At 46.9% G+C, this 70066-nt stretch overlaps 5 protein-coding genes across 12 annotated transcripts; 3 read left to right on the top strand and 2 right to left on the bottom strand.

Moving 5' to 3' along the window:
• Window positions 1–23603: 23603 nt before the first annotated feature.
• Window positions 23604–33372, top strand: LOC120692957. Of its 3 annotated transcripts, none has more exons than XM_039976352.1 (5): window positions 23604–23952; window positions 24186–24307; window positions 24976–25140; window positions 26133–26246; window positions 26671–27171. In XM_039976352.1, exons 1-5 carry the CDS (start codon window positions 23837–23839, stop codon window positions 26688–26690), a joined length of 537 nt encoding a protein of 178 aa, XP_039832286.1. In that variant the 5' UTR covers window positions 23604–23836; the 3' UTR covers window positions 26691–27171. The 3 variants fall into 3 exon arrangements, with proteins under 3 accessions (XP_039832286.1, XP_039832285.1, XP_039832284.1); XM_039976350.1 differs by lacking the exon at window positions 26671–27171 and adding an exon at window positions 32740–33372 and having other exon boundaries at window positions 23609–23952; XM_039976351.1 differs by lacking the exons at window positions 26133–26246; window positions 26671–27171 and adding an exon at window positions 32740–33372 and having other exon boundaries at window positions 23605–23952.
• Window positions 33373–35744: 2372 nt separating this feature from the next.
• On the bottom strand, window positions 35745–41657 carry LOC120690877 (homeobox-leucine zipper protein ROC3-like). The gene is made up of 10 exons (XM_039973742.1): window positions 41250–41657; window positions 40868–41154; window positions 40459–40765; window positions 39737–40288; window positions 39469–39576; window positions 39140–39358; window positions 38884–39058; window positions 38179–38447; window positions 37961–38056; window positions 35745–36935 (listed from the first exon to the last, which is right to left on the bottom strand). The coding sequence occupies exons 1-10, from the start codon at window positions 41418–41420 to the stop codon at window positions 36489–36491; spliced, it is 2631 nt and encodes an 876-aa protein (XP_039829676.1). The 5' UTR covers window positions 41421–41657; the 3' UTR covers window positions 35745–36488.
• A 4235-nt stretch (window positions 41658–45892) lies between these two features.
• LOC120689084 lies at window positions 45893–46846 on the top strand. The gene is made up of 2 exons (XM_039971423.1): window positions 45893–46389; window positions 46459–46846. Exons 1-2 carry the CDS (start codon window positions 46091–46093, stop codon window positions 46844–46846), a joined length of 687 nt encoding a protein of 228 aa, XP_039827357.1. The 5' UTR covers window positions 45893–46090.
• A 1213-nt stretch (window positions 46847–48059) lies between these two features.
• LOC120690610 (probable plastid-lipid-associated protein 3, chloroplastic) lies at window positions 48060–50520 on the top strand. The gene is made up of 3 exons (XM_039973321.1): window positions 48060–48775; window positions 49382–49577; window positions 49982–50520. Exons 1-3 carry the CDS (start codon window positions 48168–48170, stop codon window positions 50297–50299), a joined length of 1122 nt encoding a protein of 373 aa, XP_039829255.1. The 5' UTR covers window positions 48060–48167; the 3' UTR covers window positions 50300–50520.
• Window positions 50521–52379: 1859 nt separating this feature from the next.
• Window positions 52380–62534, bottom strand: LOC120688316. 6 transcript variants are annotated; one of them, XR_005681031.1, is made up of 19 exons: window positions 62294–62534; window positions 62032–62206; window positions 61476–61784; window positions 61283–61372; window positions 60408–60854; window positions 60196–60303; window positions 59845–59975; window positions 59627–59759; window positions 59143–59506; window positions 58523–59019; window positions 58219–58398; window positions 57976–58134; window positions 57264–57338; window positions 56575–56719; window positions 55647–55840; window positions 54911–55117; window positions 53426–54071; window positions 53233–53335; window positions 52380–52770 (listed from the first exon to the last, which is right to left on the bottom strand). XR_005681031.1 is itself a non-coding variant. In XM_039970581.1 (18 exons), exons 1-17 carry the CDS (start codon window positions 62488–62490, stop codon window positions 53433–53435), a joined length of 4050 nt encoding a protein of 1349 aa, XP_039826515.1. In that variant the 3' UTR covers window positions 52380–52770; window positions 53426–53432. The 6 variants fall into 6 exon arrangements, 2 of the variants coding, with proteins under 2 accessions (XP_039826515.1, XP_039826517.1); XR_005681032.1 differs by lacking the exon at window positions 55647–55840 and having other exon boundaries at window positions 56642–56719; window positions 62294–62528; XM_039970581.1 differs by lacking the exon at window positions 53233–53335 and having other exon boundaries at window positions 62294–62490.
• Window positions 62535–70066: the final 7532 nt, after the last annotated feature.

The raw sequence follows: 70066 nt of genomic DNA, 5'->3' as shown, positions 1-70066 counted from the left end.
CCCACCTACAAATACAAGGGGAGGGGGTGAGAATAGAACACACACACACACACCACACTCACCTCTCATCTCAAGCATCTTGTGTAGTCAATAGGCTTAGTGGAGTTTAGGAGAAGTTTAGGAGTCATCGAGTCCCCGGAGTTGCTCGGGAGTTCTGGTATGGGTTCATCTCTAGCTCTCTCTTGTAATATTCGGTCATTTGTAATAGAATCAGACTATAGTTACCGATATCTGCTAGAAGTATATTCTGAGTTATCGGATATATGCTTCATGATCTTGTTGCGTTATCATTCGATGCTTGCATTGCATGATTGCCCTGTGCTTGCGATGGTTAACATATTGGCCTTAGAAGTCTATCAACTGCGCCAATATTCGTATGTTTGCTCTAGTATGATGTGTAGGAATATGGGGTACCAAAAACAAAAATTTTCTACCGCATAAAACAGGAACAGTTGTTAAAGCAGGATTACTACAGTTATAAATCACGGGATTATCACTAGACGCGTGGTTGCGGAACTTCTGTAGCGCGTCGGTGTAGTGCAGATGGAAGCCGGCAGTGCAGTTGCGTGAACCACCTTACAAATGGCTCGTCCTTGTGCAGCAAGCGCAGCACCTCCACGAAGTCCACACGTACGGGAAGAAGCGTCGCACTCCGAATTGCTAGATCCACGAGAACAACTAGGGCTTGATGCACGAAAGAGAGGGCGGCGGCCAGCAAAGGGGGCTAGGTTGAGGTCTGGTGCCCCCTCCCCTTGCTTATATAGCCCTGGGGACGCCCCCCTAGGTGGGCCTTAATGGGCCCCACCTTGGGCGCCTGGGTGGGCTGCCCTGGCTCCCACCTTGGGCGCCCCATAGGTGTGCTGCCTTGGGCCCCACCAAGGGTCCAGCCCTATGAGCCTCTCGAGACCCATTAGTGCATCAAAGCCCAGTCTAATTTGGATCTCATCCTCATTAGACTTCTGGCCCTTAAGTGTGTGACCCTATGGGCTCACGCGTGAATAGATATGGCCGAGTACTCCTACTCGCCAATAGTTGATAGCGGTCTCTAACAAGACGTGTCAACTCCTATGCACGTGCGAATCATATCTATCGAGCCGTCACAATCTTATACATGTTATTCTCTTTGCCTCACAATATTTGGTCTAGCTTGAAGCCTGTGACACCCTAGGTGTCTGCACAATAGGACTGCATTTATTTTATGCATCATGTGCTTATTTTGCTTGAAAAAGGATCTTATTGTAAAAATCTAAGGGTAGTTGTGTAAATATGATTTAATGCAGGGTCCTTTCTATAGTTTAATTTGAGTAGGGAGAGCAAATATTGCTTTTGTGGAGGGTTTATTTGTAAAATTCAGTGTAATCATTGCTTGGCAGAAAATTTTGCTTTTTAGTTTGAAATTAAACTGAATTTGCAATGGAAAAGACAAAAGTCCATTAAATTCAAAATCCTTCCTTTGTTTTCAAAATAACTCTTTAACCTTTGGTCAAATCAATTTTTTCACAACATCAAAGTTGTAGATCTTGAAAAATTGAACAACTTTCATGTTGGTCACTTTTTCATTTGAGCCCTAGTTTAAAAGTTATTGTTGTTTTACAGTAGGGTCCTTGGAATTTTCTAAAATTGCAGAAAGGTCCACCTTTCATCTCCCACCTCTCTCCCTCTCTGCTTTAGCGCCGCCGGCGCAAACCGCCGCCGCCGCCGAGGGAGGCCGCAGGCCACCTCCTGCTTCGCCCGCCGCCACACGTGGCACCTCCACAGCCTCTGGACCCACTCCTCGTGCGCTGTACCCCTCCTCCCCTCGCCACGCTACCCCCAGCGAGCTCTGCGGCCGCCACCTCGCCGCCGTCGTGGCCAGCGCAGCGCAGAGCTTCGGCTCCCCAACTCGCACGCGCCCCAGCACCTGGAGGAGTCCCGCATCACTTTCCCCTCCTTGCCTCGCTCGCTCTCTGCCCAGAACCTCCGGAACACCGCCGCCGACCGCCTGAGCTCCGACGAGCTTGAAGCTCACCGTCGACCAGCCACTGCAGCCCTCCTCCGCCCACACAGACCCCACTATCAGCTCCGCCTCGACCTCGCGCAGCTCGCAGACCACTCCTCCTTGCCCAGAACTCACCGGAGCAACCTCGCCGCCGACAACCTACACCGAACTGCCGCCATTCACGCCGACAACCACTTTCCCGACCACCCCGGCTTCAATTCCGAGCACCAGAAGGTGCGCGCCGACGTCCTCTAGCGTTTCCCCTACCTAGCCCTCGCCGCCGGCGATCGCCGTTGCCGGAATCGACGGTCAAACCTCCCCCTCCCTTCTCTGACCACGGCCAGGGACCCCATTTGAAAAGAAAAGAAAGTTCCAGGGGCTTTTGTGCTAGATCTAGGGGCTATTCTGTAAAACTAGTTTAAGTTTTCTTTATTTCTTGCTGTGAACTTTGAAAATGCCTAGAAATTCATAGAAAAATCATAAAAATACAAACCCAACTGTTTTGGAATCCTTGTTACAAGAACTATAAATTTTGTTACATGCACATCTTCATTTTTGGTCTGTATTTTAATCCAAGAAAAAGGAAAGAATAAATAGGCTTTATTTGTTCTAGGAGTTCTACTCAGTAACTTCATGTGATTTTTGGTTAGCTTATGTATTGAAGTGTTTTTAGCATCTGGTAAAAATTTGAAATCTTTTCGACATCATTAGCTATGTCAAAGTTTCAAGATTCTTGAATATATTAGTTTTTCTAATTTATTTGTACTGGTAGAAATAATAAAGTTCTGTATGTGAAACTTTTTCCATGATCACATGTTACTAAAGAAAATGTTTTGCCCAAGTTTGGTAATTTTTTTATCTGTTTAACTATTTCTTTGATTTAATGCTGATTAAGTATGCTTTAATTGTGATAAATAGTTCCCTTGCTTATAAAATTCTGATAATTTTTGTAGAACACTTTGTTGGTCGTGTGTTCACGTCTGTAAAATTTAGGATCCAGAATCTCTATAGAACTTTCTGTATTAACTAGTTTTACCATATGTGGTTTTTTTGTCTAATTTATTACTTCAGTTTTATGCCTAGATAAATATTGACAAATTTATGAGTGTTCATAATCATATGAAGTCTGTTATGAAAAATTTTGAGCTTCATAAGTATTGTAGTTTGTCCTATAAAATTCAATCTTGCTCTAAGTACTATCTGAATAATTGTTTTATTCTGAATAAATGTCTGCATGGAATGGCATGAATTTTATAGGGTAGATTACTCTATGTACATCCTGTTTGAAGTAATTTTTTGCTGAATTTAAATACTGTTTGTGTACTGAGTTACTCATTTCTTTGCAAATCATGTTTGACATGTTATATAAACTATTTGAAACTTACTTTGTAAGTTTAATAAACCATGTTGTTTTGTGTAGTCATAGATGTTAAATAACTACTCTATAAACAATTGCCCATATGCTGAGTTATGTTTGTAAGCTTTTAAATTGCAACTCTATTGTGAAGCGTGTGTTTATAATATCGTTTCTTGCATCACATATAGATACGACTGTTTTATCGGACGGGACATACGAGCTGATCCCGGAGTCCGAAGAAGGTGATCAAGAGGCCCAGCTGAACGCCACTGTACTATCTGAAGACCCGGACCAAAGTTTGGAAGAGCCCAAGGTTGTTTTAGCTAGCGACTACCGAGAAGGCAAGCCCCGGACATAACCCATATTTCAAATTATTACAATTTATTGTTATTACTTACTTGTGCATTTACAGTTCTTAGGATTTGAATTGAAACCCTAGATGCATGATCCTAGGAACCTATGTACTGAACACTAGACCTGAGTTCGAATAATTGCTAAGCTTATAGGACCGGTAAAAGTCGAGTGATTGCCTGTCACTCGCGAGCTCTATATGAATTGCTTGTTTACTTTCTACTATCAATATAAGGACGACGAACGGGGTCCTGTCCGATATCATGACCTTGTGTGAGACCCTGTCTGTATTGATGAATTCTGCTAAGGTTGCGGTGTGTGGTAGCGGTGGTTAAGTTTTTGAACGTACTAGCCACATGCCATAAATATGGTACGCGGTAAGCCTAGTAGCCGATCGGACCGGTGAGTGGATATACATTTCACTCTCTCTCTTAGAGATAGGTTTTTATTTATGTTTATGTTGCGCAACACCGCGGCTACAGGGAGGAAGATGGTGCCCTGTAGTCGGGGAGAGTGACCCTATCCACAGGTCGGAATGAAAGGTAAACGGTTGTTTGGGAACGACCCGACGGTGTTCCAAACGTGTGTGTTAGGTCTGCCTGGCCAGGTTAACAAATTCGATTCGAATCGTCCGCTTCTCACGGTTTGGGACTGCTTGATCCCTTTGCCACACAGAGTAATAAGAGCAACATTATTATGATCAATCTTGATGTTTGACTAAAGTTCTACCATGGTTGGATAGGATTAGTTGCTTACATAGAATGGTTAATCAACTAGAATATGGAAAGCTAAAACGTGAAGTAAGGACCTACTCTTTATTGCTTTTCAGCAAAAGGAAACCAGAGCCTTACAAAACCCTGCATAGTCTAGTTAGGTGGGCTAAGTATACCCGTTGACGGTTAAGTCTTGCAGAGTATTAGAATACTCAGCCTTACTATTGAAACCTTTTTTTTAGGTATGAGTTTTGAGGACCAGATCGCTAGTCTGTCTTGGCCCTGCTCTTTGCCTCCTGGCTGGTCCGTAGAATGGGATCCGTCTTCGACCGGTAATGACCCTGACGAGTGGGCTAGCTTGGTATACTTTTGCGACGTGTTGTAGCCGTCGTGTTTTCTTTCTGCTGCTTTTTAACTCTGAACTTTAAACTTATGTCTTGTATAATGTTTTACTAAGTTTGGATCTGTAATAAGTACTTTGAAACATGTTGTAATCACTACTATGCATGTGTTGTAAAATATGTATGGTTGTAATATCTCTGGACTCGCCTTCGTGTGGGGTATGCTTGTTCGATCCGAGAACCGGTGGTTGTATCGAGACGTTACCCGACAGACCAAGTATTGTTCCGTTTGAAGTGTGTTTTAGTCGGTGTTGCCTTTATGGTGATGGCCAGCACACTTAAGACGGGATAATTCAGGTGGTTCTGCCACAAAGCCGACCACTCTTTCTCGATCCTGTGATTCGGAATCCTTGGTGAACTCTTAACCCTAGCATGGCCATGCATTTCTTGATCCGAATCACTCGAGAGGCCCAGAGATATCTCTATCTAGTAGAGAGGGGCAAATCACATCTTGACCGACTATGTCTCATAGCATGCTTCTTGATAGACCAGAAAGCCACCTTTATAACTACCTAGTTACGGTGTAGCGTTTGATGGCTCCTAAATAAGTCGATTCACATCTTGAGTACATACAACGATCTCAGGTCTTAGGACACAGCGTACATATTGTGTAATGAGAAGTCATCATCTCGTATTAGGTCAGTTCAGTCTCATGTCTCACATGAGCCCACATTATTAGTTTGACATCCCCATGTCCATGACATGTGAAATGTAGTCAATCAACTAATACATGTGCTAGTCTAATATTCATGTGTGTCCCCACATGAACTCCGACTAGGAACACTTTAGAATATTCATTCGAGTAAAGAGTTTCACAAATACTTCACATAAGTATTAATCAATACAAGTTGTCATCCATGAATATTCAAGGAACACTTTATTAATCATGAATACAAGGAAATATGATTGTCTCTAGGGCATATTTCCTACATGATGTCTGTCCATCCGAAGGGTGGGGGCTCTGCGCGGGATACTAGAGTATCGCTTACTAGTGTAGACATGGTGTCTAGATTAGCTAAGTGTTGCTAGATGTCAACCTTTTCCACAGTTTGTATAGGTAGCCGGCAGGTGGTGACAGCCCTGTTCGAGCCCTAATAATCCTCCACGTTCGGATTGGAGGGTAGGAGGTACATAAAGCCACCGGGGTGTACGGGCTCCTCTCGTTGCTTCGATAGCGGTCTCCCGGTTGTGTAGTTTAATCCCTGACAATCTAACCATAGGATAGCATAGATATAGCTAGCCTAGCACATTTGACTCGAGCTCTAACTTCTACCTTGCTCCCGGCCTATAGCATCTTTCTTGTTTATTTACCTTGAGGGTACTTTGTGTGTGTGTCACACTACCACCTACCATGTTATTTATCTTACCCCTATTTATGCAACTGAATATCCAATCTAGATAAAGTTCATTAACTAGCCTATGTTCCTTCAACCACAGCCTTCCCTGCAGAAATATAAATGACACCCCGGTTTACTCCCGGGTAAAATGCTACAGTGGTATTCTGTGTGCTTGCGGATTTATTCGTGGTTCATGAAATACTGCCACCCCCCTTGGCGTCTGGGGGTATCATCGCTGTCCCCTAGAGGTGACACTGGTAGGCACCAACAAGCATTTTTGGCGCTGTTGCTGGAGAAGGCACAGATTAAAGTACATAGGCAAAAGTTCTAAACGAAATCGAAAATTGGTATTCGCTTGCTAAATAGGCTAACTTGGCTTTGTTTTCTGTCTTTGTTGATGTGAAAACAGGGTAGTGTATGACCGGTTTCGACTTGCCACAAAACTTTCATTCCAATCTAGAGTCACTTTTGAGAAGGACTCGAGCTCGTCTCGTATCTCCTCGGAGTTCACTCTCGGCAGCCGAACCAGTCATCGCATCATCGTCAGCTCCTCGAGCTATGGCTCAGAAGACACTCCGTGATTACTCTGCCCCGTCTGCTAACAAGGTCCCTACCGGGCCCGAGGTTAACACCAGAGAAGAGAATTTCGAGATCAAGACGGGTCTCATTACAATGGTGCAGGCCAGTCCTTTCTGTGGCAAGGCCAATGGCAAGATGTGTTTTTGAGCTAATATGTAGGTTGCAAGCACACTTTGGTCCGGTATGAAATCATAGAAATACTGCCACCCCCCTTGGCGTCTGCGAGCGTCATCTCTATCCCCCAGAGGTGACGCTTATAGATGAGCGTACGGGCGGCCCGGCCCGACACGGCCCGGGCCTGGCATCGGCCCGGCACGACTGGGCACAACGGGCCGTCGTGCCGGGCCTAAGCACGCTTCGTGCCCGGGGATCAGCCCAAGGCATGTCCCGTGGGCCGATTTTCGTGCCGGGCTGGCCCATCAAGCATAGGACCAGACGCCGTGCCGGGCGGCCCAAAAGCCCGACACCAAGAAACATCTCAACAGATTTCAAAAAAATTCCAGATCTCAAATCTAGACATGAATTATTCACATTTCACATGTATTCAAAGCACAAAGGCAAACACCCCCAAATCCAAAAGGCCAAAACCCCCAAAACCACCAAGACAAACAGAGATAAGTTCAAATTATTAATGGAAGAGCTGTTTGTGCAATGCTGCCTCATTAAAAACCTTTCTAGGTAAAACTCACCCTTGTGAGAAACCCTAAAAAGGAAAAAAGAGTGCAGCCAGCTCAAGTTCAAGTTCAAAAGCCACCAGGCCAAATAGTTTTAGTGTCTTACAACATCCACCAGGCTAAATGTCACTCACATCTCACTCTAACTCTCATGTCACTGTCACAACATCAGCAGCACTAGCACTATCACCCCCAGCAGCAGCACCAGCATTGTCCTCATCAAGACATAGGTTCTTGAACTTCTCCTCCAGCTCCAAGTCCTCCACAGAATGTTGTGCTCTCCTCGCAGCCAGCTCCCAGTCCTTGATGATGATCAGCTACTCCACAGTCTCCAGGTTCAACCTTCTGCGCCGATCCTCTAGAATCCTGCCAGACTGACTGAAACAAGACTCTGAAGAAGTAGTTGAGACAGGAACCGACATAATATCCTTAGCCATGATAGAGAGAAATGGATAGGTTAGTTTATGATCATGCCACCAATTAAGGATATCAAATGAATCATCATATGCCACAACATTGTCACTGTCAAGATAGGCAGTGAGCTCACATGTACCAGCAATAGGAATGGTACTAGAAGGACCAGAGGTACCAGATCCTCCTGGCCCTCCAAAGATCTTACCCCAAGCCTTCTTCCTTTTACCTGTCAAACCTGATGGATGGGTTGTCCTTGCTGGCCTTGCTACGGCAAACTTGTTTTCATACTTGTTATACAGCCTGAACAACTCATGCTTAACTTCATTAGCATACAGATTGTAATTGTAGGAAGTAGACTTAGCAAGCAAATCAAGAGCCATATGCAAACCTATCAATTTAGCTCTAGGGTCAAGAATAAATGCAAATGAATATAACATGGAAATTTTTTTCCAGTACTTCTCAAACTTCATTCTCATAGGGCCTATAACAGTTTCAAGTTTTGAATCACCCCGACATTCATGGAAATGAGTAGCAATTTCAATTATATGATGCAGAACCAAAGGACTTGTGGGATAATACACTCCAGATAGAGCAACAGTTGATTCATAAAACAACTCAAGGAATTCATGAACCTTTTCAGCAACATACCAGTGCTCACCATTCAAAGCACCATAGCCAATATTACCATTGATGAACATAGAAAATACATTCTTATATGGAATCAGGTGCTTAAGCATGAGATAGGTTGAATTCCATCTAACATCCATATCCAAACCAAATTTACGAGGTCTAACACCCTTAAGCAAACAATAGTCTTTAAACTCAGCAATTCTTTTATTAAATACATTCAAATAACTAATTGAAGTTCTAAAGATCTCTATATAAGGTTTCAGCCTTTTCAAACCAGACTTCACAATGAGATTAATAACATGGCAAGCACACCTCTAATGCACAACATAGTAAGTTTTCTTAGATGGATTATCAGGATCAGTATCAACACCCAAGTAACCAGAAAAATTTGGAGCCAAAATTTGCATAGCATTATTATTAGAAGAAGCATTATCTAAGGTAACAGCAATGATCTTATCAGTCATTCCGAATGCCTCAACCACATCAGAGATACGTTCAGCAATGTTTGTACCAGTATGAGCCTCTTCAATCAATCTAAAACCAATCACATGTTTCTTAAGTTGCCAATCAGAATTGATAAAATGAGCTACAACAGTGATGTAATCCTCCTTTGCATTACCAAACCAGATATCAGAGGTCAAACAAATAGAATTGACACCAGGAAAGACAATATATTTTAAGTTATTAACAGTGTCAATGAAAATCTTCTCCAGATCTCTACTAGTTGAAAACCTAGACACTCTAACATGTCTAGGGTTACGAGCACGTTGAATGTAATCATCCCAAGCATCATTATCAGCAACAGATAAAGGCAGATCAAGCCTAGCAATCAATTTGCACAATTCAACCCTAGCAACATCAGGTTTGTATTCCCAGTTCTTATATGATCCATCAGGGTTCATAGCAAGCCTAGTTTGAACCATTTTAGCATGATCAACTTTCTTTTTACATGCATGTTGATGCCTAAGTAGATGACCAGTGCCAGCAGCAGATTTAGCAGACAATCTATGGCGACAAAACTTGCAAGCAGTAGCAATACGCACACGCTTATCATCCAAGATTTCATCAAAATTATCCCAGACAGGAGATCGACGCTTAGATCCACAGGACTGAGACTCACTTACCGGCTGCACAGGGGCCGCGACAGCCTCAGTGACATTGCCAAGCCCGAGGAAGGCAGCAGCATCAGCGCCACCCGCATCGTCGACGTCGTCGGGCACGTGACCATAGTCAACCAGATCTTCGTTGATGGTTGCAGGGTACACGGCCTCGTCGATGTCGTCCATGGCCACCAGCCCCCGCGGCTCGTCAAATCCCTGCTCTCAGCCCCATTCCTCACGGCGAATGCGGCATCAGCTCATCGCCGACTTACTGTGAAGAAGAGGTAGCTAGGGTTAGGGTTAGGGTTAAACAGCTAGGGTTAGCGAGAGAGGGGTTGAGGTCTTGAGGAGGATGTACTTGCCTGCAAAGCCGGAGCCCGGTGTAGGAGAGATGGAAGAAGACAAGCTCGACGGAGGACGGCGGCGAGGATGACGACGACGCGGTGGACAGAGATGAGCAAACGGGCGAGGACGTGGTGAGGGAGAAGGATAGAGAGGGGGAGGACGAGGTGGCGACGCGGCAGTGAAGGACGAGGAGGTGAGGCGAAGTCCAACGCGGCGACGCCCGACGGTCGACCGCTGAATCGCTACGGCGGCGAAGGGAATGGCAGGCGGGGGCGAGGGCGGGTGGGGATTACGGTTAGGGTTGCAAGGGGCGCAGGGGGGCGGGGGCGGGGGCGGGGTTATATAATAGCCTGGGGGGGGATTCGACAGTTTGGGCCAGCGCGGGGAGGCTGGGCCGCGGCCGCTCCCGACCGTTGGGAGTGGCCGGGCCGGAACCGGGCCGAGGCCTTTTGGCAGGGCCGTGTCGTGCCGCCCGGCAGGCCGAACTAGCGGCCCAAGCACGGCCTGGTGCACGGGCCGTGCCTGGCCCGGGCACGGTGACTTCGGGCCCGTGCCGTGCTTGGGCCGTGCCGGGTCGTCCGTGCTCGGGCCGAGCTAACGGGCCTCGGGTCGTACGCTCATCTATAGTGACGCTGGTAGGCACCAACACCCCCTGCCCCCACCTCCGGATATTCCACGTTCCAACCTTTCCAAAATCGTACCCCCTTGAGCGGTTTTGGACGGTGGTTTTGCCTTTTTTTCTTTTTATTTATTTCGAATGAATCATCAAAAAATTATAGTAAGTCATAGAAAAATCATAAAATGGAAATTTGAATTTTCTTGGAATCCACATGATTAGAACTACATAATAAACATATAATATGGCATGTTTTAATAAAAGTTTTTGTTGTAGATTTTTTATCTATTATTTTCTATAATTAATTGGAATAATTCATTACTACAGATTCTATGGTTCGATTGTGGTGAAATTTTTATGGTAACCTAATTATTGTATGCTTGAACTGTAGTAAAAATTTCATACTCATTGGCTCCGAGGACATCTGTTAGCGGCCAATGACATTGACGTCAAGCCATTATACCATATCGCAAAATACACTGGTCTTGAGCCGGTCAATTCTGAAAATAGTTCTTGAGGTATATTTATAGAATAATAATAAAAAGACATACTGAATATTTGTGTCAGCCTAATAGGACCAAAAAGTTGTGGCCTGGCTGGGCAAAAAAAGGTCATGAATAATCCCAAGGTGGTGTGGTTCTTGTTTTTGTATCATGTTGAATCCTCCCTGAAGTTCTTAAACAGACCATCAGTCAGCCATAACTAGCTCTCCACGTTTGCCAAACAGGTTTGTCTTGGTGCAGGTCCCATTATTGTACACACACACACACACACACACACACACACACACAAATCCTTCGGCTTCTGGAAGCAAGTCACAGCGATAACCGCCAAACCGCAACGGTAAGCCCAGTGCTGGCTTTCTATATAGAGCACAACACTGCCTTCCTCGTTGCAGAGCCTCTACCCCTCGAATTTCTTCTCGCCCTCGCGCTTTCTTCCACACGCGCCCTAGCCCCTAGCTTCCTTGAGCACCGCCTCGAGGTGTTCGTGTAGCCGGGATGGACGATCGAAAGGGAAAGGCAATCATGGAGTACAAGAATGGCTCGCCTCACGAGAGATCTCGGAGGGCGAGGTAGATGAGGCTGGCGGCGAGGGCGAGGACGGGGCCATATGCCCTCAACGACGACGGCAACCTCTCCGGGGGCATGGCCGGGTCCCAGCGCGTCCGAGGGCTTTTGTTCTTGACTTTTGTTCTGTTCTTCTTCAGTTCTGAAGTTCTGGATTGTTTCTTGGTTTTGTGCAGACAACCCCGGGCAGAACGCCTCGCGCTCCGCACCGGTCGCCGATGCTGACCAGCCGCACGGTCGCACGATGGGAGAGGAGCCCGGTCTCGTGCTCGGAGGTCAACCTCCTCGCGATCATCAGTGCCCCATAGGAAACCAGCGCCAAGGCCAGGGCCAGGGACCGCCGCAGGCACAACCAGTGCCCCACGCCGACGAACACTTGCCCATCTCCACGCTTCCAGTGTACTACTACACATCGGAGGTTTGTGCCAAGAAAATCGATGCGCGGCGCGCATCTTGCTTCTCTCTTCTTCCACAACTTCTTCGTGTTATATCTTACTAATTTCTTGGTTTGCTGCACAGCTTCAGTCGTCATCGTCAAGAACGGCCGGCGCTCCACCCTTGAGCAGTTCGAGTTCGAGGCACGCCATTGATATCCCTATCCTCCAGGTTCAGGCGCAGGACTCGAGGATCCAACAGCCGCCTCGGCCCATGGTGGGTCGTCGTCGACAGCCCACACGGACAACAACACGGTGAGGCGCCCCGAGGGCAGCTCGCCTTGCAGGACTCGGATCCCGTGGACCGCAGCACCATACCTAAGGACCGAAGGTAACCAGCTTGCATATAGCATTGTGTTTGCAGGGAGGGCAACTTTCATGTGTTCCTCTGATTTGGTTAGGAATCCGCGCGTTGGCTTTGGTGTGTTGAATCTTTTGTGGTAGCAGGGAGGGCGACGCTCCGGTGGCGATTTCTGGCCAGGGGGCGGTTCAGCAGACTGGCACCCTTATTTTAGCTAGAGCCTCGTATAACAGGCGCAGAAATGCCACCGCTGATGGCACTCGCGAACAGCTCCACATGCACACTAGAGCTGGTGCGGTTGGCGAGGAGCAGATGCTCCGCTTGACGGCTCAGGTGATTGAGAGTGTTGGGAATCGAGGTGGCCCTAATACCCACTAAGCTGAGGACCTACATCAAAGACACACACCAACTCACTCTAGAGTAGGTTAGTCTTTTCAATTTCTAGATACTTAGTGTATAAGGTCCTTTCGACGGCAGAGCCGCCTTTTCGCTTCTGGGTGGCAGAACCTACCAACAGATGAAGCTGACTGGAGGCAGAGCCTTCCTACGATGAAGTCCAGACCCTTTGTGATCCCGAGTGGCGGAGCCAACCTACGATAGATCACAACTTATACACTAAGTACTCAGAAATCGGGAGACTAACACTTACAGAATAATTGCTTTATTACAACACAATAGTATTACACAAGAGTATACAACACTTTCTCTCTTTGTGGCTAACCTAGCACTCACCCTTCTCGCTACTTCCTAGCACCAATCATCCACCATGCTCATGGATTGGATGGCACGGCAAGTGAGGGGGATCTCTATTTATAGGCCAAAGGTGGATCATAGGGTGGTGTCATGTGTCCCCCCTTCTACAGAGTTCCTAAATATTACAGGATTATCTTATTTATTTATTACCAAATCTAGACTACTCCATGGTAAATATCTTACTCTTGCATAGTGTATATCATTCTAGAAAGTTGTCTTGCCTTCTTTCAACACTCCCCCTCAAGGAAAACTTCTTTTCAATGTTGTCCTGCAGACCATGCCGAGTGCCTCTCGAAACTTCTCAAACTTTGCTTTCTTGAGACTTTTTGTGAGTATGTCAGCAGTCTGCTCCTCTGTCTTGGTAGGCACCATTATGATCTAACCCTCAAGGACCTTTTCTCATATGTAGTGATAGTGAACTTCTATGTGTTTGGTCCTTGCATGAAAGGCAAGATTTTCTGCCAAACGAATGGAAGACGGATTGTCATAGAAAATCCTTACTTGATATTTTGTTTGCTGGTGAAGATCCTCCACCAACCCCTTAAGGCAGGTACTTTCTTGTGCTACCATTGCTGCTAATTGATACTCTGCTTTAGTACTGGATAATGCCACAATTGGTTGTCTCTTACTGCACCATGATATAGCTCTAGATCCAAGACTGAAGAAGTATCCCGTCGTTGATCGTCGTGTGCCACAATCTCCAGCATAGTCGGCATCTCAGTATCCCATCACCTGCCAATCATTTGTCTTCTTGTATAGAATACCAAAATTGATAATGCCTTTAACATACCTGAGGATACGCCTGACTGCATCAAGGTGAGGCTTCTTAGGATTGCTCATGTATCGACTAACTACTCCAACTGGATAGGAAATATCTTGCCGAGTCAGGGTAAGATAGATAAGGCTCCCGACTAGCTGTCGATACATAGTCACATCCTCTAGGTCCTTCCCTTCATCTTCTTGTAGCCTCACATTGGGATCCATAGGAGTAGACATGAGCTTGCAGTCAATCATCCCGTACCTTTGTAGAAGATCCTTGGCATATTTCTGTTGACCCAGAAATAGCCCTTCTTTTGTGTGCTCCACCTCAAGTCCAAGGAAGTGCTTCAACTCTCCAAGCTCCTTCATCTGAAACCGTACTGAGAGATTTTCTCTTGTCCTTTGTATCTCCTCATAATAGTCCCGATGATTAAGTCATCAACATAGACTAGTACTATTTCTAGTCTACCATCCTTGGTCTTCACGAATAAGCTTGAGTCTAATGGAGTGAGTTTAAAACCACTTTGTATGAGAAACTCACCGATCTTCCCATACCAAGCTCATGGAGCTTGCTTTAACCCATATAGTGCCTTCTTTAATTTGCAAACATACTCGGGGTGAATCTTGCTCTCAAAGCCTCTTGGTTGCTCCATGTAGATATCCTTGTCAAGCTCGTCATGAAGAAAAGCATTCTTAACATCCATAGACCCTTCTTAGTGATGGATGACAAAGGGGGAGAAATTGTTGAAGATTAAAGCTTCTACTCAGATTTCAGAGGTTCTCGTCAGGCAAACCCGGAGGTTCCTGGTTTCCAAATCCAGAAGTTCCGGATTTGGGTGTGGGATGCCCATGGCATGTAATAAATTTGTTTTAGCTCTTGTGGACTTGAGAACAAATTGTAATGTGTGATATTGTGTGGTGAACCATGTTTAGATGCTTTAAATTAAGATGTGATGCTTGTTAGTGTGATAAAATGTGTTGAAATGGTGATTTGTTGTTTTCAGGCCAGTTCTGCCTGGCAAATCTGGAAGTTCCGGATTTGTACCCGGAGGTTCCAGGTTTGGGCAGACAGAACTGACTTGCTTCTTTTATCTTGCTGTTGTGTGAGATATTTGTCATGAGAATCATGGTTTATATGTTCACACATTTGTTTTGCACTCCACGGATGCTAAGGTTTAGGGGGGGGGCTCTTTGTTTTTCTTGAGAATATGTGCACAAGGGCATTTGAGGCCAAAATGATTGAATTCCATTCAATGCACATAGTAAGGGGGAGCTCCTACTAAATCTGAAATTCAGAAACTACATTTGATTACATCTTTTTGAAAGTTTTAATCGGTGTTGTCATCAATCACCAAAAAGGGGTAGATTGAAAGTGCATCTAGACCCCTAGTGTGTTTTGGTGGATTGATTGACACCACGATTAAAGGACTAACCATCTTGTTGAGTATATGAGCAGGAATTGATTATCTTATTTGTTATATATGCGATGAAATGTATCAATGTTCAAGACAAACCTCATATGACAAGATGAATACCACGACATGATCCAGTATGAGAATGATAACAAGAAATGAGTATTGTGTGAATTGGGATATGTGTTATTGATGAAGAATTTACTCATATCTAAATGAAGCTTGTTGAAGTATGTGATACTCAAAATGACAAGTCAAGGTATTGTGAATGAGACAAGATTGTATGCTTATGCATAGCCTCATGTATTGGGAAACTTGTCATAAGAATTGTATGGGATATTTGATGATCAAGCAAATACAACAAAAATGGTTTTCACTATAATGGCAAAATCAATGTAAGTTCAAGAGGGCTCTTGAGAGTAAATGGATGGGATCGAAAGACGAGTTTCTAGAATGCTATGTAAGCAAAGGCTTGGCATGAGCAAGGAAACCGATAATGATCAAGTCCAAGAATTCTAAGAGACAAGATGAATTTTGCATTGAAAAGTGCCATCTACTAGAGAAGAAGAAGTAGCTTGTGAATCAAAAATGGATTTCATTGTGAGTTAAATGTGATACAAGCCTATGTGAAGCTATATATGATGCAAGAATGAAGAGTTGGAATTTGGGAATGGGTTTCTAGGAACTAAACTTGGAGAAGGACAATTGTGGTTGTGCCGAGGAACCAATGCTAGGGTGACGAAACGTTCTTTGGGTTCAACTTGAAGAATCTTGATCATGTGTGGTGTTTATGTTGGCAAGTATCAATCTTTCTAGAATCTTATTGAGAAGAAGGTGAATTAAACTAGGAGTGAATTTCATTCAAAGAATAAAGTTCAAGGTCACTAGCTCAAGGAAGAAATGCTCAAAGTAAAGAAGCCAAGTTGGATGTAATCCTCAGATTGTGATTGATCAACGCACGTCATAGGATGAAAAAGAAAAGCTTAAGAAGTTGAAATGTAATTTATCTTTGGTCTTGAGTTTAGGTATGCCCTACTATCAAGAGGGATGCATCACAATGGTCTTTGGTTTAGTCTAAGTGCTCAAGTAACCTAAGAGAGTTGTGAGAGACACAATAAGCCTCACGTGCACATTATAGCTTTGCTGCCATGGCAAATCCGGAAGTTTCGGATTTGGAATCCGGAAGTTCTGGATTTGGCACACATGGCACTAACGGCTACTCCCTCTGTCCCTTTTTAACTGTCGTCGTCGGTGTGCTTGCCACAAGTTTGACTCGATTTGTAGAAAAAATATGCAACATTTGTATCTCCAAATAAATTTGTTAAAAAACTAGATTAAAAGATCTATCTAATGATATTAATTATGTATCATAAATGTTAATATATTTTTATATAAAATTAATTAAAGTTTTTTTTCGGGAAGCGAAAGCGACAGTTATTTAGGGATGGAGGGAGTAGTTGGTTTGAAAACCCGGAGGTTCCGGGTTATAGAATCCGGAAGTTCCGGGCTCTAAAAGTCACATAATGGCTAGTTTTGTTGGGACTGACTATTTATACCCTTTAGCCCCCTCCTTGGTGGGCTGCTGTTCCAAGCACTATTCAGTTGATTGCTGGTCATCCCAAGACGCTTGGTAGCCACAGTTGAGCTCTCCCCAACCTCTCTTTGTGAGATTGTGTGATTAGTGTATATCCTTGAGTTGGGTTGAGAGAGAAAAGCTTGAGAGCACTAGAGAGCACAGCAAACCTTGAGCACTTAAGCTTAGCCGAGATTTGTGTGATTCACATTTGTTACTCTTGGAGGTGAAGTCTCATAGACGGCTAGGCATCACCGGCTAGCCCCCAAGATTGTGGTGAGCAGTGGCAAGTTTGTTGCAGCACTGATCTTGTGTCACGAGGGCTCATAGTCATATAGTGGAAGGAGGAGATAGCTTGACCTTGGGGTCAATATAAGCTTCCTCAACGGAGACTAGGATTCACACGTGAGTGCACGGGGTGAATCTGAACTTCGGTAAAAACAAATTCTTGTGTTCGTTGCATTTACATTTGTTTTGTGGATTTGAGGAGCTCTCCATTAGACACTTGTGTCTTGGAGAGTTTGTTGTTTTATGCGTGCAGGATCTGTATGAACCTGCATAAGGAACTTCACTGAGCAGACTCTACAATTGGGGTTTGAATTTATATTCATTTACTAGCACTACTTTTATTGTGTTCACTTTGTTATGAGTGAACTCGGAAGTTCTGGATTGGCAGACCCGGAAGTTCCGAGTTCACCTACTGTCTAGTCCAAATCCGGAAGTTCCGGATTTGAAACCCGGAAGTTCCGGGTTTGGCAGACAGTGTGTTTTAATCCGCTGCGTTTGAGTGAAATTTGTAGGTGCGCCTATTCACCCCCCCCCACCCTTCTAGGTGACATCAAGGTCCTCTCAAGACCCATTTGCAAGATATAGGCTTTACTTCATTTGGCCTTCGCACTAAATCCCATGTTTGATTATCATTTAGTGTCTTAATTTCTTCCTCCATCGCCTTACGCCACTGAGGACCTTTTGATGCTTCTTCATATGAAGATGGCTCAACAAGTATAGGCTCATCAACAAAGGCAACATTTGCATACCTTGGATTAGGCTTGATCTTCCTTGTTGTCCTCTATAATTCTTGAATAGGCTCCTCAAACTCCATTTGTGGCAATTGAGGGTCCTCCGGTGTCATATGATGTACACCGGTCTTCCATGGGCTCTTGGCTTTCACTGATAAACCCTCTTTATCTTCACTTGGAGTTTGTGCCTCCTCTTCGTCTTCCTAGATTTCTTCTGGAACCTCCTCCAATCCTTCAGAATTAGGTAACTCGACCTTTTCTGTGGTTGGATCGCAGCATCTCCAACCTTTTCTTGCATCATCATATCCAACAAAAATGCACCTAATTGCCTTCTTCTCAAACTTTCTACTTAGGTGATCAGGCACAAACACGTAGCAGACACACCCAAATACTTTGAGATGGCTTACCACTAGTTTCACCTTCCATAGCAACTCATGAGGAGACTTGAATCCCAGCTTTGGTTGAGGTAGCCTATTAATGATATAGGCTGTCATCCTCATACACTCAGCCCAAAATCTTCTAGGCACATCTTTGGCACGGAGCATACTTCGACAAGTTTCAGCAAGGTGACGATTCTTGCGCTCTGCTACTCCATTCTGCTGTGGAGTATTGGGGCATGTGGACTGCCTTCTTATCTTGTGCTCCTTGAGATAGATAGTGAACTCATTTGATAGATACTCCCTTCCATTGTCAGTGCAGAGGCATTGAATTTTTATGTTGAGTTCTCCTTCTATCTTCTCCTTGAACTCCTTAAACTTTGTGAAGGCTTCAGACTTCTCTTTTATAAAGTAAACCCAGACGTACCTTGAGAAGTCATCAATAAAGTCACCATGTACCTCATTCCTCCAATAGATATTTGTTTGACTGGTCCGAAGACATCTGAGTGTATGAGATCCAAAGGTGTCTTCAATGATGCTCTGACTCCTTGTATGGCAATTGATAAGTCTTGCCATACTGACAACCGGCACAAACTATGTCTTTCCGGATGTCTATTTGAGGAAGCCCTTTCACCACTTGTTTCTGCATCATCTCCTTCAATCGATTAGGCACGGCATCTTCCATCATTTCGGTTCACCAGGTCCAGGGCACCCTACCTACACTACCAGAAAACAAGCTTAAGGCACCGGTTGAAAGTGCCCTTTGGTACCGGTTTTTTGAACCGGTACTCCGAAAGCCGTACCTAAGGCTCGAGTCTTTGGTACCGGGTTGAATAACAAGTACCTAAGGCCTTCGAAATTCACGCAAAATATCCTTCGATTGGGAGTTGAACCCGCGACCTCTAGCCTTGCGCGTTGCTCCTTTACATCTCAGCTACACAGCGGTTTTGATTGAGAAGGAGATATTTTTCTTTTGAAATAACCCATGGATGAGCCTAAGGTACCGGTTGGTACCTAAGGCTCATCTATAGGTACCGGTTGGTGGTACCACCCGGTACTAATGTAAAAGTTACCACCCAGTACCTATGGAAAGCCTTAGGTACCGGTTGATAATACCAACCGGTACCTATGGAAAGCCTTAGGTACCGGTTGATAATACCAATCGGTACCTAAGGCTCATTCATAGATTCCATCCACCCCAAAAGTATCAGTATGGAGATGAACCGGTACCTATGCTATACTTTTGGAGTGGACCTAAGGCTTGTTTTCTAGTAGTGCTACCCGTCTACCCGCAACATCGATGGCATTCACGCCACCATACTGCATCGACGAGGAGGAGCTGATGTCGCTCAAGTCGCTGCTGGAGGAAGACGACGACGCCACCGCCGTGGATCGAGACATAGAGCAAATGAAGAGGAGATGCCTGTCCATGGCGGCGAAGCTGCAGGACGTGGAGGTCCTCCCTCCCGAGGCGGTGGCGTGGGCGATAGGTGTGGAGGCCACCGCCGCACAGATGGAGCAGACGATGGGAGCACTCGCGGAGGACATTCGGCGGGGCATGGCGGTGCTGGCCCTGCGGCCAGGCGAGGAGGCCAAAGTGGAGGCTGAAGCAGGCGGTGCTGGCGGAGGCACGATGTGCCGACGGCGAGAAGCTCCTAATCGCCACGTGCCGCTTGCAGGAGAACGACCTGCGGAGACTGGTGGTGGCGGAGCAGCTCGTCGACCTGGCTGGTGTGGAGGTGGTGAGGTGCATGGCCGAGGTCCTGGATTCAGATCTGGCAGACGGGATCGTCCCGACGCCGGAGAAGGTGGCCGCGGCGGCGGTGCTGAAGAGCGCGGTCGTGGACATCGGCATGCACGCGAGGATGGTCACCCTGGCCGGACGGTTCAGGCGCGGTGCGGCAGCGTTCGCGACGAGGCCAGGCGAGGAGGCGCTCGTCGGCGTGTTGGAGAGGTGGGCCGCCAAAGCGGACACGGACATGAACACCATGCGCCTTTACCAAGACGCCGGCAGCATGCAACCTGCGAAGGCAGAGGTGGAGAACGATGATGGATGCCAAGATGATCGATCCATCGATCTTGCTCTCCCTTAATTATTTGTTTGTGCTAGCAAGATCAAGCGGCTGTATCCGGGTTGTACACTTATACTAGAATGCCATAGCTTTTTTTTTCCCCAATTTTTACCGTGTCAATATTTCGTGAGTATAATAATACAAATGGCTTTATATATAGGAAAACTTCTTTTTTTTTGATCCATCTTGATATATGGATTTAATCCAACAGATATGATCCAAGGTCACTGAATTTTTCTTTTTAACTAGTGATTTCTATTTGTTTTTTTAATTCAACAATTTGAATGTGCCTGTTCAATATAATGTTTGAAATAGAAATGCGAACTTCGAAATATAATATTCAAAATTTTGATCTGGGTTTTGCAAAATATTGAATCTGGCATTTAAAATTGTTCAATGCAGTAGAAAAGCGGAAAAAAAAGATTGTAAGTTAATAAATATATAAGGAATTACTAAAAAATTTGAAAACAAAATGAAACAAGCATTCCGCAGACATGGTCATGGCCCCAGGTAATGAGTTGGCTTACTGACACTTTTTGGGTATCTACTGCATTAGAGCTTTCGATGTGGGAAATACCTCGACCTATCCACATGGGCGCGAAGAAATTGACTTGCAAACCCTTCTGTCTCTAGTAATGTGGTTAGAGGTGTAAATGAGTGTCTCTTAGGATATCCATTGTCTCTCTTTAGTTTGAAAAATTATACTAGTTTCTCAAAATGAGCTCTCACTTTGAAAAATAGTACAAACTTTTGAACTAAAGAGAGACGGTGAATATCCTTAAAGGCACCTATTTACACCCCTAAATGCGGTCACCATCCCCGGTTTGGGTTTAACATCGTCACCATATAAACAACAACAACAACAACAACAACAACAACAACAACAACAACATAGCCTTTTTTCCCAAGCAAGTTGGGGTAGGCTAGATATGAAACCCGAAAGAAATAAGTTCAAAGTTCAGGCACATTAATAGCTAGTCTCCAAGCGCTCCTATCCAAAGCTATCTCTTTAGAAATATTCCAATCCTTAAGGTCTCTCTTAACCGACTCATCCCATGTTAGTTTAGGTCTACCTCTACCCCTCTTTACATTATCGACTCGCTCAAGAACCTCATTACGCACCGGCGCCTCAGAAGGCCTTCGTTGGACATGTCCAAACCATCTCAACCGATGCTGGGTAAGTTTCTCCTCAATTGGTGCCACCCCGACCCTATCCCGAATAACTTCGTTCCGGACTCTATCCCTCCTTGTGTACCCGCAAAACCACCACAACATCCGCATCTCTGCTACACTCAGTTGTTGGACATGTCGTCTTTTTGTAGGCCAACATTCAGCACCGTATAACATCGCCGGACGAATTGTTGTTCTATAGAATTTGCCTTTTAGCTTTTGTGGCACCCTCTTGTCACAAAGGATGCCAGAAGCTTGCCGCCATTTCAACCAGCCAGCTGAAATCCTATGCCTAACATCTTCATCAATGTCGCCATACTTTTGTTGCACCGATCCTAAATACCGAAAAGTATCCTTCTGGACCACCACTTGTCCATCTAGACTAACGTCTCCCCCCTCATGCCTAGTCGCGCTAAAATCGCACATCATGTACTCGGTCTTGGTCCTACTAAGTCTGAACCCTTTCGACTCTAACGTGCGTCTCCACAGCTCTAACTTACTATTAACCCCTGCCCTACTCTCGTCAACTAGCACCACATCATCAGCAAAGAGCATACACCAAGGGATCTCACCATATAAATCCACAATATTTCATGTTGAGTTGCCACCACGACTAAATAAAATATAATGGCTCGAGCTGGCATGGTAGGAGTCGGTAAGCGAGATGAGGTGGTGTGGCGTCATGTGTCCATCAGGGGAAAAAAATCTAAATTACTCCCCTAATTATAGATAAAATTCTTATAACCCTTAAACTATCATTTGATTCATTTTAACTCTAAAACTATTCTCTTTGGTTCAATTTACCCCCTAATTTGATTTGTCCTCTTCATTTTTATGCATAGGTAGATTTTTAAGTTAAAATTTTACAAGATGATAACACATATCATAACACATGTTAGAAAAAATATATCATATTTTTTCATTATTTTGATAGGTTAGGATATTTAATAATACATTAATCATTGGAGTTCAAGATTATATGAAAATAATGATGAAAAATTGTAACAACATTTTTAAATATGCATTGTGATGTCCACTACTATCCTGCAAAATTTAAAATTAAAATTCAATTTGTGTATGGAGAAACAGAAAAAAAACAAATTGTATTATGGGGTAAAATGAACTGGCATAGTTTAGGGGGCAAATTGAATCAAGTTATTATTTAGGGAGTTATTCATATTTTGGTTATATTAGAAGGGAGTATATTGAACTTTTTCCATCAGGCAATGTGTAGAATCATGTAATGCTATCATGTGGAAATGCTGCACGTTAACATCCTGCTTTGCCGTGATTTATGAGCAGTATCAGAAATTTTAATCGACTGGCACCACAAGATTTATTACAGACGTCATTTTACATGAAAAACATGCATCCATATGCATGCCAGAACCCAGAAGCAACAGGAGCTGTGTTCACTACTTCACTTCCTCCTCGTCAGTGCACCGATTCGTTGAGCAGCACAGCAGAGCCCAATTGACCTGTGGAGGATGTTGGCGAGAGCCCACGCAGGCAGACACAGGACGGGCCACACGGGTAGGGCTGGAAACGAGCCGAGCCGAGCTATGTTGGCGAGAGCCCACGCAGGCAGACACAGGACGGGCCACACGGGTAGGGCTGGAAACGAGCCGAGCCGAGCTCAGCTCGGCTCGGCTCGGCAAGTGAACGAGTTGAGCTCGGCTCGCTATTTTTGCGAGCCAGAAAATCAGGCTCGGCTCGGTTCGGCTCGGTGGAGGCTCACGAGCCGGCTCGCGAGCCACACTAAACAATGTGAACTAAACTCAAAATAAATTAATTTATTTTTTTTGAATAATAACAATAATTACGTGGCATATATTTCTTATGTACATACAAATTGCTATGTTATATGTATAAATATTAATTTATACCATTAATGATGAAGAATTAATTCATCAATCATCGTGAAATTATTCTTAAACTGTATTGGGTCGAGCTCGCGAGCCGGCTCGCGAGCCTGAACGAGCCGGCTCGGCTCGGCTCGCTATTTTGCGAGCCAAAAAATCTGGCTCGGCTCGGCTCGTTTGAGGCTCGCGAGCTGCTCCGAGCCGAGCCGAGCTACAGCCACGAGCTATTTTTCCAGCGGGTGTGTCTGTCTCAGAAAGACGCGGGGGCTGTCTCGTCGCAACGGCTAACTCGTAACTAACTCTCCCCTGCCTCCGTCCCTTGTGCTCTGCTTCTTCTTCCCCCTTCCCTGCTTCGCTGCCTTGGCCTATAAAAGCAATCAACCAATCCACCTCTCCATCCGTTCGCGACCCGCGCCTCACGAACGCAAGAAAACGAGAGCCGTAGAAAGCAAGGAGAAGAGCAGAAACACGAGAGAGAGAGAGAGAGAGAGAGAGAGAGAGAGAGAGAGAGAGAGAGAGAGAGAGAGAGAGAGGCGACCATGGAGGTGCGGGCGGCCATGGAGATGGAGGGGTGGACATCGCGGCGAAAGCACCGGAACGGTGGCTTCTGGTTGAGAGCGGAGATCGAGGTGGACCGGGGTTCCTCCATTCCCAGGTTATCATCAACAGCGATCGGGTTCTTGCAGCACCGATCGTTCTTGATTCCTCTGGAGTCTGGATGCTTCTCTCTCTCTCGCCCCCCCCCCCCCCCCCCCCCCCCCCCGCTGCTCTGCGTTCGTCATTCTTCTGGATGCTTGTTCCGCTGATTGCCATTATTCTTTCTTGGCTCGGTCCACTGAATTCATTCGCCGTCTGAATTCGCTGTGTTTGGCTCGCCGCACTCTGCAGGGGCCCGGGGTTCGGCTTCGCCGCCGCCGTACGAGAGCCGCTGGTGAAGCTGCGGCGGCCCGTACACGACTTCGAGAGATGGGACTGGGACTACTTCGTCTGGCCCCATGACCGGCTCGACGGTAAGCACCACGTTCACAGGCTCTGCTGACTGAACCTTAGAGGTCAATGAATCTGGACGGGACTCTTCACCAGGTTAATCGAAACATTCCTTTTGGTTATTACTTACCTGATGAAATGAGAAACTGGTGCTGCGTCCGTCGGTTTTCGAACGAAACAAAAAGAAATGAAATTTCAGGAATAGATTAGTCGCCAACCATGTTCTAAATTTCTCGCGTTTCTCTTGATGTCTGCAAGAAATTGGGAGTGGTGAAAAAGGCTGCGGAATATGTGGTTGTTCAGGACTGCAGATAGGATAAGTCAATGAATCTGGACAGGAAAGTGGTCTAAGTTAATCTCTCGTTGAATTTGCTTTCAGAAGTAAACGGCAGATATACCAATGAACTTTCACGGTAAGAGTGTACAAAGCTTCAATAGTTTGCTCAGCCCATTTTCTTATGATATTCATCTAGTAGCACATTGTCTGATAATAACAAACTGAAAATGTGGTTGCATGCGGCAGCAGAATAGCATTATAGTGGTTATGTGCTTGTTAGTTGTTACAGGGTGTTGTAGACTATTTGCCACTTCTTTAAGTTTGCTGGAAACCACGGAACTCCATTCACTCATCGCTAACTCCTTTGTTGCTCTACAATGTCTGACAAGAAACTGAACTTCTGATTTTATGCAGCCAATCTTGAGATGAGGGACAGGGATCCAGAGGCGACACTTGAGGCAGACCGGAAGGCAAGCGAGAGTTTCCTGAACAAGAGTACACTACAGCTGGAGAGCTATGAGATGTACCAGCACCTGCTGCAGCAGCAAGCTTCAGCGTGGCCTTGCAACCCGCTCAACAGTAAGCATGCTCAAGCACTCAAGCTCCTAGTTGATTGTATGTCTTGATCTCTATGAAGTTTCATAGTATAGTGTATATATTTCCACAGCCCAAATCATGATGTGGTCGATTCATTGTTAGTACTTAAATCGCCAATGGCATATAAGGACAGGTTCTGATTAAATTTGTTAAGAAACACAATGCCTGACTAAAAACAGAAAATTTAATGGCTGATTCCGATAGTTCAATGAATCTTGACGGAAATGTTTGACTAGATGACCGAGCTTTCCTTTTTGGTGGTTTCCAGAAGGAGAAACTATGGCTGTATTATCTTTTGGTTTTTGAAAGAACCATGTAGAAATGAAACTTCCGTACTAGATTACAGATTAGTCGCCAAATCATATTCTGTGATGCTGTTAAATACAGAGTAGTTTTTTTATGACTTAACTACAGAGTAGTTTTTACAACAGGAAACTAAATTTCTCGCATGTCTAAGCGTTAGGAATATGTAGCTTTTCAGGACTGAAGATAGCAAAGTTTCAGAAGTCAGAACCAAGCGGCAGATATGCCAATGCACTTTCATAGTTAGAGCCTTCCAGAATCCAGAATTGGCACTATGGTTTGATTGCTTAATCGACACTTCTTGATTTTATTAACGCAATTTTAACACATTTTCTGATGAAATTCGTCTAGAAGCACATTGACTGATAAGAAACTGTAATTGTAGTTTTTCGTGCTGTAACAGCATAGCATGCACTACCTCCAGTCAAGTTTACTTGACGTTTCAGACAGAAAAACCAGCTTGTTTTTACTTGTTTTTCTTGTCTGAAACTTCAGGTTTACTTGACTGGAGGGAGTAGTAGTTATGAGCTGGTTTCGGGTGTTATCGGTTGTTTGTCATTTCTGTAAAGTTTGCTGGAAACCATGGAAATAGTTAGCCATTGATTCATGGCTAATTCCGATGTTGCTGCAGTACCATGTCTGAAAACAAACTGAAATTTTGATTCATGCAGCCAATCTAGAGATGAGGGACAGTAGCATAGAGGGATACCTGAACCAGGGTACACTGCAGCCGGAGAGCGAGATGTACCAGCACACTGCAGCCTTGCCTCGCGACCATCTCATAGGTAAGCATGCTCAAGCACTCAAGCTCCTAATTCATATGTCAATAAGTTTTGATATCTATGGGGTTACAGTGCATATACTTCTACAGTCCATATTTATGGGCTCTATTCATATTCAGCACTTAGTTTCAGTATTGGCAATTAAACACAGTTTCTGACTGATCAAGAAACAGTTCCGGACAAAACTTGACGGTTTCTGACTAAGAACTGAAAATGTGTTCTTCATATAATGATACGCAGCTCTTCTGCGTGTTCGAGAGAGAAAAAAAACAAACTAAAAATGTCGATAGAGTTACAGTAGTTATGCGTGGTGGTTCAGGTTGTTGTTTCTTCGTGTCATGATTGCTTCACTTTCAGTACCCATGCAATAGTTAGTACCTCCTTTGTTCTGACTTGTGTTCCTCTTTGATAAATCTGGCACTGGCAGGGATCCTGGCTAGGCTTTGAATGAGAACATGCTGTAATGGAATCATTTGTGACCAAGGAAAAAATAGAGTTTCTTGCGCATTATTGTTAATTTTGCCATAAAACTAACATGGCGATGAGTACAAGGAAGTTGCATCATCAGGTAGATTTTCATGGAAGTCCAGCAACTAGGATCTGGTCGATTCATCAGTAGCCCTTAAATTGAGTAAATCTTTTTCAGGAAACACGGTTTCTGATGGATAAGTCTTTGCTGTTGGTCTTTGTGGTCCCTTGTACCCCTGCAGCATCTTGTAGTCCTTAGCATCTTGGACTGCAGGCATCTCTTGTACACCTGCAGCATATTGGACTGCAAGACAGCAGTTAGTGTCCTCTCTAGGACAGCAGTTAGACTAGTGTTAGACTAGCATTATTGGATTCGTTTGCTGCCTAGCAGCCTGCTGTATATATATGTGGCCACCCCTCCCGTTGGAAGGCATGGCATTGTGAGTGTGAATGAAGAAAAATCGAGAAAACTTCCCCAACTTGAGTGTCATCCTCTCAGCTCAATGAGAGTGAAAATTGAGCTGCTAACATCTGTTATCAGAGCAGCAGTTAGCGCAGCAGCACCTGCAGCAGCCCCTCTTCCACCTTCCTCACCCGAGCAGCAGCTCGTCTGAGGCTGCGTCTTCTCCACGCAGCAGCCCCTTGGAGGCGCACCATGTCCGACGCACTGTCTCAGCGCTCGGTCACCTCGAGCGCACGGCATCAGCGAGATGCCGAGCTCGCCGCGGCAGAGGAGCGCAGGCGAGCGACGGCACAAGCCGCTGCAGCAGCGGCGAGGGCGGCCAGGCTGGCTGCAGCAGAGCTGGCGGCGGCCAGGGCGGAGGTGGAAGCAGTGGCGGCGGAGGATGCAGCGCGTGCGGCGGAGGTCGAGGTTGAGACCTTGCGCGGCAGCCTCAGCGGCTACATTGCCGGTGACACCACCGCCGACGGGGACCATGAGGAGTTGGAGAGGGAGAGAGCGCGGGAGCGGACCGCGCGGTGGGCAGCAGCCCACCCCGGCGGCGGCGGCCTGGAGGGCGGCGCGCCCGGCGACGGTCCAGGGGCCCGCGCGCCCGGCGGCGGCCTGGACGGCGGCGGCCTGGACAGCGGCGCGCCCGGCGACGGTCTAGGGGACCGCGCACCCGGCGGCGGAGGCCGCGCCCCTGGCGGCAGCGCTCCTGGCTGGGGTGCGCGCGGCGGCGCCCCCGGCTACCACGGCCTCCAGACGGTGGTCCGGGACGTCGGTCCCGGCGGTGGGTGGCCCACCCTCACCAAGACCAACTACGTCGAGTGGGCCGCAGTCATGGAGGTGAAGCTCCAGGTGCGGCATATGTGGGAGGCAGTCCGGTACGGCGACGTCGACTACGATGAGGATCGACGGGCGCTGGATGCTCTCATCGTAGCAGCCCCGCCCGAGATGCAGTTCACGCTTTCCAAGAAGTGAACTGCCAAGGAGGCCTGGGACTCCATCGTTGTGGCACGTATCGGCAGCGACCGCGCCCGCAAGACCACTCTCCAGGCACTTCGCAAGGAGTGGGAGAACCTGGCCTTCAAGCTAGGTGAGGATGTTGATGACTTCGCCCTCCGTCTCAACACTCTGCTGCAGAAGGTGGTGCAGTTCGGCGACGACAACTACGACGAGGAGAGAGCCGTCGAGAAGCTCTTCCGCTGCATCCCCGAGACGAACAGGCAGACCGCTCGCTCGATCGAGTCTCTGCTGGACCTCTCCACCATGACGATCGAGGAGGCGATAGGTCGCCTCAAGGTCGTCGACAGCGACGAGCCACTGCCTCCCTCGCGAGGCATCTCCATCGGTGGGAAGCTCCACCTTACTCAGGAGCAGTGGGAGGCCCGGCGCGGTGACAGGAGGAGGGGGGAGCCCTCTTCCTCGACTGGTGGCCGCAAGCGCGGCAAGCCATGAAAGGGGCGCGGAGGTGCCCAAGCCGGGGCACGAGGGCGCGCCGAGGGTGGCGCCCGCGGAGATGCTCAGAGCGGCGCCGCCGATAGGCCCAAGGCGGCACGAGACGACGCCTGCCACAACTGTGGCAGGCCCGGCCACTGGGCCAGGGACTGCCCGTAGCGGAGGCGTGGGGGCCAAGCCCATGTCGCGGAGGCCCAGCCGGATGACGATCTGGCTCTGTTCCTACTCCACGGGGACATGGAGCCGCACCCGGCGGCACCGCCTGCCACCGCTCTACTCCACCTCGACGAGCCGCGTGCCCGAGTCCTCCTCGGTAATGGCTCCGACGACGATAGGGTCGATGGCTGGTACCTCGACTCCGGCGCCACGCACCACATGAACGGGCGGCGGGAGTTCTTCTCCGACCTGGACGTCGACGTAGGTGGCTCCGTCAGGTTCGGGGACTCCTCCGCCATGGAGATCAAGGGCATGGGCTCCGTGATCTTCACCGCCAATTCCGGAGAGCACCGGATGCTCACCGGAGTCTACTACATTCCGGCGCTGCAGAACTCCATCATCAGCCTTGGGCAGCTCGATGAGTGCGGCTCCCACGTGGTGATCGACAGTGGGGTCCTCCGCATCTGGGACTACCGTCGCCAGCTTCTCGCCAGGGTGGTTCGAGGGAAGAACCGCCTCTACATCCTCCACGTCGGGGTGGCCCAGACTCTTTGTCTTGCAGCTCGCAGGGACGACGAGGCATGGCAGTGGCACGAGCGCTTTGGGCACCTCCACTTTGAGGCCCTGAAGCGGCTTGGCGCCAAGGAGATGGTGCGAGGCCTCCCATGCCTCGACCACGTGGAGCAGCTCTGCGATGTCTGTGTGCTGACGAAGCAGAAGCGGCACTCCTTCCCCCAGCAGGCGAGCTTTTGAGCCAAGGAGCGGCTCGAGCTCGTACACGGGGACGTGTGTGGCCCGATGACACCGGTCACACCAGGAGGACGACGCTACTTCTTTTTGCTCATCGACGACCTCTCCCGCTTCATGTGGGTGATGATCCTCGGCAGCAAGGGAGAGGCTGCGGACGCCGTCAGGCGTGCTCAGGCTGCTGCGGAGGCGGAGAGCGACCGCAAGTTGCGCGTGCTGCGCACCGACAACGGCGGCGAGTTCACGGCGTACTGCGCTGATGAGGGCATCCAGCGCCACTACTCCACGCCGTACAGCCCGCAGCAAAACGGCGTCGTCGAGCGGCCCAACCAGACGGTTGTGGGGATGGCCCGGGCCCTCCTTAAGCAGAGGGGGATGCCGGCTGTCTTCTGGGGAGAAGCGGTGGTGACGGCCGTCTACATCCTCAACCGCTCGCCCACCAAGGCACTCAACGGCATGACACCGTATGAGGCTTGGCATGGGCGTAAGCCTGCGGTCTCCCACCTGCGGGTCTTCGGCTGCCTCGCGTTCGCCAAGGAGCTTGGCCACATCGGCAAGCTCGACGACAGGAGCACTCCGGGAGTGTTCATCGGCTACGCGGAGGGTTCGAAGGCCTACCGCATTCTCGACCCGGAGACACAGCGTGTGCGCACGGCGCGCGACGTTGTGTTTGACGAAGGGCGAGGATGGGCATGGGACAAGGCGGTGGACGACGGCTCGGCTCCGACGTACGACGACTTCACCGTCGAGTACGTCCACTTCGAGGGAGCTGGGGGAGCAGGCAGCTCTTCTTCGCCGAGCGTGCCTACCCCGGTCCCCGAGCCTCCACCGACTCCGGCGCCCGCCACTCCGGCGGCACCACGCCCTTCAGCTACGACTCCGGCTGCGCCGAGTTCTTCGGCTGCACCACCACAGCCGGCGACGCCGCGCACTCTAGTATCGATAGCCACTCCTCCGGGCACGTCTACTTCGACACCTGCTCGTGCTGAGCACAGTCCGGTGGAGTTCGCTACTCCGCTCTCCCACGACGAGGAGCGCGTCGACGCGTACCACGACGGCGAGCCATTACGGTACCATACGATGGAGGACCTTCTCGGTGATCAGCCGGTGCCGGGACTGGTGCCTCACAACCTGGAGGCGCAGTTGCACCTCACGTGCGACGACGGCGAGCCTCGGTCTTTCGCAGAGGCCGAGGGACACGCGGCATGGCGTGCCGCGATGCAGTCGGACATGGACGCGGTTGAAAAGAACCGTACTTGGGAACTTGCTGACCTCCCTCGTGGTCACCGCGCGATCACCCTTAAGTGGGTGTTCAAGCTGAAGAGGGATGAAGCCAGCACCGTCGTCAAGCACAAGGCTCGCCTGGTGGCACGAGGTTTCGTGCAGCAGGAGGGGGTCGACTTCGACGATGCCTTCGCTCTCGTGGCACGGATGGAGTCCGTGCGACTTCTCCTTGCGCTGGTTGCCCAGGAGGGCTGGCGCGTCCATCACATGGACGTCAAGTCGGCGTTTCTCAACGGCGACTTGAGGGAGGAGGTCTACGTGCACCAGCCGCCGGGGTTTGCGATCCCCGGCAAGGAGGGCAAGGTGCTACGCCTGCGCAAGGCCCTCTATGGCTTGCAGCAGGCCCCGAGGGCGTGGAACGCCAAGCTGGACTCCACGCTCAAGGGGATGGGCTTCGAGCAAAGCCCGCACGAGGTGGCCATCTACCGGCGGGGCAATGGCAGAAATGCCCTGCTGGTGGGTGTCTACATCGACGACTTGGTGATCGACGGCACCAAGGATGCGGAGGTGGTGGTGTTCAAGGAGGATATGAAGGCCACCTTGCAGATGAGCGACCTGGGGCCTCTCTCCTTCTACTTGGGGATCGAGGTGCACCAGGACGACTCCGGGGTCACACTTCGACAGACCGCCTACGCCAAGCGCATCGTCGAGCTCGCTGGGCTCATCGACTGCAACCCAGCTCTCACTCCGATGGAGGAAAGGCTGAAGCTGAGCCGTGACAGCACGACAGAGGAGGTGGACGCTACTCAGTACCGGCGCCTTGTGGGGAGCCTCCGCTACCTCGCCCACACACGGCCGGACTTGGCGTTCTCCGTCGGCTACGTTAGTCGGTTCATGCAGCGACCGACGACGGAGCACCAGCAGACCGTGAAGAGGATCATCCGCTATGTTGCGGGGACTCTCGACCACGGTCTCCACTACCCGAGGTGCCCTGGAGCGGCACACTTCGTCGGGTACAGCGACAGCGACCACGCCGGCGACATCGACAACAGCAAGAGCACGAGCGGGATCCTCTTCTTCCTCGGCAAGTGCCTCGTTAGCTGGCAGTCGGTCAAGCAGTAGGTGGTGGCCTTGTCCAGCTGCGAGGCCGAGTACATAGCGGCCTCCACCGCGTCGACTCAGGCGCTCTGGCTCGCTCGACTGCTTGGTGATCTACTCGGCAGAGACACTGGAGCAGTGGAGCTCAGGGTGGACAGCAAGTCCGCTCTGGCCTTGGCGAAGAACCCCGTTTTCCATGAACGGATCAAGCACATCCGGGTGAGGTATCACTTCATCCGAGGCTGCTTGGAGGAAGGAAGCATCAAGGCGAGCTACATCAACACCAAGGATCAGCTTGCGGATCTGCTCACCAAGCCCCTTGGAAGGATCAATTTCCTTGAGCTTTGCTCCAGGACTGGGATTGTCCAATCTTCCCACAAGACGACGCACAAGACTTAGGGGGAGAATGATGGATAAGTCTTTGCTGTTGGTCTTTGTGGTCCCTTGTACCCCTGCAGCATCTTGTAGTCCTTAGCATCTTGGACTGCAGGCATCTCTTGTACCCCTGCAGCATCTTGGACTGCAGGACAGCAGTTAGACTAGTGTTAGACTAGCATTATTGGCTTCGTTTGCTGCCCAGCAGCCTGCTGTATATATATGTGGCCACCCCTTCCGTTGGAAGGCATGTCATTGTGAGTGTGAATGAAGAAAAACCCAGAAAACTTTCCCAACTTGAATGTCATCCTCTCAGCTCAATGAGAGTGAAAATTGAGCTGCTAACGGTTTCTGACGAGAAACCGAAAATATTGCTGTTCATTCTGCAACAACATAGCGTTACGGTAGTTGTGTGCAGGCTTCAGAGCATTGTCAGAAATTTGCCTCCTTTTGAAATCTAACTACTAACCTTAACAATGCTATCGCAGTACAATGTCTGACAATAGACTGAAGCTTTGATTCATGCAGCCAATCTGGAGGTGAGGAACACTGACGCGGAGGCGAAGCTTCAGACTGATCGGAAGGCAAAGGAGCGAAGCACGCGGCGGCTGAAGAGGTCCGAGATGGGTCGACGCGCACAGGAGCAGCACAAGGAGAAGGAGAACGAACAGACCGAGCTGTTCCGGACACCCACGCCGGTGAACAAGAAGGCCGTAGGACCCAGATCGGCACGGCGTCGCCGTGTTTTCGCAGAAGCTAACCTGAGCCCGGACGATGACAGGGCAAGGCAGAGGCAGGTTTCTTGGGCTTGTAGTCACACACGCACATGCACCATCTGGTTGCTCCCGATGGCTTGAGCTACATGCATTGCAAGTCTGATACGACACACCTTGAGATGTGGGATGATTTTCAGTTGGAGACTTGGAGCTCGTTAACTGTCAGGAGTGGACCCTGAATTTTTTAGCTCAGAACTAGTAGGAGAGAGCACGTTCGTGCGGTTGTACATAGTACAGTACAATACAGAGTAGAAGCATTCCACTGCATGGTTCAGAACTAGGCTGAATTCTTTTTTCGGTTCAGAACTGTGTGGAAACAGTTTTCCGTTGACAAGTAGGAACAGGTTCACGTCTTGTGAAGCTCAGTTTCAGTCAGTTGCCATTACTCATTTGTGTTGTGCGGTGGTGTCGTCTTCTTCTGTAATCCTGCACCTGCTTGTCAGTTAGATGTGTTAATTCGATTGTTATATCGTTCTCCCTGCCTTAGAGCATGCATTATGGCCGGCGCGGAGCGGGCGGAATCCGATGTGGGAGCAGGTGAGAGAAGGAAGCCGGCGACTCGTGATACGCTCGCTTGGGCCGGCGACGACGCGCTCCGCGAGCTGTTATTGGTTCAGCCGCCTGCAACGTATTAAATAGAAGCGGGTCCGTAACCTACGCGCTCAGCGTTACCGCCGGCTGCCGGCGAAATCTTAAGCCATGCTCTTAGTCTTAGCCGTTTGTTTGCTGGTTGCCTGGTTGTTTGTGGAAAACACCCACCACTCCGAAATTAACAATAACTCATGACTAGTGCGTCGTTCTGTCAAAAATCTTTACTTCTTCTATAAGTAATAAGCTTCTGATGAACTCCCTAGAATATATACTCAGAAATAGCAGAAGTGGAGTAACAAAATAGCGCAAGACCCGTTCTTGCTGCAGGCGTGCAGACACCGGATGAGCCAATGCCTGCGAGCAGAGAGTGGCAATGGCGATGGCGATGGCCTGAGCTGACACATGACGGTCACGTCGCTTCAGTGTCTCCCAGCTAGTGGTAACCGGCAGGTGCTGCTGCTGCTGCATGACCTCCAGCCACTCGAGATCCGGAAGGTGACCAGCATGTAGGGCACAGCCAGAACCAGAAGGACTTTTGAATATGCCTGAACTAAATCAAACTATTCTCGTTTGATCAAATTTGTAGAGAAGGGTATTAGTATCTACCGCATCAAAGAAGTAAACTGTAAAAATATGTCATAATAATCTAACTTTGGTCAAACCTAAAAAGTTCGACTTGGGACAAACTCAAACATATATTTGTATATGGTTTGGCTATGGATTTAAGTAACAATTTAGTTTCTTGTAGTTTGTACATCACTCACACATGAATTTCATTGTAAACTAAGTTACAGAAACAAAAGTGCAGAAAGTTAGTACTCGAACCTAACAAGGAAGAGAAATGCGAAGTTGCCACAATGACGAGTTTTTCCCTAGGTATCAAAGAGTTGCTCTTCTCGCCTAATCCTCATGGAACCCCCATGTAAAGGAGTCAAGATCCTTTCAGAACTAGAGGTGCACATTGCTAACATGGCAAAAGCAAATGTTCCTAGTGTTGAGGCTGACCCGCGAGCTTGTTGACATTTGACAGTTGGGGTAACCTGGTGGCAATGGCTACTTGAGGATTTCAGTGAGATGTTTGTTATTGAACTGATTCTTATTTCCTGACAGCACCAGTGTGATCAATAATATTTCCCGGGATCCAATTAAGCATGTTAGATATGTATACATTGTGTTTTTTTAGAGCAAATGTGTATACATTGTTCTATTTTGAAAGAAATTATACAGTGTATTATGTATTTATTTAGCCACTAGTTTAGTGTGTCTGCTCATTGTACATAATCGGTATTGAGCACAGCAATGGCTCTTGTGGTGCACCTTCTTAGCACTGAACTAATGTCCAAAGCAAAGCATGGCTTTCTGTGCCTCAACAACAGGTACCAAATGCAGCATTGTCAGAAGACCCAAGGCCTCTACAGCTAAGGGGGTGTCTAGTTCCCAAAAAAATTTCTACAGTAGCTGTCACATCAAATCTTTGGCCACATGCATGAGACATTAAATGCAGTTGAAAAAATAATTAATTACAGTCTAACTGATTACCACGAGATGAATCTTTTAAACCTAATTAGTTCATGATTGAGTATTATTTATTAAGTAACAACAAAATGACCAAAACCCAAACTTTTCCACCAACTAAACACACCCTAAATAGAGAGAGAGATTCCTGATCCAACTAAAACAAACATGCTGCTACTTTTATCACATAAATGGCAGAACTGGAAGCATCAAAGAGATGCAATGCAGCTGGGGAGTGTCCACTCCACTCCCCAGCTCCCCTGGTAAGTTATTTATGAGGGGGCATCTCGCCAACTACCCATCAGATTGCTCGTCAGGCACAGCATCTTCATGCATAGTACATAGGAATAAATAACCGCCACCACCACCAATAGCAGCTGATGCTTGCATTGCCTAGTGCAGCTCAAAAAACTGGCTGGCTAGCCTGGGCCTGGGCCTGGCCCTCCACACTCTACAGTAGCAGAGCGCCAGGACATCTATCTCAAGCAGGCCACGGGATCCAATGCAATGCAGTGGTGTGCAGCAGAAAGGCAGGGCATTCAAGTCCCTGCACTGCCTTCCACAGATTAGGTCGACACAAGAAACAAAAGGGCACCACATACATTCACTCCCATCCAACCACCACCTCGCAACCAGAGCAAGAACTGGGGCTGCAACACACAACAATCTACCAATGTAATGTAATCAAACGATTGGAGTAACACGAACAAGCAGGTTACAGATCGACAAAGGGCAGTGCCGAGAGGGAACAAGTCAATTCCCGAACCAAGACCCTTTCTCCCCTGATGGCCTGGGATCCAGTCCAAGGGTCACAACCAGTTTGGTTCGCTCTTGACTCCTCCTCTCACACTTTTCTCTTCTTTCCTACACAATAGTCTTCAATCTCTAACAGAGTTATACGACACATACAGCGAACCATTACGCGCAAACTATTAGGTAATCTCCCATCTTATTATTACAAAAATCAAAGAAGCATACCGGTCGAAGCTAACCTTCACAGTTCTGGTTGCTGAGCAAGGGAACAGACTGAGAGCAGCAGCAACAGCATGACCAAAATGCCGGATTTCTATCTCTGTGATTGATTCAGCCAGTGCAAGTGAGAGCGTGACAAGACCCTTTCTAGTAGTTGCAGATAGCACTAGCTTCCCAAAATGATCAAAATGCCCCCACACTGTTTGTTTGGTCGGGGGTATTTTTGTCATTTTGAGAGGCACATGGCGGGAAAAGAGAGGAGTTTTGAATTTTTCATGTGTTAGTATCGGGTTCTTGTCAAATCCTCCCTTGCACCGGCACTAATAGAAAACCTGGGTGTTAGCAAAAACAACCGGACTTGGCAGGCATTTTGGTCTGTGTCGATATGCTCCTCCTCCGTTCCCCACCCATTCATTCTTGCAACTAGTTGGAGCCACCCACAGATGCCGGCTCAGCCCTGCTCGCTCCAGCGCCCTTCAGCGCGGTTGTAATCTGATGGATGGCATTGCAGACATGGCTGTTGATAGCGGTGATGCTTGAGAGGTTCAGCTTGGCTGAGGGCACCGCACTGGCTAGCACCTGCATGCCGACGGTGAGGAGGCAGCCGCTGGCAGGCTCATCTGGGTTACCTGGGCTGCTTTCGCCGCCGTTGCCAGAGCTTGCGCTGGTTGCAGCAGGCGAAGGGTTGGTTGCTGGGAAGATGGCAAAACCCAGGGGGAGGAGAGGGATATAGGAAGGGTCCTCGCCGCTCATTGTCACTTGGATTGCTTCCACATCCACTGTTGCAAACACCACAAGACTCCCGCCATTAGGGTGGGTGCTGCTTTCCTGCAGCAGGAGCTCCACATTCTGTGACGAGTTGCTTGCAGCCTGTGGTTTTCAACAGTTGCAAAAATGACATCAGTTCTTCAAAACTCATGGCAAGACCTACTTAAATGTTAAAGTAAACAGTATTTCAGGTATTACATATAAATAAATGAACAAAACACAAGAAAGATTGAACCATCCTCAACAAACATTTATGTTATATATATGACTGTCATGAAACTCAAGTCAGTACGTCAGTATGTACTAAAATGTGAAATGAAATGTCAAGCCGGTACAGATTATAAATTCCTCAAATAAGCATATGATTTGCATGTGCAGATACCGTAAAGAGAGGACCTTTTAGACATATATAAGCTTTGCATCATGCAAAAAATATGAGACACTATTTCCTTTCTTTCCATGGTGAAATTTTAAGTTTTAAAGGCAAATGAAACTAAAACTTTGGTAGTAAAATTGCTGTGATGCATGTGCTAAGACTCAGTAGATTGATCAAATCTCATTTATTGTGGCATCTTGAGTACTGTACAGCTCGAGTAGCTGCTGTTAATTTCTTGTCCTTGGCATTGGTAGCAAATAGTAAAGTGCTTGTAGAACTATTAAAACGATCAACAGTTCTACACCAGAGTAGAGTTACTGCAGTAAGTCGGACAGTCAATACCATTGAGCAATTACAAATTTTCCTTTCCCCTTTGACAACTTTTATGTTTTTGACAAGAAAAATGCATAAATGTAAATTTGCACAATTCTTCCGAGGGGTATCCTAAAACTTAAGAATGTATACTTCTTAATTCTCACCCTTCAGAATAAATTACTAGGCCAAAATAATAGCTAGCTCATCGCTACAGTTTTCTTAAAACATTAAGAACTATGAACTGATAGGTTCCATAAAGGAGCCAAACTAATGTGATTATGCTCTTGCAGCAGGAATTAGCTACAAAAGATCTGATTATGCTCTTGCGGCAGGAATTAGCTACATAAGATCTGTATTTGTAAAACTCTTTATTATTCACACACGAGGAATACGAGTAATAAGCTCCAACAATCAGCAGAAGAAATGAGATACTCACATTAATTCGAAGAAGTGAAATACAATTTCTTGGGTGTGATCCATTTGCAATATGTGCCACTTCATGAAGTGAGCCTCCATTTGACAAAATCTCAAGCTGCAAAAGTAAAGCATCCATCAAGACACAACTAGATTAAGTTAAATAACAAAAGGACGAAACTAAAACCAAGAATGCAAAGAATAACCCAGCATGTTTGAAATCGTAAATATAGACGCTACCTGACAGCGTTGTTGTTCATCAGCAAGAAGCTCGAAGACCTGCTGATGGCTGAAAGGAAGCCAACTGGTGGAGACAGCAGTCAGTATGACACCGCTGGGCTGCCCTGAATCAGTGTTCTTCCGAGTGGTGACCCTGATCGTGTCCTCTGTAGACTCTGAGAGTGTCGTCCAAGATTGACTCCCAGAAGCACTGATATTGGAACAGAAAGTAGTGATCATCCGTTGCGACAGCTTCATCATATTTGTTCTTGCCTCTGGGCTGCGGATCACTGGGAATTACAAGGTAGGATAAAATGAAAAGAACATGATAGTTAGACTTTGTCATGATGGATGGATGTTGTAGATCAGAAACAACATAATAGCAGTAGCTATCATAGTAGAAAAATGTTCTAAATGTCACATATGCATAATATTTCCTTTCAGAACAGATGGCAATGATAAAAAGGACTGGCATTGTTGAAATGGGCAAATGAATTATCCTTATCCCTCTAAGGAAAAATGTTGACCTGTTAGGCAAGTTATTGTGGACAGGAACTACAAGATAAGAACCATACAACAGATGGCGTGTAGGATTTTGGACAAAGTAAAGCTTGGAGCTACAGGCCTCAACCAGGAAAGATGCAGTCTGAGGAAATATTGTGGTGCAATGTGCAATAGAAGCAGCAATCTAGTAGTATACTTGAAGCGACAGATAGTGGAGTATACCTCCGAGGTCAGCAATGTTCCGAGCGAGTTCACTGGCAAGGCGCTCACACTGGCGCTGAAGCAGGGAGACCCAGCGCGTGGCACCAAAGGCAGTGCCGTTGGTAACATAGTCTTTGAACACCTGGTGCAGCGGCTTCTCCTCCCCAACCATCTCCATGTGCTCCACCCACACCACCTGCATGGGTTCATGTTTCAACCCTCAGTGATGAGTAGGCATCACGCTCGCCATGGTTCATGTACAAGTTGCCATGCTTACCCTTGAGTAACCATTGGGCATGTCCTGGATGATGCAGCCAGAGGGGCGCCTCCGGCATTTGACCACTGATGATGTCTGCAGCGCCTCCAGCTGAAACCCCTCTGCAGGGAAGTCGACGACGGACCAGGTCCCCTCTTCAGGGTTATGCACACAATAGCGGAAGAACACCACCTCCCGCGCCGTCACCAAAGGAGACGGGAACTGCACCTCCGCTTGCATCTGTTCATTATTCATTCCATGCAATCAGATAAAATCCCACCCAATTTGATCCCTCACATTTTATATTAAAAAGGTGTAAAGTGATCATCAGGGAAACATGAGCTAGTTACCAAGACAAGAGCTCCACTGCCCAGATGGCCTGAAGCAGCTCCATGGTTTATGACCTGAATGGTTCTTGCCTTGGACACGATGGAAGGGAACAACTCCATCCACTTGTTCTGGCAAAACAGAATTTGGTTATTACAAAAGTTTATTCAAGAGATAAATGCACAAAAAGTATTTCATGAGTTGACTCAGCAAACAAGATAAAAGTTGTTGGTTATGATTTTTCTAAATATTAACCACAGTTTTTTTAAAAAAAATGGATTGGAAACTCACTGCGTCGAGGAAGGCGTCCACCAGCGTGATGCTGTTTATGATAACAACGGCGCTGTCCCTTGAACCCTCAGTCCTGGCGGCGGCAGCAGCCGCGGAGCCTCCGCCCTGCTTCCCGCCGTCGACCGGCCAGCTGAACATCCGCGCGTGCTCATCGGCCACCATGACCTCGGAGCTCGCGCCGCGGCAGCGCACCCAGAGCGGTTCGCCGGCGCGGCACATCTTGGCGAGGGTGTCGGCCGCCGTGGCGGCGAGGTCGAGAACCACCTGCCTGTCCTGCTCCGGGACAGGCGCCATGGAGCCCATGTACGACGACGCGTCGTGGTGCTCGGCGCCAGCGGTGATCTGCTGCGGCGGCGCGAGGACGGACTGGATGAGATCGCCGCAGCCCATTACCGAAGATTGGTCCGTGAAATGGCGAGAGTAGACGCTCATGTCGAGGTCGAGCGGCGGCATGAGCAGCGGCGGCGGCGCCGGTAAGCAGCCCAGCGCGGACGCCATGCTCGGCTGGCGGCCGCCGCCGTACCGTGTCGCCATGCACGCCAGGCGGTCGAGCTGCACGCCCAAAGCCCCAAATGAACAATGTTGGCCCGAAACGAAAATTAAAAAAAAAAAGAACTTGGCCCGTCCAGGATTCTTGCATGCAGTGCGGTGCTTAGGGTTTAAGCTGCAGCGAGCCGAGTAGAGAGGGCAGGGAGCGGCAGCAATGAGCAAAGCAAGGTCACCTCGTCCTTGAGCCTGGCGTTCTCGATGCGGAGCTGCTGCTCCTCGTAGGACATCTCGGCGAGGACGGCGGCGTGGCCGCAGTTGGGGCAGACGACGTTGCGGATGGCGGCCTGCAGGCGGTAGTTGTCGCTCTTGAGGCTCTCGTTCTCGGCGCGGAGGAGCACGTTGTCGGCGCGGTCCTGCTGCGCCTTCATCTGCGTGCGCCGGTTCTGGAACCAGAACTTGACCTGCCGAGGCTTGAGCCCCAGCTCCTGGCTCAGCTTCAGCCGCTGCTTGTCGTCCGGGTGCGGGCACTCCTTGAACAGCCTGCGGGCACCATGTCGTGCGCAATGCGTGCGTCAGAGCAGGATCGATTCGTCCGGGCCGGGGAAGAAGAAGAAGAAGAAGAAGGTTAGCAGGCATTCTTACGCTTCCATCTGCTGGATCTGGTGCGCGGTGTGGCGGTGGTACCGCTTCTTCTTGCCGCTGTTGGTGGCCAGCTGCTGGTTCCCGGCGGCGTCCGCCGTCTGGAGCTCGAGGCCGCCGTGCTGCGGCTTCTGCTCGGACCGGTCGTCGTCCACGTCCGCGAAGCTGAGTAGGCCGTCCAGGCGGCCGCTGCCGGAGCCGCCGCTGAGCTCCATGTCCATCTCCAGCTCCATGTCCTCGTCCTTGGCCGCCTGGACTAGCGCGCCCATGATGCCGCCGCCCTCCTCCTTCTGTAGAAAGAGAAAAAAACGCGTGCCATTTCACTTTCAGGGTCGAAGAAACAGGAAGATCGAGCAAGCAAGGGGATTGACGGAGTAATACTTACAGGTATTAGGGAGGTGGTGGTGGTGGAGAAGTGGTGGAACGGCATGGCGGCGGCGGAGGAGGACATGAAGCCGGCGAGCGCGCCCGGGTTGGGGATGAAGAGCGCGTCCGCAGATGAGGAGGCCCCCGCCATGGCGGCCATCGAGGACAGGACCTGGCAGTCCCCGAACATCCTCCCTTCCTCCTCGGCCGGCGGCAGGCGAACCGGCGGGGAGAGAAACGGGCTCGTCGTCGTCTGCTTCCTGGCGATTTTGCGTCCCGCACAGAAGCAAGTGATTAAAATCCCAGGCGAAGCATGGCAGGGCGAGGACGGCGGGAGAGGAAGAGGATTTAACGGGAGGTGCAGGAAAGGGAAAGCTTTGGGCGGGGAGGGAGGGAGGGAGGGAGAAGTGAGGGGGTCGGAGGGAGGGAATGGAGGGGGACGATGGGAGGGAAAGGGGGCGGGACAAGGGCGGGCGGAGTAAATGGCGGCAGTAAATACGCTGTCGGTTGTTCTGTGCCTCGGCGTACCCCCTGCCTCCTCCTCCCTCGCCCTCGCTCGCTTGTTCACCTACGCGCTGAAGGCGACGCGAGGTTGAAGACGACGGCGAGGTCGGACGGACGCCTTCTCCTTCTCCTGCCCTCTCGTCTTCCCCTCGCAGCAGCAGCAGGCGCAGCGAGAGACGACGACGACGGCAGGGAAAGCGAGGGCGCGGAGGAGACGGCGCGGTTACTTGTTTGTGTCGTGTCTGCTGCGTGTGTGAGCCTGACGCGACTCCCCTTCCGCTTTGACCTCCGATTCCGCCGTTTGCCTTCCGCGTGACGCGCCCTCGCTGACCCCGCGGCCCCCACCCGCGCGGGAGCCCCACGTGGCAGCGACGGTGCAGCGCGTGGACGGGCCCCGGGTGCCGGGCGGCCCAGGCCCGCGCGCGGGCCGGCCCCGCGTGTCACTCACCCGGTGAGACGAGAGAGAGGAGGAGGAGGAGGCGCAGCGCCCCTGCGGGCTGCGGCAGCAGAGCGTATCGTGTGGGCGGGTGGTACAAATAAATGCGGTAATTAGGGAGCGGATTACCGTGAGGTGAGACGGTGGGGGTGATGAAAGGCGCACGACAGGCGGTAATAAATGCGCGCGTTGCCGCGCCATAACTCGGCGCGCACAGTAACGGGCGCCACCGGCGCGTGCCCGTCGCCGGCGACCGGCTGTGGACTCGCCGTCCCGTTGCGTGCTTGAGACTAGCCAAGACCCTGCCTGCCTGCCTGACGAGAGGCGTCAACAAAAGTCAACACCCCTCCCTCTGGCTCTGGCGTCTGTCCGTCTGGGCTCCTCCTCCGGCATCGCGTCGTAGGACACGGGCGCGCGTCGCTGTCCGTCCGATCTGGGCCGGCGCGAGATCCGGCCCGTCGCCGAGGCGGCGAAACCGCGTTACGGGCGGGGGCGGCGGGCATGTGCGCGGTCTGCCGTGGCTGCTGGTGGCGGGGCGCTAGAGAGCTCGCTGTAGCTAGGGCCCCTGCCCGTGCCCCCCGGCGTACGAGCACGCATCCATGCGCGCGCCATCACGGCCACAGGGGGGCGCGTGCGAAGCGTACGTGTGCCACGCAGATTTGGCACAGTAATGGCGGCTGGGGAGGATCAGCCCGTACCGCGAGCCTGCGCCTAGGCAACCAATGCGCCGGATCACGCCAAATCTCCTCTTCTATTCGCCGACCGTCGCTGATAGAGGCGGCGGCCGGGCCGGGATCGCCGGCGATATCATACCGGTCGCCGTCGTCTCTTTATTCGTTCTCGTTTCTTTTCTGAATCTGAACAGAAAACGATATGGTTGTGTCTGTGTGCACTTGTGCATGTTGCTTGCCATGGGGATTGGGCCGGGGCGGGCCCATTGAGGTGTGGTTTCGGGCTAATATGGGTGAGAACTCTTAGGGCATCTCCAGTAGCGAGTCGAATTCTCGAGGAGAGAGAGCGCCACATATGCAAAAAGCAAAAATCCACTCCTGCGCCACAATAGTTATGGGCCCCACATAAAACAAAAAGAAATCATGAACTCTGCTTCCTCCGCCCATTCCTCACAAACTCATCCCCTCGCGAGCAGGCCATGGCTTCTATCGAGCAAGCCTTCGCCGCATCGGAGATGAGGAGGCTGGCGAGCGTGGTGATGCGCAGGCGGCGGCGGAGGCTCAGGCGAGCACGGCAACGAGGAGGCCGGCGAGCGTGGCGGCGGAGGCTCAAGCTAGCCCGGCGTCCAGCAAGGAGATGAGGAGGCCTGCGAGCGTGGTGATGGAGGCTTGGGCGAGCATAGCGACGAGAAGGCCGGCGAGCGGCGTCGGAGGCTCGAGCAAGCTCGACGACGAGGAGGTCGGCGAGCATTGCGCCGAGCGCGGCAAGCGGTGAGCTCAAGCTGCTGTGGAGCCGGCGAGAGCAGCGGCTCCGGTGAGAGCGGTGGCAGGCAAGTAGGTCTGCAGGTAGAAGCAGAGAGGCGTGGCGAGCGCAGATGAAGCGGAGGCCGGGCCGTGCGTGCAAGGCAATTCATTTTTTATTTTTCAAGAGTCGACTCTCAACTATGCATCGAATCTTCTCTCTCCTCCATGAGTCGGGTCCTCCAGTGGTGATGCATCGGTTTGGGCATGCCACATCGGCCCATGATTCGTCCACTGGAGAAGCTCTTAGCTTTATCTGATTCATCAAATTGGATCAGACAACGATGCCGTTGTGTGATCTGTTCCCCTACGTACATGGAGGCAGCAGGGGTCCGGTCGTTTGCACCGTGCTCGGTTCAAAGTTTCTAGAGTCTTGGGGGTGGCAGCTCGCTTCATGTCTAGTATAATGCCGCTGTTTCTTCTCGGAGGCATCCTTGCCGAGTCAGCCACATCTGCCTTTTCACGGTAGCAATGTCTAAGGAATGAGCGAGATTACGTAATTTTGCAAGCAATTTTTTTAACAGTCTTTGTTCCCACGCAACTTTTGATATTAGGTTTTGCTTTGTTCGATCAATATGGAGAGGAGGTTTTGCCAGTGCTCATTGGACATTTTCCCCTGTTCCTCTCCCTCCATTCAACTATTGAAGGTTTGATGGAGAATATAAAAGGTCACGAAACACTCGACGAAAACAATGTGGGGGCATAGCTCTAGAAGGCGTGCTGGTAGCTCATTTACTATATTTTATTTTTAACCTCGGATCATTCAAGAAGAAAGTTGCTAATCCTATATTAAGTAGCTAGGGCTAAGCACCCTAACACATGTCCAACTACCTAGCTGAACTATGCTGCCGTCTATTGTGGTTGAAGTTGCCTCAAACCAAACAAATCAAAACCCAAAGCCACGCAGGGGCGGATACAGGAGGGGGGCTCAAGCCCCCCTAGTTACACGTAAAACACTATAGCAAGATCTCCAAATCACCATTAAATCTTCACACAAATCAACATCTCTATTGTTTCAGCCCTCTCTTGCCTCCAATCCTGCATCCGCCACTGAAGCCACGTACCCATAAAAACGAATGTATGGATCACCTAGCTGAACTATGTCTCCAAGAACATGACGTACATACCGCCACCGTCCTTTATTCCATCAAATCGGAGTAGGTTTTTATCCGAAAAACCGTGTACCTTCAATTGCTAAGATATCTATCTATTATCTTATTCTTTGGCCAACAAATGGAGCCTCCACGTTCGCTCTTAAGGCCTAAAAATTTCCACGTTAATCGAAGAAAAATAGTAAAATAAAAATTACCCACTACTGTCATTATAATAAAAATTAGCCTAAAATATTCCTGTGAAATAAAAATTATCCACCACTGCTATTATAATAAAAATTAGCCTAAAATACCCCTGTGCCTAATTAAAAATCACCCACCAATGTCATCATGAAAAATTAAATATAAAATATCATTTAGCAATGTATCAGTTACAAACATATACTATTACTAAAAACTAAATCTAACAACAATCAATCAAAATAAAATGGAAATAAGTAATTATAAATGTATAAGTTACAAACATATATTATTAATAAAAACTAAAGCTAACAACAATCAATCAAAATAAAATAAAAATAAGAATAATTATATGCAAGTATTATTAAAGCTCAACAAATCAAATTATTATTATAGGTAGATCATATTTGAATTGTTTTAACCAACAATAAGACATAATTTACGATAATGAACATGGTGATGTATGGTAAAGAAAATAGTATAATCTCTAGGTAAGGATACAATGACAATGCAAATTTTTGAATTTTCAATATTAGTCGCGCAAATACGCAGGCTATACGCCTAATTATATTAAAATAAGGCAGACACAGAGGGAGTATGAAAGAGAACTAGCATGGAGCATGGTTTGTACGCAAAATTCCTTTATTTTCGCATGTCCATATCGTGAATACCGTAGATAGCATTTTTTTTCTTTTTTCAGTAGGAGGGCTGCAGAGGTGCCCCCGGTGCCAGCCCCCGTAGATAGCATTTTTAATTTGAAGTTGCTTAACTGCGTGGCGTGAACCGAGGGATGAGGCGTTCCTTCACGGGCATGATATACAACTTTGGCAATTGGCATTGGATAAATTAAGAAAAATGATATTCTCTCCGTTTCTAAATTATAGACAGTTTGTCTTTTCTAGCTACATAGTTTTTTTATGCATCAAGACATAGGGTATATCTATACTATGCATCTAGAAAACTTAAACTGATCTATAATTTGGAACGGAAGTGCTAAACTAATATCATCGCTAGCTTCCACATATATTTTCGATTTTTGAACTTTTCAGCAGCATGGAAAATTGCTACAGACTCCGTAATACACGGAGTATGAGCAAGCTGGTGGGTTTGCTCGCCGGCGGCGACGGCGGCGGAGCTTAGTTGCCGGGAGCGGCGGATGTCGAAGCTGCTTCAACGGCGAATAAAGTTCCTTCCCGACGACGGTGGCATATCATGCGTCGTCCTCGGTGAAGCTTTTGTGGGGTTTGTGTACCTCCCCTTTCCCCTGCGTTTCTTCGACAGCGGCGGCGACAGCCTCGGCGCTTCCTCCGGAGAAGGGCACGGGTGGATTTTGGTTCTCCTTCTTGTTGATGCGGCTCCTGGCGTCGTCGATGGGGTGGAGATTTTACTCCCCTGGGTAGAGATTTTACTCCTCTGCGGTGGATTTGGCGAGGTCTTCTCCGGCCACCGTGTGAGGTTCGTGATCTCTCTCTTTACTGCGAAAGGAGGGATGATCTGGGCTTCCCGTTGGGATGTTCCCTCCGGGCTATCGATCTCGGTGGCGCCGGCTCTGGGTTGGTGGGCGTTCGGGCCCGAGGAAGATGATGGTGTTCTTGGTGTTCTTCCGTTGTCGCCGGCGTGGGTGCTGCTGATGTGCCACAGCGAAGCTAGATGCGTCAGGGAAGGCGATACGTGGCGTTGGCTTATGCAGCGTGTCCAAGAGTTGGAGCTCCTTGACGGCGAGGCGGAGCTCCCCAAGCTCGGTGACGCCGGCGGTCGTCGGTGCTCGCTGAGGAAGAAGGCAGAGAAGATCTCTTTGGCCTGTGTTGTAATTTTCATTTCTTTGAGGGACTTCTTTGTAATTTGGGGTTGTACTGTGCTTCAATTAATACCATCCTTCCTTTCGAAAAAAAAAAAGCTGGTGGGTGGGTAAAGCTGTTATGGGGCCGGAACGTGCACACTGCTGATAGGATACCGATCCATCTCGAGCGTACTGAATGCCATTGCACGCAATGTTGAGGCACAGCGAGGCTACCTCTTCCAGCGTGCTGTCCAGCTCAAGTCGAGGCGCGCGCAACGCACGCAGCAGTCTGGCAGCGAGTCAAGGCTGTGATTAGTTCGGTAGGGTGTAAACGCAAAAAAATTTGCGTTTCGAATTTTCTTAATTTGAAGCACTAAATAAAGTTTATTTACAAAATTTTTTGCACTGATGAATTGTAAAGCGCGAGACGAATCTAATGATGCTAATTAATCCATGATTAATCAATAATTAGCAGATAGTTACTGTAGTATCACTGTTGCAAATCATGGATTAAGTAGGCTCATTAGATTCGCCTCGCGATTTACAGCCCATCCATACAAAAAATTTTATAAATAGACTTTATTTAGTATTTCAAATGAGTAAGATTCTTTTTTACTTTAATGTGTTTACGATTTTTTTGTGTTTACGAGGTGGAACTAAACACACCACAACAGCGATGCTGGTACGTGCGTGCGAGAGAGAGCGCGACGGCGACCCCTTCCTTTAACTCCAACTGCAAAACACATTTACTAAAGGCATGTGATTTTTGGTCATGGACTGCCGGCTCGTACGGCCACATTACCTGTGGTCCCCTTCCGCTCTAGCTAATACCTGGGGCCCGACCGGACCGACCTTCCTCCGCACAATTCGTTCGTGTCAATTTTTCCTTTTGAGCAAATCGTTCATGTCAATTATTATTATTATTATTATTATTATTAGTCAATTATACCCGTACGTTACAACGGACAGAGTTTGTACAAATAGTTGTTCGTTTGTCGAATATGTGGACTGATCCCACTTGCATACAGGGTAAATAAGACCCACCTATCAGTGATATTGTGACACAAGATGGATCAAACAAAAATTAGATAGAAACTTTATTTACTTTAGAAATAAATATTAAATATTTTAGAAATAAATATAAAATATAGATATAGATTATCATCATCATCTCTCACCACCTTGGAGAAGGCCCATTGGGCACTCAATTAGCCTGGGCCAAAACAGCAAGGATCTTTCCGTGGAGAGGGACCTGAGCCAGGCCCAATCAAACCCCAAATAATATCCCCCCATTGCCCCCGACAAAAACACGTGGCGTAGCGCCTCTCACTTCGCTTCGCGTCTTGTTTGTTGCAGGGACGGGCTCGCTCGACCCGGGGCCTGCCTTGTCGGAGCGGCTGCTGTATCTCTCCGCCTCCTCCCAGCTGAAATCGGCAGCCAGGCGAGCAAGCGAATGGCTCCCCTCTTCGCCGCCGCGTCCCACGCGTCCGCCCTCCCCCTCTTCTCCCCGGACCCCGCCGCCGCCCGCCGGGCTGGCGGCACCCTCAGGTCCCGCACCTCGGCCCTCCGCCTCCGCCGGCCCCCCGGGGCCGCCGGGCGCGGGCGCGGGAACGTCCCCGGCGAGTGGGGCGAGCGCTCCCCGCCGGGGGCCCCCGCGCAGCCCGACCCGCCCGTGGACGACGACGAGTGGGGCCGCGACGACGACGACGGCAACTCGCGCCCCATCGTCGCCGACGAGTGGGGCGAGCCGGGGGAGCCCGAGCCCGAGCCGCCCTCCGCCGCGGATCCGCCTAGCCCAGCCGCCGACGACGAGTGGGGGGAGGATCCCGCGGCGGCGCCGCCGCCGCCGCCCGCGGAGGAGGAGGTGGACGAGCAGGCGGAGAGGAGGGAGGAGCTCAAGCGGTGCCTGGTGGACACGGTGTACGGCTCCGAGTTCGGGTTCCGGGCGTCCACGGAGACCAGGGGGGAGGTCGTCGAGCTCGTCACGCAGCTCGAGGCTAACAACCCCACGCCCGCACCCGTCGAGGCGCCGGATCTCCTCGACGGCAACTGGATCCTCATGTGAGTTCATGCTTTGCCGAATGCGATAGTCATTCCTCTGTTCTATGCTTCCAGCAAGTTGATCGGTCCATGATTTGGGGGGGCAATAAGCTGTGTCGCTACTACTAGTAATAATAGATATCGTTCAAATGATTGGGGAGTCGACTGAAATATGTAATGATTGGGAATGAACTATTTGCTCGGAATGCACCTGCACAAATAGATTGTCCTCTGTACTCAAAACTGAGCAGCTTTGTTAGCCATATGACTTGTACAACGTCGAAGCATCACTGAGAGGCGGCACAACTGAAAATTAGGGCTTCTATTTGACCCTGGAAACCGTTACTTATGGGTCCACTAGAATTTTGTTTGCTGCTTGCCTATTTATTGGTTTGATCGAGATGCTTGCTACCATCAGATGGACCATTTTATCTAACCTTAAATGAAGTAGGGCTGTGTCCTCTTGTTCAAGGAGGTATCTAATGATGAATTATTGGATAATCATGTCGCTGTGTCCTGGTTGTAATCATTGAGTTTGCCGGTGCTTTACTTTGGTACCTTCTGGATACAATTAAGTTCTCTCAAGATAAAATGATTGTCTTATCGTGTTTCATCATTGACTTGCAGATATACAGCCTATTCTGAGCTGCTGCCTATTCTAGCTGCTGGGGCAACACCTTTTGTGAAAGTAAAGCAGATATCCCAAGAAATTGACTCTAAAAGCATGACGATTGTCAATGGTTCAACCCTTACGACTCCATTCGCATCGTTTTCATTCAGTGCAGCTGCCTCTTTTGAGGTTCAAAGTCCATCGAGGATAGAGGTACAGAATTGATAGCCATACCCTATTTGGATTCGTTGTTCATTTATTATAGAGAGAATTCAACACCAGTTGTTGATTCGCTTGCTTGCAATTAGAATTGCGATAGCATCCTATTGTTTTATGTACATCACTAACTATGTTGCTAATTTATACCCCCTAATTGTCTGGGAATGTGGAATGCTGCATTAGTAGTATGATTGCTACCACAGTTTAATTTTACTTCCAGTGATGGATTTATGCATCATCATATAGTGTCTCAGTTGATACTTTTGTGTACAGACACTATTGGCTAATATTTCCTCTAATTTTTTTTGAGGTTGCTGGCTTCATCCTTTTCCATTGAAGCTGTCATATGGTAATGTGCACAAAGTCCAATTTACATGCTAGTGATCAATTGAATTCAGGTCCAATTTAAGGAGGGGAGCTTTCAGCCACCTGCGATATCATCATCAGTGGATCTACCTGAACAGGTTGATATATTTGGGCAGAAGATCAGCCTGGGCCCAGTCCAGCAGGCACTGAATCCGTTGCAGCAAGCATTTGCTAGCATTGCTGGCTCCATTTCTGGGCAGCCACCCCTCAAGGTATCTATTCCTGGCAACGATAGAGGCCGGTCATGGCTGCTGACAACCTACCTGGACAAAGACTTCAGGATCTCAAGAGGCGATGGAGGCTTGTTCATTCTTGCAAAAGAGGGGAGCCCGTTGCTAGATCAATTGTAATTCTTTAATAGGTCACGTTGGAAAAGGAAAGGCATCATCATTAGAACTGCGCAAAACTTTATGGAATACGCTGTTACATTCTTTACCTATGCTTATCAAACAAGCTTATTTTATTGGCATCGAGGTATGAATTGCTATGAGATCTTAAAGAGTCTCATGGGAGTATTGAATCAGCTACCTTGTTACCCGAAGTCGACTGAACCAAGAATACTTTGATGTTACTTCTGATTGGTCTGGCAAACGTGCATCTACGTCGGCAACATGGCATGGACAATACTCATTTCACATGCTTGTTCGCTTGGAAATTCTCTCCAATTCAAAATATGGTGATGATGAGTTGTGCATAAGAATGAAAAAAGGTGGATTAACTAATATTATAATTTGTATCCATTGTAAGTTGTGATAGCATTTATTTAAGAGAAAATTCTCAATATGGCATAGGGTTTCAAATCTCGGCCGGGAACCGCCGATTTCCGGGTTTTTTCCCGGTCCGGGACGGTAAACCGGGTCTGGTTTTTTATATTTTATGCTTCTAAATCCAAAAATACAAAAGTAATTTTTTTGTGCTACTGTTCCGGTTTTGAACAGTGTCACTGGTTTTTGAAACCCTGATATGGCATCAGATAAAAAACTGGTTTCCTATGACACTAATTTCTTTTGCATCCCTTATTTGACACTAGGATTTATTTTTTATTCTTTTTTTGACACTTATGTTCCTTATTTAACACTGGGATACATTTTTCATTCCTTTCTTGACACTCGTCAAAGAGACACTTTTACCCTTATCTTATCTAGTGATATATATAGTGAATTTCATGTGGTTGCATCTAGTGCAAAAGTTCTTGTTATATATGGTAAAATATATAGAAACTGCAACAATAAAATTGAATAATTTGTTGTGAAGTATCCAAAGGACAATATAAAGCTGCACATTGTTTTTGCGAATTTTGACAACTTTAGTTAATTATTCAAATAAAAAATAGAGATTTGCCATATATCTGGAGTGTTTTGGTCCACATACTAAATATTTTATATATTCAGAATGAATTTGATGGAAGTTCCCAGTGGATATAACTGAAGTCTAGAGAAAGGAATGAAAGTTAAATCTCGGTGTCAAATACAAAAGATAAAATGTTATAGTGCTATGACGAACCGGATTTTTATTTAGTGTCATATAGGAAAATTTCTGCAATAAAGGAAGAAAAAATTTATAACAACTGGCTATAGGTTCTAGTATGATAAGTTTCTTGACGTGGAGAGAAGTTGGAAAGGGTTAGAATTCTATAGTAAAACAGGAAGACAGACGTATATATCAAAACAAACACAAGATACACTCTCCATCACAAAGTGCCTTCCGATTCAAATTCAGTGGCAAGACTTTAGTTTTCATTCGGCAAAAGTGTATTTTTCATCCTTTAAGTATTGCTAAAGTGTGACATTCATCCATCATGTTTCATTTGGTGCAAATCAATCCCTTAACTAGCTAAAATGGTGCATTTATCATCCCACTTTATTTTAACAATGGTTTAGTGTCATATAATATTGGTTTAGGTCATGCAATTATCTCACTAATCATGCCCTAGCAATATCTAACGTTAAGTCAATCGCTATAATAATTCGATGTGAATTGGTTAACTTAATTTTTTGGATAAAATTTTTACAGGGTACACAATTTAGAGAATTTACTGATTTTCTAGGCTTTATATCTTCAACTCAGCATATTACATTGCTAAGCGGAGATTAGTCAAATGACAGTGTGGCATAAACTGCCTTTAGATTGTACTAAACCATTGTTAAACTAAGATGGGGATGATAAATGCACCAGTTTAGTTAGTTAAGGGGTTGATTTGCACCAAATGAAATATGAGGGATGAATGCCACACTTTTGTAATACTTCAAGGATGAAAAATACACTTTTTTTCTTTTCATTTTATCAACTAGGGTTAACGGAAGGAATATCCGTGATTCATACATGTCTCAGAAGCGAGAGACCCGACAGTATGTTAACACGATATTTCAGCTTTTGTTTTAGCGACTAGCAAGATACTTCACGATGGATTTTGACGGGCATCAGACATAATTATTCCAGACAGAAAAAACGCTTCAACAAAAGTAAAGAACCAACTCAGAGATGGTTTATACTTTGTACACATCATCTAACTTGCTCTTTACACATCATGAGATACAGCTTGCTTGATATAATTACACAAGTATCCCAATCATAACACTATCCCGTTCTCTCCAGTTTCACTTGTGTCGTAATTTGTGAGATGATCCCTCCAAGGAGTTGCTGCTCCTTGCTCACAAAATTGTGGAGAACAGTGTCCATGATTTACAACACCTGTCAAGTGCGATTGCTTGATAGAAACAGATTGCGTTCTACACTGATTCCAGCGACCGAGCATAATGTCAATGACCAATTATGAAACCACAAAGATGTTCCCTGGTTAAGTTCATCATCATCAAAATTCCTGATGTTTGCAAGGGGAAAAAAATCAGGGGTAATCAAGGTTGGACCAGAGTTTTGTTAAAAGAAATTTATGCTAGCAATACACAAGATTAGCTAACAATATATATGCATTAGGAAGAAAGCACACCACTGCTACCTTAAAATTTTAAAAAAATGTAACAAATGACAGAAGTGAATAGTGAAAGACTTGTCATGTGTGTTCATTTTCATGTGTGTGCTTCTGACGTGTGAAGTACTGCTACATACAAAATCAGGGAAACAGGACTGATGCAGATACGAAAATGAGCCTAAGTATGTGGCAGGTTCAATAATTTTAAATGGCTTCTACAAAGATCTCCACATCATAAACTGTCTAACTATAATGATCTTTGGTTATTTGCTTCTGCTCATGCAAGTTTCTTCCATTTTCATTGCCTTATGGATAGAAACTACTATTTCGCAGAGGAGAGAGACTAAAGTTCACCATTTTCCAGTGGTTGCAAAATGCAACATGGGCGGACTGCCAGCAGTGATACAAAATCCCCTCAGCAAGGTTATATACAAAGGGAGGATCAGAATTCAGAAACCTGGAAACCAAAGTAGAATTTTTAAATAATTAAATATGGCAACAGTAATCCTCTTAGGGTAGCTTGGAAGGAGAGAACTGTGAACTTCACCTGATTTTCAGGTTAGAACCACATCCTGCATCCTTTTGAACACCTCATGAACAGATGACGGATCTACATCACATCTCACACCCTCGCCTCCGTACTGTACAAATAGGTATTCCCTTGAAGACATTGGTGCAGGCAAAAGATCAGATAGCTCTGGCACATCTTGGTTCGGCGGTAAAGATATATCCCTTTGGTTTAGTGAGTAATAAACATCCGCCAAGAGAAGCCAGACAAGGTCAGAATCCATACAGGCAAGGCCTGACAATGCCCTTACCGCAGCTTCTTGCAAACCTGTCAAACTACTGTAGGCGATACCTACAACAAGACCACAAACCTTCTTTAGTACACTTTCCAATGCAATAGCACTTCTCTTGTTGGAAGATATTGCAGCGATCATGTCCAGGACTGCAATCTGAATTTTTTGACTGGAGATCTCAGACATGGGTTCCTCTGAGGTAAGCGAGGTATCCCTATATGGTAAAATGATTGCTTTTTCATCCATCATTGACATTCTTTTTCTTCGGAATGGAGATAATGCCAGCAACCTCCAAACAATATGTCCATCCTTATGAAACCGGCGTACATAAAAATCGCCACCAGATATACCAATCGCTCTACTCAATACTTCAGTGCACTTTCTAACAACCGGCTGTAAAACAACAGTCTGGTAAGCACAGAAATCACAAAAAAGGAACATAATGTACACTCAGGCTGAAATTAGAGCAAAAGCAGGTACATAGAATAAAGCAACAAACAAAAGAAAGTTCAGAGTTCAGCAGTTGTAGAAAATAGAAATACTCTTGAATCTATTGTTTATAGACTAATGCGTCAAAACTTCATTAGATGTCCCAACTGACCATCACAATTTCCTGATACAATCTCAAGCATATAGATTATGTCTACCCAGGGCATAATTTGAGTACGACAAAGAATCTCATGTTTTGGTTAGCAGGAAGACACTTATTCCCTGACTACAAGAATACAAATGAACTGAACCTTCAAAAAAATATGATGGAAGATATGAAGAAAGGAGTTGAAGCTATAAAGTGAACACCATGTGTTGTACCAAATTCAGGTGTGTATCACTTATATACTGTGCGCCAACATAACGGGAAGCCCCACAAACTAAGGGAAAAGAGAAGGGAGAGGAGGTCCCTTCACCGCATGCAGATTAGTGGCTTATCAGTTGGACATGTAACATGTTCTGGTAGATGAAAAGCCCTATACCATCATGTTATGTGAGGGAGGCATTAGAATTTAACATTGATGGACGATCCCAATGTATGACAGCAGTAAAAATGGTCAGAGGCTAATATAAGAAATATTGTTTGTGCTTTGTTTATGATTGTTATTTTTCTCAAACATGCAGGAGAATTGTGTGTCGTTTCATTATCTATGATTGTTTATGGTGGAAATAAAGAAACAAGCAAGACAACTGAAAACAGACAACTTCCACAACGGAAAACTATCAGATGTGACAAAACATACCACTGAGACCTTGTTCCTTAGACAGATAATCAAGTAAGGCCATAGCTTGTTCATAGCTGGGAGTAATCGATTCTCATCAACATCTTCGGTGGCATCTGTACCATCAAGTTCATCAAATGACAGAAACTGGATAGCCTCAATAACTCCTTTGCTTCGATTTTCACACTTGTAAGCCTCTTCGACCTTCGCAATAGATATAATAGCATTCTGGAGACAGAAGATAGCATTATCATCATCATCATTATTATTATCGTCACAACTGCCAGGAATAATTTCACTGGGATGAAACATGAAAGTTGCAGGCATATGCTACCAGTGAATGTAACATTGCAGTAAAATTTTCACCAATGTTTAATAGAATGATAACAGAAGTTATGGTATGAGAACTGCGGCACCAGGTAGCAAGGTTGCAAAAACAGTTGGGTGATAAAATTACAGTGATATCCCATTGATGCAGCATACATAGTTATCCCATGGGTTACTGCATAAGCACACAGTTAAGCTAGACATTCCTTGACAGATAGAATACATAAACCAACTTAACAAAAGAGATATTTGGAATATCTTTACAAATGATGGCTGAAAAGAATAGCAAATAAAACAATGGAACCACAGGAAAACAAAAAAAAAAGACAATGTCCTAAAATTAAGGCGGTATTTGCCTTCCAAGTAGAAGACTGAAAATTTTCACACTTAGAACTTCATCAGTACTTTATTAACAAAAAGAAAAAAATACCTCCACAACATCAAGGGCCACGAGACAAGCTGTTTCCTTAGTTGAAGAGAGAAGTGGGGTGGAAGCTGACAAGCAAGAGCCTGTAAGTGATCCAACTATTCTCCTATATCTTTTCATCTCATTTAACTTGCAAAGTAAATCCTCCCAATATTCCAAGCTCATAAAATCAGGTTGAGCATCAACATTCATTCTTTCTGATGCAATAAAAAAAGGGAAGGCATTAGTGAGACTACAGCGCGAAGCCACCTTAAATAAAGCAAATCTGAAAAATTAAAATATAAAGTGCAAAAGGGATTCACAGAAAGACTGAAACACTTGTTTGCAGGGAGACAATGGTTGAGGCTGAGCCATAAAATATTGCATAGGAAAATAAGGAAACTGGCAGGAAGATATAGAAAAGTAACTAGAACATGCATAAACAGGATTGGAGTCGCAGGAAAAACCTAGCACAATGTTAGCAGAGTACCATACAGCAACAATAACAACAAAGCCTTTTATTTCCAAGCAAGTTGGTGTAGACTAGAGATGAAACTAACAAAAGCTACCTAAAAAGGGGTGACAGGGTAAAAAACCTTTAAAATGTTAACTGAGTACTATCATATTTATATATCTACACTAGAATATATATATATATATTTCAAAATTTCACAGGAAAACAAGTAAAAAAGGAATGAGTGAGAGCATAGCATTATACAGATGATGGATCATAATTTCAACAAGGAATTTGAAAAGAGTATTATACATTTATGATGGAATATTTGTCCACCATGTATTATCAAATATCAGCAGATATTTCAAAAGAAAATAGGAAACAAATTCCAATGATGACTGGTGGACCTATATGCTTATTGATCATTTGTCTAATACTTTGATGAACTATAATAGCTGCTGGACATGCTGAAAAATAAGAGTCCTGCCAAGCTATTACCAGAAGTTGCACGGGATTCCATTCTCTTCTCGGTCATATTTTTTACTTCTTGCCCTTTTGTACTAACCTTCACATAAAATGATTGTGCGTCATCTGGCAGGCTAGTAGACTCATGTCTGCATGCCTTGGCAATCTCAGAAACTGCCTAGATAAACCAAAAAGGAACACGGAAATAAATTACTAACTCAAATAAACATGAAGCATCAGCAATGCACAAGCACACTATGAAGAAAATAAAGAAGATGAAATCAAGTACATGTATAGTGCTAGAAATAGGATATTGCACATACCAATGAAGAACAATATTACCATCAATTAATGGGTATCTGCATTTGACTTTGCATCGAATTTCAATATAATGAAAAAATTGTGGAATTCACATATAATTATTTAACTAAGAGATAAATAACCATAACTGGTCATTTTGTTAAGAGTAGGAAGAAGTCAGTGTATTACTGTACTACCATGCCAACCTGTGGACTTTAACCAAATAACTACTATTACAAAAGCCTCCACAAAAATGCCATCCCAACTTTGAGAAGGTACCAAACTTGGTGGATTCATGTTAGAGCTAAATGCTAAGTAGGTACAAGCTGTAACCCCAGACAACAACCATGAACACATACATAACCTCAAATAATCCCCTTCTAGTCGACATAAAAACTGCAATACTGAGTATAAAATAATACCTTCAGAAATGGAACAGTTAGATGTGGGTGATCATGCCTGCCAAGTACCTCCAGCTCAGAAGAAACTGCTCGCATCTGTAAGAATTTACATGCATCGTGATAAAATCACAGGGATGAAACTTGCTTGCAAAACTAGGTTATTTTTTATTCAAGAAAAAAAATGCATAAATCCTCCCTATATGTCACTATTATTTATTTTGTTGCAAAGCCTACTTAGTGATTTGGAATGGTTTAGTTTTCCCACTTCATACTAGTGATGTACTTAACGAACTTAGTTTTCACTAACAGGGCATGGACGCATGGTTGGATTACTCATTACTTCTAGATAGGTCTTCCATGGTAATTGGATACAGATATGAGTCTAAAGGTCCAGAAAAAGGATGGAAAGACAATGACAAAAAAAAAATCAAGGGATGACTGGCAATTAAGAGCAGGGCCATCCATGCACACTGGACAGAGCTTAAAGTTACTATCAATCCAGTAGTGCTACGAAATAAAAAATGAGTCCAAATAAGCATATCACATAGGCGAAGGGGGTGAAATAGTGGCCGACTGGTCATCGACGTGCTGAGTTGGCTGATGTATTGCACTTTACAAATTGCGCAATTTTCTTACAGAGAAAGCACAGAAGCACCACCAAATATTTTTAAGAAAAATCATCGAACAAACATAGACTTTGACTCTTGAGATTTATAGACGCCCTACATCATACCGGTTCTTCCAAGAATGGTAAAATATCACGAGAAGCACCAATGTAACACAGCATGGAAGCAAGAACATCAGGGACATGAGGATTCATGTCCAAGTGACGCAGCTGTCTACAAAGGGAGTCAACAATGTAATCTGCATTCGCGACAACAAATTGGCCAACCTGTACAACCATGAAAACAAATCTTAAATAGAAAATATAATGATAATTAAACAAATTATGGAATGAGACAAGGCAATCTATTACCGAACAATGACCGCCAGCAGCAGCAAGTGCTCTTAAGACAGCATCTGATGCCATTCTTATCTGAGCACTTGAGCTGATAAGTTCACGGAGCAGAAGATAAAGGGAAGAGTGCATAAACCCACTACGTGCAAAATCTTGACCAAGAACAGCACCCAAGACTCCAATTCCTTCAAGCATCACCTGAAACCACAAAATAAAGACCTTGAGAAGACAATACTTTACAAATAGATATAATTCAGATAGAATAGCAAAACAAAATGAGTGAAACAATTCCAATTTATGAATTATGACTATTAACTATTACCCTGTGCAATGCAGTGGTATCACGGTAGAAGTGCAATGGAAAGTTCAGCTCTGTTAGGGGTAGCTCAACATCCTTCTCTGTTGGAAGATCCCACACTTCTGGAGATACATATTCATGCAGAATACTGCCAATGCAATGAATAATATTGTCTTTAGTATCCTTTTGTTCATTAAATCCCCAGACTTTTCTTTCATTATGTTCAACACAAGCAGTCAATTGATCATTCTGATGAGCTGTCCTTATCATTTGTGCTGATCTATTCTGGAACAGTTGTAAAAACATACCAAGGGATCTATCTGACAGACCATATATGAGCTCATTGAGCATGCAAACAGCTGAACTTGCCTGGCGTAGTGTATGTCCAGCCTCATTTTTCATGTACCACCTATCCAAACCATCTCTGTAAATATTTTTGGATCGCAGCTCAGTGCTCAACCTCCTGAAGTGATCGAGTAGAATATCAACAAAAGGAGACAAGGATGCAGCAGTTTCCTTCCCTAGCATCAAAAAGCAAATAAAAATGATCAGCCACAATTACAGCATAAAAATAGCATCATCATAAAAGGCGTCAAGTGGAACAGCCCGTAAATCATTAATTTGAGAAGTAGGGCACTACGTACCTGATACTGTTGACAGACCAACAAGTCTAATTATTCCAGCAAGAACCAAGTAAAGTTTCTGATTGCCAGCATGAACAAACCATGGAGGCACATGGGGCAACTCATATTCAACTGTACCAAGTACGGCATTTGACAAGCCATTATCATGGATAACAGATATTTTGGAGGCTGCAGATGTACATGTGGCATGCAGAGAACTATTAGTCGTATCTTTAGAATAGGTGCCGCTCTTCAACTCAGCAACAGAATAGAGATACCCAACAGACAGTGGCTTTGACACAATTAACTTGTCCATGGAACCAGAAAACTGGGAGCTATGACTTATGCATAAACCCAAACAATCAAAGAAACGAACAGCAGTAACCTGCCAGGGGAATCAATTTCAAAGTCAATAGAAGAATCATACATCCACATAAGGAACATCTGAACTGCCAGGATACCAGAGGGGGGTTTTGGGTCAGTGGGTGGGTGAGGGGGTGCTCACAGGAGAACGGTGAAGATGGTCTATCAGAAACTGAGGGCCTGCATAAAATGTCAGAGCCAAAAGCCTCCTAGCATGCGACAGAGCAGTTGTCTCCTCACTTCCAAGTACCACTTGTGGCAACCTTTCAACTAGCCTGCTTAACATGAAAAACAGTTACGACTATGCTCTCACAGGCCACCATCAACTGTGGTCATTTAAGAAAAGAAAATAGCACGAACCTGGTAAAAATATCAGAAATCTCATTTTCTGTAATAAAATTGTGACCGTGGTTGAAAAGATAAAGGAGAGCATCTTGTGCAGACTCAGACACAGCTGCAGCATCATCACATGCAAGAACACATAAGCATTCCTGCAATATTATATTTGTGAAGTTAAAAAAAACAAATACAGCTTTAAGTCAACAACTAGGAGAATGTTTTTTTCTCAAACACGCAACAAGTAGAAGAAAGCTAACAAAAGCAAAGATATGTTTTTCCACGAATACAAAGGCAAAGGTATGAATAACACAGTACGCAAGATCAAATACTTTCATGCTCTCACAGGTGACAAAAGTATTACAATTCACATACCACAAGTAGCATCTTGCTTCTCTTTAATGTAGAGCTACAGCTAGACAAAAGCCCCCTTACACCACTAACCACTGACCTCCTCACCTTCTCGGACGAATGAATAGAAAGCTGCAAAACATTGGCACAATATTAAGCCTACTTAAGGAAATTACATCTTATTTTCAACTATCAACTATATGTCTTCATACAATAACAAACGATGGAACACATACATGTGGGAATGTGGCAGAAAGCAACTTATCAACATTACTAGTTGTTTCCTCAAGCCATTTTTTGGTTCGCTTCACATGTAGTGCCTTTCTATCAGCAGAGGAATTATTGACATCGAAGGCAGAGTCCTCTGTAGTTTCATCATGGCCTATCTGTTCAGATAGAGTTTTCATTGGCAATTGGCGAAGCATCTGCAATACATGCTCAGTTGAACCGCCACCACCAGAAGAATGGGCCCAATCCTCCTTTGTAGCCATATCAAGTGCCCTGAAATTTTCCTTGTCATTTAAAACTATCATCAAAGCCTCAGTCAATCCAAGAATGGCTTGCTCAATGCTCAAAGAACTCCCAGCAGCACCGCTAATCATAGTCTTAGATGTGTAGAGAACCTTTCCAAGGCGACTGACAATTCCAGGAAGGAAAAAGGCAAGTGCATCAGCAGAACCTACCTAACAAGAAAACGAGTTAAATGAATTATATGCATGCTGGACAAGAAAAAGAACAGCCTCAGCAGAAGGAATTATGCTTGTAAAAGATTAAAAAAACATTGAGTAAAGTAGGATGTACCAAGCACAACTACGAGGTCGATTCTCTTACTAATGCAATAAGAGGAAAACTGCTATCGCATATATGAAACTAAGTATACATAACAATATATCTTATTCATTGATTTGCTTTTAAAAATGAGCGGAATATGCAAGATTGATTATTATGCCAATCATTTAATTTTTTGAACCTTCAGCCTTATTTCATACTTCTATGTTGTGTCAGGTTTTGTTGGGCAAGAAATACTAGAAGGCAAGTGGTAACGAATGATCTGCTTATGCTTCAGCATTTCTTCCTGCTGAATCACAAGAGCATCTATGGATCTTCTCACCTTGGCAATAAGAATGCGGAGAGCATGCAATGCTTCCTTTCTAACATCTGCACTTCCACGGTGCCCTCTTGACGCCTCAAGTTCTGATGCCTTCCGTATGAAAAGAAGGAAACAAAAACATAAATTAGAACTAAAGCTAAGTCATTTTTCCGAGAAGAAATGGATACACACTATACTCAGATGGATGCCATACCTGTAGAAGAAGTGAGAGCCAGTGTCCCACGGCAGCTGAAGCATTTTGAGACTGAAGGAATGCAAGCAGACACTCCTCTGGATGTGCATGGTGCTTTGAGCAAACTACACTCCCAGTCTCCAAGTTTGTATTGGTTGAGATCATAGGCCACACTGTTGCTTGCTTGCAAGAACAAGACCGCTCAGAGCATGGTTGTAACTGCAAAACCATGGCTCTGAAACATCTTATGATTCCACTGCGGAATTCCTCTGAAGCCTCCAAAGGTGAAAGCATAGCCCCAGAAGTCAACTTTTTCAACATCGTGACCATCTAGTGATGGAAAAAAATAGCAAGGGTTACAGATGTAACTAAGCAAATTCAACCCAGAAGAACATAATCCACATTGTGTGCCTAATTCATTTCATACGATACTCAATTGTCCAAAAGTCAACTGCTGAATCAAATGATGCTTAATTACACGCCACGATCCAGGTTTCAGTAAAGCAGCTAACTGGCAGTTTGTAGCTAAGGGGTCCACGAGATGAGCTAATCTAGAGCAGAGAATTAAGCGCCTGACCTGATTGACCGAGGTGAGGCGACACTTGGAGAGGAGCACTTCAAGGCAGGCCAGCCCAGTTTCAGCGACCGCATCGGTGATGACAATGTCCCCAGCACCCTGCCCCAGTGCATTGCCTTGCTTCCTGCACTGCACCGCCGCATCCAGGAGCAGCAGCAGTGGAAACACCGTATAACTGAAAGGGGAGAGGAACAAACACAAATTAGAAGGCCCAAATCCAAACCACGAGAATAGAAAATCGGGAGGTGGAGAAGAAGATTACTCGAAGCAGAGCTGCAGTGCGGGGGCGGGGGCGGAGCGGAGGAAGGCGGCCATTTCGCGGAGGGAGGAGGCGGAGCTGGAGGAGGCGCGGCGGCTGCGGAGGAGGTCCAGGAGAGCGACGGTGTGGGGCTTGAGCTGGGCGAAGACGGCTGCTAGGGTTTCGTCGGAGGCAGCCGCCGCCGCCGCCTCCATCTCCATCTAAAGCGGCCGCGACGGTGAGGACTGAGGAGGAGCCGAGCTGCGGGATCGCTTCGTGCGTGTGCGTGGCCTTGCCTGCTTCCAGTTGCCGGTGGTAAAGGGGCTAAGATTATGAAAATTTAAGAGTCGAATTCTAAAAAAATCGGGTTATAATTTTATATAATTTTAATCTAAATAATTTAAGAGTTTTATTGAGCTGTGAAGAAATCACTAAGCCATAATCCATTACCACCCCTAGTTGCCGCAGCCCGCGACTGCGAGTCGCGAGGGTTCAAGGTGTGTCGAGCGGAGAGGAGATGGTTTTGGGGGTTTTCTAAAAGCGCCAATCGACAAGGAAGTAAAGAAACAGGGGAAGAAGAAGGTGGCAACGCGGGGCCGGCGGTGCTCGCGGTCTCGCGAGCAGGGGAGTAACTCTGTTAGTAATTTGGATTGAAATGGGTTTAATGAACTGTGTTTTCATATGAATTGTGTTTGGGTGGATTCAAATAGATTGTATTAGTTAATGGGGTAGGTGGAGCGGGTTCTATATAAATATTGATTGAAGTGGATTGGGTAGGCTGAAATGGATTCTTTATGCAAAATAGTATGACTATATATTGTCGGTACCCTGTAGCAGGGATACCCGCTTCTACTAAAGCAAGTCAGGACTCGCGTAGTCATCTATGACTGCGTCTTAAGGGGCGGAGCAGCCGGGCCCCACGGGTCAGGCCCTTTCCTCACCGGGCCAACGGTCTCGGACCCGCTCCGCGCTCTGGGACGGGTCCGGTGACGCCACGTGTCCCTGAAGAGGGGAATCTCCGAGCCCACAACCGAGGGCTCGGACCCCCATGGGGTCTGGGACCTCCTGCGTCCATCCGTACCTCCCACGCGCGTAGGACCAACATATCGCCGGGGATCCGGAGGCGCCACGTGTCCCGCAGCCGCGGGCACGGGCGCGGGACTTTCGCTGGAAGACTCGCCCACCCAACGCATTTAATGCGGGTCGTTGAGGCGTGCTCCGCCGCCGCGGCACGCGGGGCAGTCTTTGTCAGGTCTCACTGTAGATCGCGTATTACCGAGGTACACAGTGGAGCCGCCTGCGCCGCATCCGCGCAGAGCCCGTCTGCCGCATTAATTGAATACGACGGCACGGAACTTTTCCATCATACCGCATACGCCGCAAGCTACACGGTCCGTTCAGCTATGCTGCAGGCAACGCCGCAAGCTATACCCTGGCGTCGTTTCGACAAGACGGGGCATGGATATGCTGGACGGAGAATCCCCACAGACGGGCAAGGAAATCCAGGAATGAGATCTCCTCCGCCTGCAACACCATAATGTATGAACAGTATGTTATTTTATACTACATCGTTTGGGTCCACCTGTCGGGGACCCAATGACCATGTACGTGCCTCCCTTGAGATATAAAAGGGAGGCGCTCGCTGTACACACCAAGCTCTCAAGCACACACAGGCTCACACTGGACTCAGCATCAAAGACGCCAAGGCTCTCTCGAGACTAAGGCAATACAACACACAGTGGACGTAGGGTATTACGCTCCAACGGCCCGAACCACTCTAAATCTGCTGTGTTCATCGTGTTCTTCCAGCGAGATCGAACTAGTCCTAGCTAACCCCCGAGTACTCACCCTCTGGGCTTAGGCGGGTGCATTCCGCCACCCGGCTGTGGTTTGCCACACCACGACATATGTAAAGATTGGTTTTGTAAGAGCCCGACTCTAGAAATAAAATCTCGCGTTCATATTATAAAAACTTTATCGAAATTGACTGAAATTTATTGAAGATTGCTCAGTATGACTAGCAGCTATTTTGTGCAAAACAGTGTGGCTAGAATTACGTGTGGGCTCCACGTCAAGAGCCGGACCCTAGAAATAAAATCTCGCGTTCACACTATAAAATTTTATCGAAATTGACTGAAATTTGTTGGAGATGACTCAGTATGACTAGAAACTACTCTGTGCAAAGCAGCATGGTTAGAATTACACGTGGGTCCTACGTCAAGAGCTGGACCCTAGAAACAAAACCTCGCGTTCACACTATAAAATTTTATCCAAATTGACTGAAATTTGTTGAAGATGATTCAGTATGATCAGGAGCTACTCTGTGCAAAGCAGCGTGGCTAGAATTACACGTGGGTCTCACGTCAAGAGTCGGACCCTAGAAATAAAATCTCGTGTTCACACTATAAAATTTTATCGAAATTAACTGAGATTTGTTGGAGATGACTTAGTATAACTGACAGTTACTCTGTGCAAAACGATGTGGCAAAATCTGCACTATAATTTTTTTGGGGGAAATAGATTCTTATTGGGTTGTAACCATAGTTTGGCTAATAGTTTATCACATCATGAACTGACTTATTTGGATTGGATTGGTTTGTGGTGACGGTGGTTTGGAGTGGTGTGGGTAATATTAATTTCTTTAATGAGAATGGATTGGTATGGATATAGCTTGGTTTCCAACTTATTTGCAGGGCTACAGGTAGGGATGAAAGTGGTAATCTGAACTGTTAAAATAAATTTAATATTTTAAAATAGATATGTATAAAATTTGATGGTGATCATTTCTTATATTATCAAGCATATTATTACAAATAAGAATAAAATTTTGCATAAATTATTTTATGTATTATTTGCTCCCTACAACAAAAAAAAGTGAAAAAAATACCGAATTTGTTTCCGAATCCATACCGAATTTTATATCTATCATTTGAGAAAATATAGGATGAATTTAAGGTTTACCTTTTATGAATCTTTACAAGCTCAATGCTCAAAACAAGAATACAAATTTGTATACAAGATTCTATATCCTATTTATTCGCAATCAAAGCAAAACAACAAAAAAACTGATTACCGAATAATTACCGTTTCCGACCGTTTTCATCCCTAGCTACAGGGTAGCGCATCGGGGGCGAGGCGGCGGAGTCGGCCGATGAAGATGGGGTATTTAACTTTTTACTATTATATCGGATGGTACTCCTCAGATAGTATCTTTAGAAATGTCACTACAAATTTAACATAAAAAAAAGAAAATCGATACAAATTTATCATATTTGCTCACGTGGCACGCCACGTTGCCGCTCCCGCGTGGATCGAGTCAGCATGAGAGGCAAATGACCTTCTATACCCTTCTTCTTCTTCTCCATCCCGCGTGGCCGGGAATCACACAGCCTGCAGCAGGCTCCCGGTGGGGGCGATAGCGCTCGTACTCTCCGTCGACTACCGCTCGCACCGGCCGCCGGCCACCATCGACGACGTGGGCACGGTCCTCTTCTACCCCACGCTGTCCGAACTCGCCGACCCGGGCAGGGTCTTCGTCGCGGGCGAGTCGGGGCGGCGTCCTCGCGCGCCACCTCAACTCCCGCTTCTCCGGTGCGCCAGGCGTGCGCGCTCCACCCGTGCGGCTCCGCCGGTTCGATTGCGCACATCTCGTGGCCCAGCGGGCGGCGGACGCACGACGTCAGCCACTGCTGCCTTGCGGAGCCGAAGCCCATCGATTAAAAATGAAAAGTGATGGCCGAAATTCGATGCCCAGCAAGATGAATCGATTGTTGCATGGTTTGAAATCGAAGCCTAATCAATCAATCGATGCCTCGTAGAGTGAATTGATAGATAGCAAGAACCCATGATCAGACGGCGGCGGCAATTGACGCCGAGGGTAGCGCTGGTCGCCGCCCCTGCCGCGAGCATGCGCCCACACTTGATCTGCAGCTTGCCGTCGCACTCGTCGCGCTCCTCCGACATATCCGAAAGCAGGTCCCAGCGGGCGGCAAAGGGCCCGCTCGAGAGGGCCGGCCTAGCGGGGCTCGCGGCGGCGGCCGTGTTAGCCGCCGCGCTGCTACTGCTGCTGCTGCTCTGCTCCGCCTCGCTCCGGAGGCTCTGGGCCGGCGGGTCTCCGTCGCGGCGGCGGGGAGTGAGGAGGAGGACTGCGACCTGTTCGACGGGGATTGGGTGCGGGCCGCGTGTCCTTCACACGCGTCGTCCTGCTCCTCGGCGTCGTCGCGCTCGGGGCTCTGGCTCCTAAGCTTGAGGTCAGTGGCGAGGGGAGGGGGGCCGCCGACCCCGTCGTTCGGGCCACGATGGCCGGGAGGAGGAGGACCCACGCCTAGGAGGCCGTCCGGTCGACGGATGCGTGGCGTACCCGCGAGTTGCGGCGGGAGGTGGACCGCGACACCGCCGTCTTCCGCAGGCACCTCGGCACCTCGCGGACGGCATGCTCGCCGCGTCCTCCGTCGCTGTCTATCTCGGCGGCGCCCAGGAAGTGATGGCGCTGCGGGAGCTCGACGTGGTCGGCGCCGTCGCGGTCGTCAGGAAGCGTCCACGCGCGGAGTGTAGAAGAAAGAGGGAGGCAGGGGCATCGGCGGCCATTTCACATATCCGGCTGACTCGCATCCACGCTGGAGCGGATCCATAGCGACGACCTGGCGTGACACGTAATCAAATGTGATAAATCTGTATCGATTTTCTCTCTCTTATACTAAATCCATAGCGACTTTTCTAAAAAAACTATCTGATGAGGTACATCCGATATAATGGTAAAAAATTAAATACCCCGATGGAGGCGGGGTAGGCGCCAGCGGGAAGGACCGAACGGTGCCCCACAGATGCCGACGAGAAATTTCGATAACTCTTCTAACATTAAATTCGCGAGTCTTTCAAAACACGATACGATTTTCTCCAAAATAGGAGATTTCGGCACTTTTCTCTTTTTCATTCGTTCTTTTTTCATTTTCATTACACAAGTCAAGTACACATACCAATTTGCCTCTGACCAAGATCTGTTTAGGTGCCTTCGTAAATATTTTGAAATGAAATTCTCCCACATTTGAAGTATTAAACATAGATTAATTATAAAACTAATTACAGAATTACGAGACAAATTTATTAAAACTAATTAATTCGTCATTAGCACATGTGTTATGTAGAAATTACTGTAGCAATTTAGTGTCTAATCATAGCCTAATTAGTCTCATTAAATTCATCTCGCAATTTACAAGTAAATTATACAATTTATTTTTTATTTCATCTACATTTAATACTCTATGCATGTATGATTCTTTTTTGATGTGATAGTTTTGAAGTTTTGAATTTTGCAACTAAATAAGGCCCAAATCCTTTGCACAGATTGAATCCAATCGAATCTTTCTCCCTCTCCTCTCCTGTCTACTCATTCGCTCAATCGCTCGCCTCTCTCTCCCCATCAAGAACAGAGCCCCATGCTGCCAGGGGGTCCAAGAGCCTCACGCACCTCGGCTTGGCGAGCAGAGGCGGAGCTGCGGGACAACGTTGCTGCTCGCCGCCGGCGGGTGCCTCCTCCTCCCGCGGCGCCACCGTGGCCGCGGCCAAGGGCAACCTCTGGGCCTGGTCAGCTCGCACTAGGACGGCAAGATCAGGGTGTGGCATCCCGCCTGGAGAAACGGGAGCTGCAGCCACCTCGCCCTGCACGCCGTCCTGCCGACCGCGCCAACTGCCTGCGCACATTCCTGTTCCCCGGCAGCTACGTGGAGGTTCGGCGGCACCGGAAGCAGGACCCGTCCTTGTGCTTGGCCTTGTGCTTCCGGTGCAGAAGCTTCATGGTTGTACCTCCCAATCAAAGTTGTACAAAACAGAAGCTTCATGCTATATGGTATATTCTTATCTGGCATTCCTGCTTGGTTTTCTTGCCTGTCTTCGGCAGACTTCTCTCTAATTAGAGATGTTCAAATATAGAGAAGACATGCCAAAATATGGACCATTGCAATGTGAAATAATTTGACCTATTTGTTCCAAGTGCTGTTCAATAACTTTGATTGATTTTCTTGATATGTTAAGCAGTTGTGGACGTCAATAATTCCCACTTCATTTCGTCATGTGTTAACACATCAACCTTGTGGTCCTCCTCGTCTTCTTCCTGAAGGTACTTCCCCGGCTTACATCTATTCTTCATTCCATTTGAAAAGGTGCAGCACCACCGTTGAAGTTAATTTTCCAATATTTCAACGAATATCATTGTATTTTTGTTCCTTGGCTACTAATTCGAATGCTTTTCTCTGACAGCATGTTTAGGCTTTCCTGTTAACCTGCAATGTCAGATGTTGCAGGCTGATGTTCAGAAACTTTTTCAGATTCTACTTCTGGTAGTTGTTAGGTTCCTTTCTTCCAAGTAACTCAAAGTACAACCTGCCAAAATTAGAACTGAATTGTTTCCCATTGCATATATAATGTATTGATATAACATATTGTCTTAATTGATGTATTCGCCAAAGGCTGTTAGCCCAGTTGGCTGTGGCACAACCGGCGGCACCCGCAGGTAGGGGGTTCAAACCCCCACTGGGGCAGATTTCCCTGCCTGCGGAAAAAAAAACCCCTCGCTGTGCTCCTGATGGCTTGGGCTGTGCGACCCGGCCTGGTGTTACGGTAGTACGCTTATTGCGGTCCCGGCCTAGGTAACAGGTCAGCTGACCCAAGGTCAGTAAAGAGCCGGGGTTCGGGGGGTTTTCTCGGTCGGTCTTTGGACGGATCTTCTTCTTAATATAACACCGTGGGGCGGTCTTACTCCACCAGCCGAGTTTTTTAATTGATGTATTCATCTTTTTTACCATGCATTCCTACCAAGTTGCTACTATTAATGAGGCATTGCTTTCAAAGAATACATGAGAAAGAATGGAATTGGAGATAGATGCTGAAATGACAAGTTGTGATTTTGATCTGGTGAGCTCCATGACTAGTGAGCTCAAATATGGCGCGCCAACGTCGCGCCCGGGGTTTTCTAGTGAGGCACATGAAACATGCTCCCCCTTTGGTGTCTTCACGCTAACATCCATCATCTGTATATTTCCATGGTCTTATTGTGCCTAAGTTACGTCCTGGGCATATTTCTGCATTTAGGATCGAGTAGTTTGCTCTTTGTGAACATGCTGGTTTTTGTTGAAATGTTTCAATCTGCCTCTATGCCTCGGTTAAAAAAAAACAGCCACTCTTCAGGCCTTACATTCAACTGATGTGGTGCCAAATAATTACAATAACCATATTAATGTGAGAGCTAAGAAGAGAGTTTTGTGGCATTTTCCTTGAAGAGCAGGATCAAAACATTGCGCTGCTTGCTCTTCCAAGCATATTTTAAAAAAATTTAGTCTTATACTTTAGTCCTCTGCCTTGCGGTCAACTGTTGTCAGCCTTGCCATGGTTGCTGTGCCATCACTTGATATTTAGTATGCTTCCATTCAACATCTTGCTGAACAAATGAGTATAGGACATATATCCTGATCTCAGAGGTAATATATAAATTTGGGAGACTATTTTGTCCCCTTGAATTTGTCAAATCTTTCCTGGCTTGCTTTGTAGTTGCATTAATCGTATATTTTCTACATGGATTGAAGTTGCTTGAACTTGCTGGTTGTATTGGACCCCAGACTCCCTAATGAACTTTTATGCACCAATATCATCCTTTTTTGTTCTCAGGATGTTGCTTCAAAATATTTTAAAGAGCGTACCCAGTGCCGTAGGCTTCCCGCACTGTGCGGGGTCTGGGGAAGGGTTGTTTTTAAGCCCCAAGCCTTACCCACACAAATGTGCAGAGGCTGGAGCTCGAACCCGGGA

This window comes from Panicum virgatum, chromosome 9N (genome assembly GCF_016808335.1).
Source record: "Panicum virgatum strain AP13 chromosome 9N, P.virgatum_v5, whole genome shotgun sequence".
In the NCBI taxonomy this organism is placed as follows: Eukaryota; Viridiplantae; Streptophyta; class Magnoliopsida; order Poales; family Poaceae; genus Panicum; species Panicum virgatum.
Note: the sequence above shows the minus strand (reverse complement) of the source record. Positions and strands in the feature narration are given on the sequence as shown.

Coding starts and splice junctions, on each gene's coding strand:
- LOC120689084 (XM_039971423.1), top strand. CDS start 46,091: ATGTCGAAGCTGCTTCAACGGCGAATAAAGTTCCTTCCCGACGACGGT. Junction 46,390..46,458: donor TTCTCCGGCCACCGTGTGAG/GTTCGTGATCTC, acceptor TGTTCCCTCCGG/GCTATCGATCTCGGTGGCGC.
- LOC120690610 (XM_039973321.1), top strand. CDS start 48,168: ATGGCTCCCCTCTTCGCCGCCGCGTCCCACGCGTCCGCCCTCCCCCTC. Junction 48,776..49,381: donor GACGGCAACTGGATCCTCAT/GTGAGTTCATGC, acceptor ATTGACTTGCAG/ATATACAGCCTATTCTGAGC. Junction 49,578..49,981: donor AAAGTCCATCGAGGATAGAG/GTACAGAATTGA, acceptor AATTGAATTCAG/GTCCAATTTAAGGAGGGGAG.
- LOC120688316 (XM_039970581.1), bottom strand. CDS start 62,490: ATGGAGATGGAGGCGGCGGCGGCGGCTGCCTCCGACGAAACCCTAGCA. Junction 59,507..59,626: donor ACCATCTTCACCGTTCTCCT/GTGAGCACCCCC, acceptor TTCCCCTGGCAG/GTTACTGCTGTTCGTTTCTT. Junction 58,399..58,522: donor ATACCACTGCATTGCACAGG/GTAATAGTTAAT, acceptor TTGTGGTTTCAG/GTGATGCTTGAAGGAATTGG.
- LOC120692957 (XM_039976350.1), top strand. CDS start 23,837: ATGGAGGTGCGGGCGGCCATGGAGATGGAGGGGTGGACATCGCGGCGA. Junction 23,953..24,185: donor CGGGGTTCCTCCATTCCCAG/GTTATCATCAAC, acceptor CGCACTCTGCAG/GGGCCCGGGGTTCGGCTTCG. Junction 26,247..32,739: donor GCCTCGCGACCATCTCATAG/GTAAGCATGCTC, acceptor TGATTCATGCAG/CCAATCTGGAGGTGAGGAAC.
- LOC120690877 (XM_039973742.1), bottom strand. CDS start 41,420: ATGTTCGGGGACTGCCAGGTCCTGTCCTCGATGGCCGCCATGGCGGGG. Junction 39,577..39,736: donor TGGACGCCTTCCTCGACGCA/GTGAGTTTCCAA, acceptor CTGTTTTGCCAG/AACAAGTGGATGGAGTTGTT. Junction 36,936..37,960: donor TTTCACTTCTTCGAATTAAT/GTGAGTATCTCA, acceptor TGAAAACCACAG/GCTGCAAGCAACTCGTCACA.